The 57,468-nt window shown below is 42.4% G+C and overlaps 2 protein-coding genes across 4 annotated transcripts; one reads left to right on the top strand and one right to left on the bottom strand.

Annotated features, from left to right (window-relative positions):
• Positions 1 to 8,193: 8,193 nt before the first annotated feature.
• Positions 8,194 to 16,536, top strand: crip1 (cysteine-rich protein 1). 2 transcript variants are annotated; one of them, XM_010897291.4, is made up of 5 exons: positions 8,194 to 8,367; positions 14,844 to 14,938; positions 15,252 to 15,309; positions 15,906 to 15,971; positions 16,380 to 16,536. In XM_010897291.4, exons 1-4 carry the CDS (start codon positions 8,328 to 8,330, stop codon positions 15,947 to 15,949), a joined length of 237 nt encoding a protein of 78 aa, XP_010895593.1. In that variant the 5' UTR covers positions 8,194 to 8,327; the 3' UTR covers positions 15,950 to 15,971; positions 16,380 to 16,536. The 2 variants fall into 2 exon arrangements, with proteins under 2 accessions (XP_010895593.1, XP_010895592.1); XM_010897290.5 differs by having other exon boundaries at positions 8,200 to 8,367; positions 15,906 to 15,959.
• A 12,403-nt stretch (positions 16,537 to 28,939) lies between these two features.
• crip2 (cysteine-rich protein 2) lies at positions 28,940 to 52,501 on the bottom strand. Of its 2 annotated transcripts, XM_010897292.4 has the most exons (8): positions 52,331 to 52,500; positions 39,128 to 39,222; positions 33,921 to 33,978; positions 33,231 to 33,365; positions 32,216 to 32,284; positions 31,687 to 31,781; positions 31,372 to 31,429; positions 28,940 to 31,123 (listed from the first exon to the last, which is right to left on the bottom strand). In XM_010897292.4, the coding sequence occupies exons 1-8, from the start codon at positions 52,371 to 52,373 to the stop codon at positions 31,056 to 31,058; spliced, it is 621 nt and encodes a 206-aa protein (XP_010895594.1). In that variant the 5' UTR covers positions 52,374 to 52,500; the 3' UTR covers positions 28,940 to 31,055. The 2 variants fall into 2 exon arrangements, with proteins under 2 accessions (XP_010895594.1, XP_010895596.1); XM_010897294.4 differs by lacking the exons at positions 33,921 to 33,978; positions 39,128 to 39,222 and having other exon boundaries at positions 52,331 to 52,501.
• Positions 52,502 to 57,468: the final 4,967 nt, after the last annotated feature.

Here is a 57,468-nt window from a genome sequence, read left to right as displayed (position 1 = left end):
AGTTCAATTGTATTCCATTGATGTAAGTGAACCTTTACTATTTTTCATATCTCATTCCACCCAGAGAACCGGAAATGACTATAGACAACCATCAAAAACACATCACTGTTTCATATCCTGTTTTGATAGAGCCTCTCGTAACCATGCCACAGGACACACAACGCCAATAAACAATCACTGGTTGCCTAGGCAGCAGTCTATTAACACTGTTGTTTGTTTGTTTTGGGGGTTTTCTAAAAAATAGTTGTGTTCATGCCAAAACCGTGCCCAGCTGGAAATTGGTCCTAATGACAGCTGTTTGAAGGTAAATGGTTTTCGGTTTAGAATGTTTTCTTAACCAGTACATTCTCAATGGCTTCCATGTAATTAGCCACTTAATTATATTATATTTATCATTATTATGAGAAAATAAATATTTTATGTTCTTGGTTTTGGTTGTAGCTGACCCTTTTTGTTCTTTCTTCCAACACAAACACTGAATTGTAATATTCCCGTCTACATGTCGAAAACACAGAACATACAACGACCCATATATTATTGACATTTCTCAGCCACAGTGTGTGGTTTAATATGTTTTGTGCGTGTTTGTGTGTGTGTCTGTGTGTGTGTGTGTGTGTGTGTGCATAATGTAAGCCACTTGACACTTATCCAAGTCAAACAGTACTTCTGCTTGTCTGCGGTCTCTCCCTTCTTTCTGAGGAATACTGGAATTTTTTTGTGCTGAGAAATCATCCAACAAAAGGATTGTTCGACCTCCACAAAAACAGCATTCCAAATCCACAGACGCCAAGATCACAAGTCAATAACAATAACATGTTGTCACAGTTGCTGTCGTCAACTCTTTCACAGGCAGTAGAACATCAAGAATGTAGCCAACATGTTGATCTGTTCGTCACATGGATCTGTTTCTGCAGCTCCCCGTGATGAGGTGTGGAAACAGGATGGAGCGCTGAAAGGACAGAACAGACTTCAACTAAATCTCCATGACATAACCCCGATACAGAAAACGATGTCTGTAACGTTTGAGACATGGGTGTGGTTCTAACACTGTTGGGCCTGCTGATTGGTTGTGTGTCGTTGATTGACAGGACATGTGTTTATGAAGCCAATGTGGTTGGAACGTAAATCCTCCCAGTAACCATATCAAAGTGTCCCTGGTGGCTCAATGTTTTCCACATTACTGACATCATGATGTTGGGGTTATCAGTATGAGGTAATGGGAGCATAAGGACAGAAGAGATAGGAAAGCAACAGGTGGTGAACCGACAAACCTGTGAGTGTGTGTGCGCGTGCGTGTGTGTGTGCTAGTGCATGGATTTCAATCACTTTCCTCTTCTAAGTGGTTTGGAGTGACCTCTTAAAAGTCTGGGTCTTTCTGTCACTAGTATTTGAGCCTTACAGACTTGAAGGGTCATACTCCTTTATTCTGCACATGTCAACATCTCCAATCACAGCACCCTGCCTTCCATCCCTCAGTCCTCTGGCTGACAGATGTGCCGGAGTGAAGACTTAAACGGTGCCATGTTTTTGTTTTCCTGACAGTCCTGATGTCACATGGTGCTGGTTGCTTGTGTTGGCCTCTCTTCTCACTGGGCTCTCATCCCACTGGACGAATCCTGACCCATTGTTCTGCGCCAGCTACGCCACTCCCACAAATGCATGATCTACCATCTAACTTTTTCTTCGATCCCTTCTCTTCGATCCCTTCTCCCCCCTATCCCTCCCCCTCTCTCCCCCTCTCTCCCTTTGATATGAGGTTGATGTTACCACCCATGGGTGATAATCCCGGCCTCCTGCAGCTGAAGCGATAGCATGACTTCAGTCTCTCACGGAAGCTCACTGAGGCGAGCTACAGCCTGGAGGATAAGATAAGGGCTGGCTTTGAATAGGATGAGCACCACAGAGGGAGGGGGGGACTGAATAGATGAGGGTGCTTGATGGAGAGATAATGAGCTGAGTGGAGACAAGAACGGATGAGGATGGATGAGGATGGATTCCTGATGGAAAGACTGAGCTTCTGGCATGTAAATGAAGGATCTTTAATATAGGGGGAGAGGGGGGTATGGGGATAGGGGGTGATAGTGGGAGAGTGGGATCTCTGGTGCATAAAACCTCCAAGAACAAGCCAGAGGATTTCACTACAATCAACTTAAAGCCATGATTACAGGATAGTCGTTGTAACAGGGACCAAGCCCAGACCACACGGGCTGAGTTGGGCAGTCTTTTCCAGGACAGAGCACATCACAAGCCCCAGCTGACCCCAGAGAGCAGAGCCCAACCGGGCGGGCCTTACTGGGTTGAGTGGAGATGTGAATGGCTGGCCTTGGAGAGATTCGTTGACTGATTGAGCTGGTAATGCGAGCAGTGAGGGTGCAGTGAGGGTGCAGTGAGGGCGCAGTGAGGGGCAAGGTCTGAAACAACTCCTGACGCCAGTTAACTAACAGAGCAGAGCATCCAGACCCATCCCAGTAACCAAGGAAACTGATAAAACACGGCTTCATAACTTCACTGAAAGTCAGGCATAAAACAATTTACTTGTTCAAATGGGCCCATGGACTACGCTCAGTTTAAAATGTTCGCTTGGTGGGTTGAACCAGGAACCCTATGATCTATTGACTGTCCATTTTTTAACCATCTGTAAAGTGTTATTCATACAATCATAAACAGTATGTAGCATTCTACACTTTGCTTCTTGGTATATAAAATAATGTGATTTTGAAGTGGACCATTTACTTAACACACAATAAATTGAATTTAGGCAAGAATACTGAATTTATTTAGTACAAAATATAATAATATTTCGATATAATCCCATTTTTGTACAGTTTGAAATGACATACAACTCAACAACTATTTAATTATTCCCCATGCTAGTTACATCCATTTGATAACATAATAATTGACAACAGTATAGACCTTTAAATATAACACAAAGGAAATTATTCAAATCATGTACATTGTCAGCATCCAGGGTTGCAAAGTCAGATTATATTGTTCAGCTAGAGTTGTACCTTTTTTTTGCAGAAATTGGGGTTGTGCTGTGGTCGTCATTACAAAAAATTAGTCTTCCTAAGAAAATAGGTATTTGGTCTGCTCATTTCGGAATTGAATAAACATAAAAATGTCAATCATTGCGTAATGGATGTTCATGGTACTGACTATGAACATTTCACTCCCAACAAAGTAAATAGACATTCTTTCATGCATCAGTTGGTGACCCTCCTCGGTCCTTTGTGAGGACCTTCTTGGTATAGACACGGTTGACCCCTAAGAAACTGCACAAACCAGCGGTGTTACATATCACCAGAAACAAAGTAAAACCTTGATTATTGCACTAGAATGGTTAAATAATCATTCAACTTCTATGAATCCATAGTTTTTGTGAATCAATAACTCAAGGTGTGTTTTCTTAAATCTATGACAAATCTACACTCACCTAAAGGATTATTAGGAACACCATACTAATACTGTGTTTGACCCCCTTTCGCCTTCAGAACTGGCTTAATTCTATGTGGCATTGATTGCCGTCTTCAACTGTCCAATTTTGGTGAGCTCGTGCAAATTGTAGCCTCTTTTTCCTATTTGTAGTGGAGATGAGTGGTACCCGGTGGGGTCTTCTGCTGTTGTAGCCCATCCGCCTCAAGGTTGTGCGTGTTGTGGCTTCACAAATGCTTTGCTGCGTACCTCGGTTGTAACGAGTGGTTATTTCAGTCAAAGTTGCTCTTCTATCAGCTTGAATCAGTCGGCCCATTCTCCTCTGACCTCTAGCATCAACAAGGCATTTTTTCGCCCACAGGACTGCCGTATACTGGATGTTTTTCCCTTTTCACACCATTCTTTGTAAACCCTAGAAATGGTTGTGCGTGAAAATCCCAGTAACTGAGCAGATTGTGAAATACTCAGACCGGCCCGTCTGGCACCAACAACCATGCCACGCTCAAAATTGCTTAAATCACCTTTGTTTCCCATTCTGACATTCAGTTTGGAGTTCAGGAGATTGTCTTGACCAGGACCACACCCCTAAATGCATTGAAGCAACTGCCATGTGATTGGTTGATTAGATAATTGCATTCATGAGAAATTGAACAGGTGTTCCTAATAATCCTTTAGGTGAGTGTATATACTACTTTTTTAGACTGAGGCAGTGGGAAAAGGAGAGGCGTCGCTGAAGCTGAGCAGCAGATTAGATTTGATGCCATGCTGTAGCAATACATTTTCTTCAGTTAGTGGCTTGGAGGCTGTACCATCCGAGGCCAAAACGCTATGCCAGATGTTGCTGTGGGCTTAGTCAGATGCTCGTGTGTCGGCTCCTAAGAATTCCGTCGGCTGAAAAGTAACTTATATCCCCAGTAGCATAAAAGGGAAAAGGGAAATGTTCAAACAGTGCACATGTATAAATTATTCATCCAAATATGATCATGAGTGTACATTTCAGTTGAAGAAGGTGTGAATAAATAGTCAATTAAGGTTAATAACGGGATATCAAGTAAATAATTAGATAAATGAAAATTGACTAGTGATCCGCACCAGTGAGTATGTACACAGTTTGCATGTAGGTGAATGTGTGTGTGTGTGTGTGTGTATGTGTGAGGAGATTTTCCATGCCACTGCATCAATTTCTTGTTGTTACCTGCCCTTTGGACTTCCAGGCTGGGCGTCTGTATAAGCACTTTGTGACAAGTACATTTTGTAAAAAGAGCTTTATGAAAAACGTTTGATTTGTACGCTGAATGTGGGTATGTGTGTGTGTGAGAGTCTGAGTTCGTCCATGGAGTGTGATTGAGTGTGTGCGTGGTGAACTTGAGAGACTGAGCTGGAGTCCGTTTTTGTATGAAAGTGTGTAGAGTGAATATGCTGCAGATTTGTTTTTTGAAATAATGAAATTGTAGTTGTCAGATCCTTCTAAATAATTGGTGCAGACTAACAGTAAATTGCTTACTTATGGACCCTTATACAAAAGGCGAAGAATTGGTCAGGATCCCAAAAGCCATCTGTTATCCATTGTGGCATAATCTACAGATGTGTGCAAAGCACACAGGCAGTTAGTTTAACAGCCTGATGGTCTGGGGGGAGATTTTCTACACTATTTATTTCTTGGTTATATTCCTCTACGTCTGCTAGGTGGTAGCAGGGTGTACTGTCCATTGAGCGTACGGCTGAGGTCCATGATGATCTTCATGGCCAATCTGAGGAACTATGTGTAAAACATGTCCTTGTTGGCAGGCTGTGGGGCAGACCTTTGAACAGTCATATGGGCTCAGGTTGCCGTACCGGGAAGTGAGCTTGACAGCATATTCTAGTCCTCCAGGACATTCAGAATTTCTTGGGGTTGCGTAGGGACTTGGCTCTATCTTCTATTTTATTTACATTTACCCTCCTTTCCTCCTCAATTTCCTGATAATCAGTGTGTGATTCAGGCCCTCATCATCGCAGCAACTCACAGTAGACTTGGGAAAGTTGATTTTGGGATGTGTCTTCCGAAGCACATCTGATACCATTCTCGTTCTTCTAATGTAGCTTTCTTATTACAGTTACGTCGCCTAAATTTAAACACACAGAGGCCCTACACCACACCAATGGGTGTGTGTGTGTGCATATGTTGATAGGTATTTGAATAGTGATTACACACACACCCTTTACATGTCGACACAAGCATTTGTGTTTGAAGAGGTCATCAATGAGTAAATAAGCATAGGTTATGAAGTAACATCCAACCACTGGTCAAGGTTGAAGTATCAGAAAAGGTTCAAGTGTTGTTCTCTGGCATTGGGCGTGGTGTGCAACATGTTGTAATCTTACTCAAGTCTGTCACAGCATGGTTAGTTTTATAGGGTTGGCCTAACCTGCCCTTGCACACTGGGCAATAAATCAAAACAATTCCTGACTCCTTTCCAAAGACAAGTGTGACGAAGTAACACCGTAACTGCTATATTCTGAACATGCCAATTAAACTCCCCCACTATCCGTTAGAGAGTGTCACCAACAAGTGGAAACCTTAATCGCACGGGTGGATCACAGGGTTATCATGAAGAAACAAGAAGGTGAATCATAGCCTAACACAAGGACAAGAAAATGATCAGTTAATATTAGAATGTTGTAAGTATGTTGTGGTTTATCGAGTTAATGTAATTCCTTTATTCTGCATATCAGAGAGGCATGTCTCTCCTACATTAAATGTGGACATTTCAGAACATTCTGCCACACTGAATGATGCCCGGACGAAGAGGATGTCTTCAATCAGAGTAATGATGTAATCCCCCAGGGCTTGTTCATTTATCATTAAAGGTTAGATGGAATTTCCCTTTAGCAGATGGACTGGGTCAAAAAGAACATTTCAAAGATACAACACAGTCAGCCAAGCTTCCTTCTTTCACTCAAATTATATCCCTGCTCCAAGCCTTTCGCATATTTTAACATAGTATGTAAAAAGCTAAAGTAAAGTAAAAAAAAAACTAATTATAAATACTGCATAAATCAATCTTTACTGTATTCAGACTTTCACATTTATGTGGAGATCTTTCAGAACACATAGTAAAAAAATTAAAATACCTGTAACGCTGCCTGTTTTACATTTTGTTTGTAGACCACACAACCAATGATTCAAGATATAATAAAGTTTCTGTGAAACATGATAAGTTGATTAGTTAAACAACCAAAACACAAGATAATGACTTATTCTCAATTTAGTTTTTTTTAACAACCAATTAATCCAATATAAAAATTCTATGTTTTAAAATTGGTCTTTGGATAAATTTTACAAACATATTTAACATCATTTCGTATGCCTCTCCAAATCATGTCCAATAAATAGAATTTGCAACAGGTGGACGTTTTAGAGACATCTCAAGGATCAAAGGACAAAGATGCATCTGAGCTAATTCTTTTGTGACATGATAAAGAAAGGGTCAGGGTACATGAGATTTTTCAGTTTTATATTTTGTGCAGACATTTTTTAGAAAATGGAAATATTTATCATTATCAATGTGTTATTGTGTGTAAATTGATGGCAAAAATGTATAGGCCCATTATAAATGAAATCTATAACACATCAAATTCACAACAAACACATTCAGCAGTATCAACACAATCCATTCCATCTATTTAATCCAAAGGCTGGCCTGCAGGTTTGTTGACTTGCCATCAGCAAGTAAACACACAATACCCAATAGAAATACAAGTGAAAACAGTGGAGTTCAGCTGATATGAATGCACAGGCCTCAAACCACACCAAAGCTGAACTCGGTAAAGGAAGTTCATAATGGTGTAGATGATGAGTTAGGCGTAACCCAAAATTACTTGAAAGTAGAACTGCCCCAATTTCATTCTCTGCCTGCAAATAATGTTGTAAAAATCATGACCTTTTGGAGGTTGCCTAGATCTTTCCATTACTTGTACCTGACTACCAATAAAGCCATTCACTAAAGTATGCACAGTGAACATATTCACAAACTATTTTCTTCTGATGAAAGCAATGTGTTGATACTCTGTGAAATTTATATAACAGCTGTATTAAAAGGTTTTCTTAAGTTGGTCTAAGATGAGTGATCCAGGCACTAAGGCAATTTAATTGTAAGTTACCTCTACTCTTGTGTTACCTCTACTCTTGCTCTTAACCTATAATCGCCGTTTCCTGGGGACTGACATAAAAACGTATGAATTTTTGGTCGACACACACACACACACACACACACACACACACACACGCACACGCACGCACACTCACACGTTGGTTTTACTAACAATGTGAGGATAAGCAAATGAATACCATTAAATATTAGAGCTAGCCTGTAAGGCCTAGGCTTAACATGAACCATAACCCTGAACCCCATGACTGGGGGAAAGAAAACACTTGACAAACTGCTGACCGGCCAAATATCCCTACTGCATGATTTCCCTCGTTTTACTACAGTTGTGGTCCTCACTAAGACAGTAAAACAGAATCAGACACAACACACACAAAACACATTTTGCCAACACAAGCAGAGCGGGGAAACAAGCTTCCGACATGCTTCATGTCGTAATCTGGATGTACACTCTAAATCACATTAAGAAACGTTATTTCCCCTCTTTTGCGTCTTTCTTTATCTCTCTCGTTCCTCCTCTGACACTCGCTTACACACTGTCAGAAGCCTAAAAAGCCTCACCCACTAGTTTCACTGAGTTGAACTATTTCCTGAGCGGTATAAATAGGAAGGCGCGCACATCTGCACATCACATCAAGGCGTGGTTTAGAACGGACAGGTGGGCTTTCTGTATTACGACTTTGAACATTAGTTCAATACGGATACATCTTTCTCTAAGGGCGAACGACACTTAAAACTGCAATCATGCCGAAGTGCCCAAAATGCGCAAAAGAAGTTTACTTCGGTAAGATATTTGTATTTTGTACTTGAAAAGTTGCTTGTATTTGATTTGCTAAGAGAGGTGGAATTAATTATGACAACTTGACATATAGGCTCGAGTTATAATACTGTATTTCACATAGGGTGCAACGCTCAGACAATACAATAGTCAATATTTTTACCAACTCGTTTTTAGCGGTATGAAAAGCCAATGGGATTCTTAGAGATAAGTTAAGCAATTTCCTGCATTTGAAATTATGCAGCTGCTTTCTCCAAATAGAATGAACATCTCTACGGCTGCAAAAATGTATACAAACTTGAAATTAAATTAAAAAACGAATTTACTAATACGTGTTGAGTAACTGGTAAATGACTGTAATGTTGTTTATTACTTTGCCCTTCCAAAAACAGAAAGGCAACACAAATTCAATGCAGAAAACGTATGCACAGAATATCAAGGGAAAGTAGATTTTTCATGTTAAAAACATCTTGAGTAGGGCAGTTCTACTTTTTCTTTTTCTTAATCAGAAGGCAGCACTGTTTTAACAAGAGAGGGAAAGCAGTGATAAAACAAGGATGAGAGGCTATGGCAGGCATTAGGACACCCTAAAGCGTTGCTATATATCAGTTTATATAAGATGGAAATTTGTACAAGGTCAGGTTAGCAGTAGCTCCCTGTTTACATTTGAGGCATGGAGGAGTTAGTTACTCAACTCTTTTCATATTTGTGATTGTCAGGGAATGTGAGACATCTACTGTGTAGTGGATAATGACCCCTCATATCCATGTGGGCTGTGTACTGACCTTACCATTACCCTATCTGGGAGGGAACAAGGAGTCCTATCAAATAATTACAACTAGGATTGGTTTTAGACTGGTAACTCCCATGGAGAAATGACCTTTTTTACTCCATTTAGTTTGACTTAGTTGACGGAAGATAAGGAAAGTAATGTCCTAGGTTTAGTCCGGTTAGTCCTAAAAGCCTTGGGCCTCTCTGGAGATGCCCATAGGGACAGAGGGACTAATGGGTTCATCTGGCATAAAGAGGGATGAAAACGGTTTCGTTTGTCTTGACATTTCCTTCATCTCCAGTAGCTGAACTCAGAGTTAGTAATCTCTGGAGAGATACTAAGCAACAACATTAGGCTACATTCTGTTCTCTCCCTCTCTCTCTCTCTCTCTCTGTCTTTTTCTCTTTCTATTTCTCTCCCTCTCTCTCTCTCTCTCTCTCTCTCTCTCTCCAGTTAGGTTAGCCTGTCAGTCAGATTAATTGACCCTGTTGGCTAGGGAGCCACACTTTCCGTTTTTCTTCTCTGCAGATTAACTTTCCACCTTTGGCCAAGACAAGAGCAGCGATTTGTTTCAATCATTTTTTTATGTGCTGCAAAATGGCTCTGGGAAGGATTTAGGGTTTTAGAAGAATCCCTGTTAGCCACTGCCAAAGCTGCAGCTAAGTACTCTTCCTTAGGTCCCCAGAAATGCCTAAAACAACATTTTCCATTTTATTGCATTAAATAAGCACTGTGGGATCTTAAGCACACTAAATCCAAAGGAAGTTATTGAGTAAAAAAACTGCCAGTTGTAACATATCACTGGAAATGGGTTACATAGTACACAACTGAATGACATAGTACACAACTGGGTGACATAGTACACAACTGGGTGACATAGTACACAACTGAATGACATAGTACACAACTGGGTGACATAGTACACAACTGGGTGACATAGTACACGACTGGGTGACATGGTTAGCACATAGATGACGTAGTATACAACTGGATGAAATGTGCAAAATTGGGTGACATAGTACACAAATGGAGGACATGGTACACAAATAGGTGACACAAAAACAGGAACACCAATGTATTTCCTTGTCTCTGAGGCCTGGAGCGCCATTTCTTATGTAAATCTGACAGTATTTGACTAATGGTTTTCATTCAAGCCAGCTAATCAAGGATTTATTTATGCCTGGGACACCAATGTAATTTACTACCAGGATGAATTGGCTAGGCCTATTTTCTATCCTGATATCACGTTCCTCCTCATCTTCTATTCTCCTAAGCTACTTTTCATGCTGAGGTCTTTTGCCTGGCCGATCATGTCCAACCCCAGAGCATTCACCTCTCCTCCTAAGCCCTCAGATGGAAGCAATCTTGCTGCTTCTGCCTGGGTCAGTGACAGACCGGGGAAAGCACTGCGTTCTGCCGGAGAGAGGTGGGCAGAAAACCATAACACCTACTCACTCTCTCTTGAACGAGAGTGAGACAGAGACAGTGAGAAACAAAAGACTGAAACTAGACCGATAAGAGAGGGAGGATAGAGAATAAGCACTAAGGAGACCAACCGTCACAGTGTGCAGAAAAATTACTCAGTAACCACAAAGACGATATCAGTACATGCTTCTCTTAAAGGCCCAGTGCACGATAAATTCATTTTTTAAATGATATTGCCACACTATTTTCACTTTTATGACCCTTTCTGAGCAGTCTAAAAATGCCTGGAATTTTAGCCTGCTCAGGTGGGTTGGATATGTTGTCCTACTTTGATACTTTGAACTGAATGTAATAGCTCAATTACTATATGTTCTAGGTAAGCAAATGGCTGTTGACCATCATTTTAGGACTGCTTTTGTGAATCCCTAATGACGCAAACACACAGGTTTCGAAATATATTGCCATACAGTTTCTTTCACACAGAGAATGTGCGGTTAGTAACGCAACTTCGGCCCTTTCTGAATGTAACTACAGACGATAAACAGCAGACGTCCTATCAGTTTGGTTTGAATGCCATGCCTTGAACAGATGGGATGAAATATCAGCACACAGCCTTATTGGGAATTTATAACAATGAGGAGGAGCAACTGCATTGATTTTACATCTGACTTTTGCTAAGAACAAAGTATTTTTTTCAATTCAAAACATTGTGCAGTAAGTTATTTATATGTGGATAACATATGAGTAGAATCACTATCATACCTTAGTTAGCCAACATTCCAAGGTTGAAAGTGTTGTTGACGACATTGCGGGACATACATAAAACAACATTTTTAAGGACCTGTTTTGGCTCGACAGCACCAATCCTACAACTAGTGGCCAAAAATTCTTCACCTACGGCTGGGCGGCTTGGTGTGTGCAGGAAAGAGCTGCCATAGGAGAAAAAACAAAACCATGAAACAGACATTTCATACAGCTGATATGTGTTAAAAAAAAGCACTGTCAATCAATGTTGCCGATTTGAATGTTGATTTTGATGAGTGTGCTGACCTAACACACTGTGATTTGAATAAGTATGTCGACCTAACACACTGTGATTTGAATAAGTGTGTCGACCTAACACACTGCGATTTAAATAAGTGTGTCGACCTAACACACTGTGATTTGAATAAGTGTGTCGACCTAACACACTGTGATTTGAATAAGTGTGTCGACCTAACACACTGTGATTTCAATAAGTGTGTCGACCTAACACACTGTGATTTGAATAAGTGTGTCGACCTAACACACTGTGATTTCAAAAGGTGTGTCGACCTAACACACTGTGATTTCAATAAGTTTGTTGACCTAACACACTGTGATTTCAATAAGTGTGTCGACCTAACATACTGTGATTTCAATAAGTGTGTTGACCTAACACACTGTGATTTCAATAAGTGTGTCGACCTAACACACTGTGATTTCGATAAGTGTGTCGACCTAACACACTGTGATTTCGATAAGTGTGTCGACCTAACACACTGTGATTTCAATAAGTGTGTCGACCTAACACACAGTTATTTTGATAAGTGTGTCGACCTAACACAGTTATTTTGATGAGTGTGTCGACCTAACACACAGTGATTTCGATAAGCCTTAGATGCATGTTGAAAGGTGACAATGGTATGAGTGAAGGTAATAAGAAAATCAGGTGCCACAAGGGAAAACAGAACAGCTTCACTTACAGACACGTATCCCAAGTGCCATTTTCATTCAGTTTTAAGAGGGTGTTAAATGGGGTTGCAGGAACTTTTCCGTCCATCATTGCTTTCTGGGTTGGATCTGGTGAATCAAGGTTGAATGCTTCCTCGTCTGGATTTTTCCCCCATTAATTAGAGAGAGGTGTGTGTGTGTGTGTGTGTCTGACTGTGTGTATGTTCATTCATAGTAGTACGCCATTCATAGTGTTGCTTCACAGTGATGAATGTATGGTTGAATACAGGAGATGAACTCCTCTGTCTCTCCCTCACCTATCCAACGACAGGGACCCCAGGGGACTAAACACTGTTTTCACACACACACACAGACATATGGGCATCTGTAAGGGCCTGACAAATGAGCTGACCAGTCATAGCCAGTGATCAGGGGAAAAGTGAAGGAATGTTTCCTGGTTCACCAAAATTGACCATACTGCTTACTAGAGTGGTCCGGCAGTCTCAAAGACTGCCTCCAGAGTACCGTCATTACCCAGTGTGGGTTTGAATTTGGCCCACTGCTCTACCAGCAAAACAATCTCTGCTGTCCAATAATGCAGTAAAACACTACAAAAAACACATCTTTAAAAAAAGAATCAAGTTCTACAGAGTGTAGAATGCACTGTATTTATGTTGGCCATGTTGGTTCCAGGTTAGGAACTCACCAGTATGACTATGGTTGATTAACAGCCTTGCCTTTGTTAAACTGACACTAAATCACCTTACAGTCTGGCCAAAGGCAGTGATACAGGACGGCCTGGTTCCCATGTCTTGTTATTGGAAGTGGAGTATTATTAGTGTAGCTCATAGCGAGACCTAAACCTTGGCCCTGGTTCCCTTCCACACAGCTTTTACAGAGCCAGCTGGAATTCTGTGGGACTTACTGACTGCTGGACTGAGACACTGACTGACTGTTTTACTGACTGAGTTTGGTAAGCTTGCTCTCTTATTAGCATCAAGACTGTGGTGCTCACTTACAGAGCCCCTTGTCACACCTTCAGACTATGGTCAAAGCCTACAGCCTAACCGGAGCACCATTCTGTCCACTTTAGTCTCTCACCTCTATGGAAGGGAATTAGAAACCCTGTCTATATACTGAACATTTCTGAAAACCTACCTGTTTAAACAGTATGATATGCTCTTTTATTGGGGAGAAGGTATTATGGAACGTGTCTCATCTAGCTAACTTGAGATAGATGCACTGTGTGGATCTGGATATAACTGTCTGCCAAATGACTAAAATGTCAAATATCTGTCAAAATGTCTTCCTGATTTTGTGTAATCACGTATGTATCCCTCCCCCTTATGTTCTTTCTTTTCTATTGAATGAAAACAGACAGAAGTTGCCAGAATAGATTATTTCTGGCATTAACTAAATCACTCTACAAACATGTTTTGATCATTTACAGTAATATAATTTCAACGTTTGTGAGTAAGACTTCAGCTGCACTTTCATGTCCAACCATATCCACAATTGGTAGAAATGTTGTTGCACTCTGGTTGTTTAATTGTGTTTTTATTTTTTTTTAACAGTTTTGTGCTCTCAGCACTTCCTGACTTAGGCTCGGATGTTTATGTCTGTCTGTGTGTGTGTGTCTGTGTGTGTGCGTGTTCGTATGAGTTTTTAGTATCATAAAAAGAGCAGCATTTGTCTGTCATCAGACACAGATGGTGTGTTGACCCTCTCTCTCAAATTGCATTGCAGTCTGAACATCTCCACTCATAAAAATACTGAAACACATGACTTTGTCTTTCCTGCCTGCTTAATGGCCATCAACGTGATAATGGCTGTAACAAATTGTTCCTCAGCTCCGCCCAGCGATAAAAATACATTCTTTATCATGTTTTAAGGGGGGAGAATAGGGAGGGAATTGAGGGCAAATTCCTAAGGGAGTCTCCTTTTCTCAGACACAACCAAGCACCACACCCTCCAATGTTCTTGTTATTACAGGTGCCGTATCTTAATTTGATCGCCCCATTGTTGCTGGAATTGTCCTGCACATCTTGTTGTGTGTTGAAGATTTTAAAAATCTTTACAGTTTGTAATCTTTGATTACATTTTTACATGAATCTTACATAAAATGTGAACCCCCTTTTTCCCCCATGAATTGATACACACACAATTCACATTTTATGTGGCTTCAGAATTATTTTCATGCTGTGTGAAAGTGGCTCAAATTAAGATATGGCATCTGTAACTTTTAACGTTCAGTCAGCTATGTGCGGGAAGGCAAATGTGCTGGATGGGACTAGATTATGTTGAAACATGGAGCTCACAATTCCTTTAGGAAAATTCAGCCTCGGAACAACCCTGCATCTCCAAATCAAATCAAACTTTATTTGTCTCTTGCTTTGTTAACAGCAGGTGTAGACAATCGATTGCAAATACGCAGAGTTACAGAGAGAAAGATGTAGGCATGTAAATTACAAAATGAACGTCAGAAATATCAGAAGAAAAATCGTAACACAATCCAAATCCAGATGGTGCCGTGTGGGAAGAAGCTGTCTTTGTCCGCTAGCTAAACGGCTCTAATTCTTATTTGGTCTCACAGCGGAGAGAGTGACCTCACTGGGGAAGGACTGGCACAGGCCCTGTCTGAAGTGTGAAAAGTGTGGCAAGACCCTGTCTCCTGGATCTCACGCAGAGGTCAGTCAGCGCACACACACACACACATTTCTCATGCATCTTGTGCAGATTTATTAGCAGACAAGTATTAATATGAAAAATTTAACGATATGGGAACAGTTTAGATATGTTCCCTTATTACAGATCCCATTTCTTATTGAAGTACTGATGAAAGCCTACATCCTGTGGCATAAATCTTTGATTTTTTTTTTTTTTTCATTTGTTAGATAAGCTGGATACGAGCACACGCTGGCATGTTTAGTCAGCCGTGTACTAATTCAACTTCAACCATTTCTTTCTGTCTGTCTGTCAACCTCTCTGTCTCACCATGTAGCATGATGGCAAGCCGTACTGTAATAATCCCTGCTACTCTGCTCAATTCGGGCCTAAAGGTGAGTTCTTATTGATACTGTTATGTCTGCAGGTAAAAGATGCCTTTCCAAATTGAGAGATCGCACCCCACTCTGTTATCATATACCCATAAATGACCTACTGTTATGTGTTTCCGGTTCAAAGAACATGTCAAGGGGACAAGATAACGATTCTTAGTCAGGCCCAGTAAGAACGTTGGGGTTTTCATATGAATGTGCAGATAACAACCCAAAAGTGGGCCCGTCGGACCTGTTGCATAATCGTAAACATACAAGATCAGTAAATGGGCTTAGATGTCCAGAGTGAGACGAAGTGGTTTCCGTGGCAACAGAAAACGGAGGTGGTCCTAGACAGTCATGTAGCCTGGTCTTGATGGTTCCTTGTGGTGGTTAAGAAGGGCTTGTGGAATGGGGTCAGGGGCTACTGGATTTTCCATTGTTATGGTTCCGCTGTTCCACTTGTCTCATTTCCCCCTTGTAACTTAACCCCCGAATGTTTTGACGACATGCAGTATTCATTTCCCAAACGGATTATTTTCCCTCTCTTTTTGCTTACTCTCTCTCTTCTGTCTGTCTCTTTTTCTACATCTCTCTGTTTTTCTCTCTCTTCCTCACAGGATTTGGACGTGGTGGAACTGAAAGCCACACATTTGCCAAGTAGACCATCTCAGGTACAGGACAGTGTATGTGACAGACGTGGAAATGCAAATATTTTTGTTGTTACTTTACTCTATTTTCACACTTGTCTTTATTTATATTACCATTCATATTAACATTTATATTATTACTTTATTTACTGTACTAATGCTTTATTCCATTGCCTTGAGGGAACTGACAAAAAAGCATTTTGTTGAAAGCTTTATACCTTGTATTTATTATATGGAAAGAAAATAAATATTGTAACATATAGTCATTAAAAAATTGAGAAATCACATTCGAATAGATCTTAGTATAGAAATGAAACAAATATATTGACATTGTACAGTCACCTTCACTATCAACCTACAGTATAAATACTACAAATAGAGATGGTTGGTAATTAATGGTATTTAACAAAATTCTAATGTAACCTGTTTTCTCTTTGTTTGCAGTTTAATATACCACACCAAATGGGTTACAAGAAGGCAACTCCACATTCTACCGCATACTCCATACTGTACTTTATTAAAGGAAACTACCAAAAAAGTAAATGTTTTGAACTACCATTTATGTTATTTTTAGTTTTAGTGTTGTGTAGTCTAGAACACTTTGTCCTAACACAGCAGAGCAGTTCTCTGGTTTTACTAGAGGTTGGAAAGGTTATATAATAACTTCCTTTACTTGTTTTTAAATTCTGTTGATTAAAAAATTAAAAAAAATTAAAAAAATGTACTCTCTTATTCATTAATTCATTGTCTGACAGTCTGGGCCTTAACTGTGAGATGTTGGTTAAAACTGGCAAATGTTGTAGGACTGTTCTTTGAGATGTACTATTAATTGATATTACAAGAGGTGACCAAAATGTTAGTCATAGCTCCCTTTCTTTAAGCATAATAAAATTAGGCTGTCGATAGTGAATTATTTATTGGAAAGGTGCTTTTGAATTTTGTGTTGCCTGCTGTACAAGAAATTATTCAATTTTTTAACATTTATTATTTATTCATTTATTCAATAGTTTAACAGCCTTAAAAAATCTGACATTTTATTTCACAAAGAATCTACCTAAAGTGGCTGAAATGTCACAACAACACAAAAGTTTCCTTCTACATTCATAAGACTTAACGGCAGTTACTTTACATACTATAAAATCTGTTGTTATTGTCCAATCCTTGTCTACATCTTAACAAGTATCATTATTCTACAACACAAACACACATTTACAAATACAATACAGACACACACACACACAAACGTTGGCAAATTTTTTTTGTGATACAAACCTGAGATCTTGAAAAATATGTTTAATGTATTATAAACGTAATGTTATGAGCATTTCACTTGCTAAACTAACTTGAGCGTGACAATGTTCTCCCTAGCATCTACAACCCCATTTCAAAAAAAGTTGGGACACTGTAAAATGCAAATAAAAACAATGCAATGGTGTGCAAATCATTCATCCCTATGCTCCAAAACCTGTAGATATTGTTCAGCATTAATGGTGCCTTAACATGTTTTGTGCAAGTCACCCATGCCATGTGCACTAATGCACCTCCATACCATCACGGAGGCTTTTAATCTGTGTGCTGATAGGAAGCCGGATGGTCACTCTCCTCTTTAGTCCAGAGAATGCGGCGTCCATGATTCCCAAAAATAATTTCACATTTTTCACAGTTTTCCACTCAGTCCTTAAATGAGCTCAGGCCCAGAGAAGGCAGTGGCGTTTCTGGATCTTGTTTATATCTGGTTTCTTCTTTGCATGGTAGAGTTTTAACTTGCATTTGTGGATGCAGTGATGTACTGTGTTCACAGACATTGGTTTTACGTTTATTGGGCACATGTTGAGTACGTCCTACAGGTCACACAGAGAATAGGGAGATGTGGAAACGCATGAGTGAAATACAGCGGGATGATAGGGGTGGCCTCTTAATTATTTGGTTATGAGTCTTTCTGGGCCTCACACTAAGCTACCAAATGTATGTCACATGACCGGACATTTTGTTAAATCTAATACGCAATACGTTCTATCTCAGATTTGATATTGGCCAGATGTGTAAGAAATAATTCAATAATATTTCAGTATGTTGGGTTATTCAGAATAGAGAGCATGGCTGGCTATAGTCTTATGGTATGATATTTCAGAAGGCAGACAAGTTGTTGAGAGTTACTCAAGGTGGTAATTGTTACTGTGGGTCTTTTTTAATTTGGTCCAGTGTTGGTTAGTCAAGAAAAGGTATATGAAAAGGATATTTAATTATTAAATGTGACCTTTTGATATGTTGGTTGGCCAGGAGTGACGTGGACAGACACCAGGAAAGATAATGTGTTAATGGAATTGTTTCGGATTGATACATGTAGCTTAATGCTCTGATTACGAGTGAATAAGTAATAGTGTTTAAACTAAGCTAAATTATAGGAACTTACAATGGGCATAGTAGAAGTTCTAAATTAAGCTTCAATCCGTAAGGCCTCAATGTGGGTCTCACGACAATGTACAATTATAATGTTCTAATCTGGTAAAATATAGTCTCATGGTCTTCTTACAAAAGGTTAAAACATGGTGTTTTCTCTCTCCTTGTATATTGTATAAGTGGTAGTATGAAGAAGACCCACGGTAATAGTCTCTAACATTAAGAAAGACACACTGTGTCCCACGAGGACTGAATTTGAATCCAATATATTCATAGCCAATAAAAGAGGGTAAAACAGCTAAATCGAATTTATTCCCCACACCTCTTATAAATGCTGAATTGAGTCTGGGTAAATAATGTAAGTTCTCTTTGTTTGAGTTGCTAATGATGACTGGGATGGCCCCAACCATTGTTTTCCATTTAAATCAGGGTAGTCTATGGGGTAGGTTTGTGTTCAGACTGGTCTCACATGGGACAATTTATTCAACATGAGCTTATTCAGTTTTGGGATAACATTAAACGACAGCTAAAAATATTTCCTCTCTTTAAATTTTTACATTTATGATTTTGAAACCAACTAAAGTGAGGGTAGAGACCCAAAGTCATCCCCCATTGTTGATGATAACATAAAAATGGAATATACATGAATGAATGAAAGACAAACTCATAAAACAATTAATAGACTTAAAAAAATAAAAATAAAGTAACCTAATGTTAAATAAAAAATACACTAAATATTGTATCTCATCAATACAATACTAACATTCAGGAAGGACCTGATCATTCCTTCACAAACGTTTGGTGATATTTGATGACATATTTTTACAATTCGTGACTATTGAAAATGTGATTAGGCCTGTAACATTAATCCCATTTGGTCTCAACTAGAAAGAAATGAATATAGCCTAAATAGCTTTAGGAATTAACTACCGTCTAGGTTTTATATTCTGAGGAAAATATTTGTGGGATGTAATAACATTAAAAAGGGAAGTTTGGCTGTCTTTAAACAGTAAATATGACCGACTGTTCTAGTTACGCACATGACGTCAACCTCCGCTCTTGTAAAGTTTGGACCCAGCCAAACTCCATGGCAGCACCCAATTTCCACTAACAACGTTTCCTGCTTGCTCTACAAATATCCAGGTTTAGTTTGACTAATAATGTGACTGATGAATATGATGTTTAAAGTATGTAACAATGATGTGTTTTGCTTGTCTCTCCTCTCCCTCTCTATTAATCGTGCTTATTGAACACTGATGGATCTGAACGAGCGCGAGTTGTTTCGTGTTCGCCCCTAGTCTTCTCTTTTTCTCCCTCCTCTTTTGCCCTCCTCTGTCTGCTCTGTATGAGTGACATTGGTAAAAGAGAAATGGCTCCAGCTCCTTGAGATGTCTCTGCGAAACTCGTCTGCCCAAGCGTCGCCATAGTTTACACACCTTCGTTGGAGGTGGATCTTAAAAACCTTTCCTATCAAGATCAGAGATGCTAATAATGTTTCTTTTACTCCTATTCCACTGATACGGGATTGTACGTACTTGTTTCCTAGATGTTTGTTCTGTGGTTTAGTTTAATTTGGTGGCTTTATTTTGACTTATGGTGTCATGGTAGCCCTTGACAAAAGTTGTGTAATATCTACATTTCATTGACGAATTGGCTATAATGTCTTATTGGCTTAAAATCATGCCACATGATTATTCTACCAAACATGCCACCTTCAATACCCATGGCCTAGTTGCTTTTAAATTTACGGGCCTGTCTTTTTCACTATCTTTAACAATCTCAAACAATTAAAGAACAATGTCTCATTTCTTTACTTTCATATTAGTGATTGCTGATCTTTGCTATTAGTAGTTCATGATATGTCTTCAAATCCTTTATTTTAAATTCATTTTCTTTGCTTTACACTTCTTATTGTTTCTCTCTCAGTTGTCACTGCTTTTGTTTCTGTAATCATGTAACTGCATTTCCTCTGGGAAAACATAATTAAATATGAATGCTTACCATGTGTGTCCTTTGGACACAAAATGTCAATTATATTTCTATTTACACTTACAACGATTCTTCATTATTTATAGACATGTATACCAATGTACTTGATTTCTGTTCTAGTAAGGAAATCTCACGAGACAGATTTAAATCTGTTTGGTGGACCCCTTTTAGATTAATTCCAAATAGTCAGTGAATTAATGTAACCAATGGATTTAATGTATAAAGAGAGTATTACAATTACAGTACACATATCAAAGATTAAAGTACTCCGGAGTTTGAAGGTGCTGACAGGAGGAAAGGTAAATGTGAGAGAGCTTCTTCAAACCCTCGCTCTGGTTATATCCTAAAACTCAAGTAGTGGGGCTTGGTCAACTGACCAAGGAAAACAGAACCAGTCCTGTAGAATAGACCCCTTATCAATCCCTGGGTCTCTTCCTATGACACAGGGGTGTTATCTCAAGGATCATGCAAGCAAAGCAATTCAAAGCCACCCTTTTGTCTCTGCATTCCCTCCTTACAGAAACATCTGTTAAACATGAACATTCCAAGGACAGCCTACTTGAGCACAAATCAAGTACAAAGGTATACATGTCCGTAATAAACAATGAAGAATCATTGTAAGTGTTAATAGACATAGAATTCGTTCAAGAACACCCTTATCTACCTATTTGGATGTAAACAATATGGCATTAGTCCCTATCCACTTCAATGGGCCAGGCCCATGGTGACATGCATGGGCCACAATCCTCCTCTCTTATTCTGACTCTGTCCATGGGAATGTAGGTCCTGGGTAGCCCAGGGTCTGAGATCTGGCCCAGGGTCTGGGATCTAGCCCAGGGTCTGAGATCTAGCCCAGGGTCTGAGAACTGGCCCAGGGTCTGGGATCTGGCCCAGGGTCTGGGATCTGGCCCAGGGTCTGGGTTCTAGCCCAGGGTCTGGGATCTAGCCCAGGGTCTGGGATCTAGCCCAGGGTCTGGGTTCTAGCCCAGGGTCTGGGTTCTAGCCCAGGGTCTGGGATCTTGCCCAGTTTATCCCAATGCCAGAAAGAATGGCCAAATCCTCCCTTGTCCGCTGACACACCCTGTTCCGAGGACACCACCTTTATCTCTGAAATAACAGACAGCTGCAGTCACTGTCACCCAGCAACTGGCTGGCAGCCATTCACCCCTCCGTTTTCACAGGATTGACCGGCCCACTGCTGTTACCATGGCGACAGACACAAACAAGACCCAACAGACACCCAACAACTGGCCGGTGCAGAACTCTCTCCTTTTTGTCTCTCGCTCACCCATTCCTCCTCGAAGACAGACCTTCATTGTCACGTGGACTTCTACCAAACCACATCCCAGACAGCAAGTCAAGCCCAACGGGTGCAGCCACAGGCGAGTGGGGGAGGAAGGCAGTGTGATGTGGGACGGAGGGAGAGTAGAGAGACGATATCGTACTGTATGAGCGTCTGTGAATGGTGCGTTTCTCTACATCACGTTCCTCTAAATAGCAGCCACAAAGAAAAGCGATAAGTTCCACGCACACCAATATTAAATGTACACGTCAGCCTTGTTTGGGTTTTGGATATCGTTTAATATACTGTATTTGGTTCCAACCAAGTCCACAGAATTACAAAAAAACAAAACAGTTCTTTCAGAGTACATTTGAAGGGCTCCGGGATAACGTGTATAGGCGTTGAAAAGGGTGATGCATAGAAAAACATTGGAAATATAATTGTTGAATAGCCTGTAGAACAAAAGCCACAGTTTAAAAGAACAGGGGAATGCAGGTGTTCGGTTTTTATAAGGTCTGTTAAATAAAGACACTTTTTGAGGTCTACATTTCTCAGCCAAAAGTTATTGGTCTCCCTCACTCTTTTACTTTGTCTCACACTATACCAATAAGCTTTTAACACAAGGACAGACAATAACTTCCACCATGGTAATTATGGTGAAAGTACTTGTTTTGACTAGGATATGCATTTAGTGAGTCTGTAGCCCAAATGGTACCTATTTCCCTAGAGAACCCTTTGGGCCTGCATCAAATATTTCAGCTATGTATGGGAGCATTCAGGACATTTTACGAAACCAACTGTCAGGAATTAACTGTTTGGTCTTCAAACAAATAACCAGCAGAGTTATACTTGGTTGATTGTTATTGGCTTTTTTCTGATGCACAGGAACTGTGGAGAAAATGTTACAGTAGGCATGCCTGCAGTGCAAGTACTGATCAGTTTTGGGGAAGGTTAGTTCAGCTACCAACATAGTTACCGTTCCCATTAATTAACTAGTTAGTTACTTTGCGATAAGTCCTTTGATTCTATATACAGTGGGGAGAACAAGTAGTTGATACACTGTTGATTTTGCAGGTTTTTTCTACTTACAAAGCATGTAGAGGTCTGTAATTCTTATCATAGGTACTCTTCGAATCTGAGAGACGTATGATTTTTAAATAATTAATTTGCATTTTAATTGCATGACATAAGTATTTGATCACCTACCAATCAGTAAGAATTCTGGCTCTCACAGACCTGTTCGTTTTTCTTTAAGAAGCCCTCCTGTTCTCCACTCATTACCTGTATTAACCGCACCTGTTTGAACTTGTTACCTGTATAAAAGACACCTGTCCACACACTCAATCAGACTCCAACCGCTCTACTATGGCCAAGACCAGAGAGCTGTGTAAGGACATCAGGGATAAAATTGTAGACCTGCACAAGGCTGGGATGGGCTACAGAACAATAGGCAAGCAGCTTGGTGAGAAGGCAACAACTGTTGGTGCAATTATTAGAAAATGGAAGAAGTTCAAGATAACAGTCAGTCTCCCTCAGTCTGGGGCTCCATGCAAGATCTCACCTCGTGGGGCATCACTGATCATGAGGAAGGTAAGGGATCAGCCAAGAACTACATGGCAGGACCTGGTCAATGACCTGAAGAGAGTTGGGACCACAGTCTCAAAGAGAACCATTAGTAACACATTACGCCGTCATAGATTAAAATCCTGCAACGCACGCAAGGAACCCCCTGCTCTAGCCAGGCCCGTCTGAAGATTGCCAATGACCATCTGGATGATCCAGAGGAGGAATGGGAGAAGGTCATGTGGTCTGATGAGACATAAATAGAGCTTTTTGGTCTAAACTCCACTCACCGTGTTTGGAGGAAGAAGAAGGATGAGTACAACCCCAAGAACACCATCCCAACCGTGAAGCATGGAGGTGGAAACATCATTCTTTGGGAATGCTTTTCTGCAAAGGGGACAGGACGACTGCACCATATTGAGGGGAGGATGAATGGGGCCATGATCGCGAGATCTTGGCGAACAACCTCCTTCCCTCAGTAAGAGCATTGAAGATGGGGCGTGGCTGGGTCTTCCAGCATGACAACAACCTGAAACACACAGCCAGGGCAACTACGGAGTTGCTCTGTAAGAAGCATCTCAAGGTCCTGGAGTGGCCTAGCCAGTCTCCAGACCTAAACCCAATAGAAAATCTTTGGAGGGAGCTGAAAGTCCGTATCGCCCAGCGACAGCCCCGAAACCTGAAGGATCTGGAGAAGGTCTGTATGGAGGAGTGGGCCAAAATCCCTGCTGCAGTGTGTGCAAACCTGGTCAAGAACTACAGAAAACGTATGATCTCTGTAATTGCAAACAAAGGTTTCTGTACAAAATATTACGTTTTGCTTTTCTGATGTATCAAATACTTATGTCATGCAATAAAATGCAAATTAATTACTTAAAAATTATACAATGTGATTTTCTGAATTCCATCACCCTCAGTTGAAGAGTACCTATGATAAAAATGACAGACATGCTTTGTAAGTGGGAAAACCTGCAAAATCGGCAGTGTATCAAATACTTGCTCTCCCCACTGTAGATGTGATGGTCACTTATGCCTAGAAGGCACATATTTAATGGGTTATCGTAAACTTACATAATGAGAAACAATATTCTTTATTCAGGAATCTCTTAAATTAAGAAATAATTGTGTATTGCAAGTCTCTCCACATTGTCAGGCCTTGCTTATTCAACAGCATATATGTGCAAACCTCAGTACTTGATAGATCAACTGCAGTGAACAATGAAGAACAAAAAAAAGCTTCTGTAGCCTTGTACACTGATAAACATACCTTTTCGAGAAAGAAGACGTTATAGGCACATTGCAATTTGAAATATCTTTGCAGTAATGTGTGTGTAATCCATCAATGTTTCATGACTTAATTCAGAAGTGAATAGTTACTAAATGGGTTTGGAAATGATTCAGAATAACCCCCCTGCCCCCCGCGGGAAAGTTCAGTGTTTTGAATGTGCATGCTGGGGGAAATTTGGATGTACATGCTAGTGGCCTACACGTCTACATTGTCATAATGCGCCATCAGAATTATAGATGAATAGATCAGGGGATATTTAAAAATAATAATAATTAAGATTCGGGGCAGTTCATAAAAGATCAGCGGGTACAGCCCCGGACGCCCAGGCCTAGCGACGCCACTGTTCAGTTGCGATCAACTTTGGTTTTCCAACAGAGGATGATTTGGGATCGGACTTTAGTTGTCCAACAGGCACGAGATTCCAGCAATACATAACAGCAAACCCTGTGATTGGTTAGGTGATTACTTAAATTGAATAATGTGTTACGTTACTCGTTACCGTTAAAAAGTAACATGTTATAAAGTGGACATTGCCATTGAAGACATCCACCATTTTAATGTCAAGTGAGTGGGACTTTCTACTGTAATGAATTAACCCAACACTGTTACTGATACATGAATAAAGGAATATGATTAAATATGGGTCTAAAAATGTATAATAAAATTCAGATTTAGGAAAGACACCTTGATCATTAATATATATATTTCTAAATATTTATTTTGTCATGTACAAATGTTTTATCATGTTCATTACTACAGGGCATATTAGTGGCCAATATAACATTTATTTTATATATTGTTTTTAAAAACCTATAGGAGTCCTTAAATTATGGCATGATCCTTGTAAAAAATGAAGGAAAATGCAGTGCTTTTAAAGGGGTGAAGATAGAATGGTTTAAGGTCTCGTCCCAAAAACATATTCATATAGTGTAGACTAGGGGAGTATTAATATTTTTCCTGCATGGAGTCCCAGATCCTAAACATATTAGTGTTTTACCTACTTCATTCTACCTACATGGAGTCCCAGGTCATAAACATATTAATGTTTTACCTACTTCATTCTACCTACATGGAGTCCCAGGTCATAAACATATTCATGTTTTTACCTACTTCATTCTACCTACATGGAGTCCCAGGTCATAAACATATTCATGTTTTACCTACTTCATTCTACCTATATGGAGTCCCAGGTCATAAACATATTCATGTTTTACCTACTTCATTCTACCTACATGGAGTCCCAGGTCATAAACATATTCATGTTTTACCTACTTCATTCTACCTACATGGAGTCCCAGGTCATAAACATATTCATGTTTTACCTACTTCATTCTACCTATATGGAGTCCCAGGTCCTAAAGTTCTAATTCGAGGGGAAGAGTGTTAAAAAGTAGTGGAACTACCTTCAGTGACCAAATTTGAAGGCCGGAGATCCAACTGCTATTATGCAGATATTCATAATGCTCAAAGTGGAAATCTCATATGAGGAGTTGCTAGGCTATAGAACGATGTGTGGGGCAAACATAGAGAAGTGCAGATCTTTCTAGTGGCTTAAAGGCCGTTTAAGCGTGGACATTGCCGTTGAAGACATCCATCATGTAAATGTCAAGTGAGTGGGAGGTTTTTGTTCATCCTTTTTGATTACCTGGTTGGAGTCATGTTAAATCAGGTGATCAGGAAAGATACATTTGGAAGTCCCACCCTGAATTACAGTGAATTACTGCATTAAAATCCATGCTCTCACATAATCTTGTGATTCTTTAACCTTCTTTATAGGGGAAACACATCTCATTTCAGTGTCTAGTCTTGTTCCATCTCAAACCCATCACTGACGTCTCCATTGACTTGAACCAACAGATCTGGGGATGATGGGTATTTTCGTGTCACGTATAAGTATATTTGGTCTTCTGTTGTGTTTTGATGTTTGGACTCGATGAAGATTAGCCTTTGCTGCAGCTAATGACACAGCAAGAAAGTCTGTTGTGACAGGTCATACTGCTGTTGTTTGTTTGATTTGTTTGGTTTGTGTTACATTGTTATTATAGTCTGTGACCACTGCTGGTGGTGACGCTGTTCCTTCTCCTGGTCAGTGGGAAAACACTGTTCTGCGGTGTTTGACCTCTGATCTAAAGAGGAAGTAGGCCATCTTTGTGGAGGATGTTTTGCATAGCTTGTGGTGGGGGAAGTTGATCGAGGCTCTTGCAGGTGCTACAAGGTTGTTGCTTAAATTTGAAAAGAACATGCATTTAACAGAGTAAGGTTCTGTTTCTGGTTGGGCTTTGGAAGACACATATCACGTCATCAACTGTTACGATTTGCTGGGAGTTGTTGAAGCAGGATCACATTGAATATCATGAAACTGGTCAAAAACAAGGTAAAAGAAAAAAATACATATACATATGTATATAGAACAATCTATAGATCTAGTATCTGGTATCTAAAGTACTACTGTAATTTGAAGGTTGATGCACAGGAACATATACTTCACTTTCACATTGTCAAACCAACTCCTGAAGTAGAAAAATAAATGTAATGACAGTACTGACTTTAAGTACAAAGAGCAGAATAACTGTACAATGAAATCATTGTCCACTTTTTCCTCTTTACAGTCATACGTACAAATACAATATATGTATTTACACTTTGCAATACCATCTTTGAGTCATTATATATAATTGTGCCAATTGGTCAAAGGATTGGAAAATTAATATAGGTACACTTTCTGGTCCTTCTCCTTCTGTACTGAATGAAATTGCATTGACAGCTTATGAAACAGATTTGAATGCACTGGATGAATGTAAAACCAGGTTTTAGCAGCTACCGCATCACTTAAAATTTCAATAATGGTCAAACTGTTTTCTGGCTTCAATTCTTAGGATTAATAATAATGTTCTCTCCATCTGGACTCGTCTGAACTTAAAGTGTTTCATACTGTAGCATGGGAATTTACAGTATCATGTTTCCCACTATAGAACAGAACATTGACCACACCACCTCCACAACCCGATCAAATAAGTTACGCAATAAAGAATGGAGTGTGAAATTACAAAATGTGCCAAATAAGGACCCTCGTCTTGAGGGATGGCAACTTAGGGAGTCAACCTTGAACTGTGAAGCATTAATCAGCCCCCTGTGAGATCTTTTTAATGTATCAATTGTGTGCAGGGACTGACTATCTCCAACAGAGATCCATTAATTCACTCTGGATTCTCCAGGCTCCGGTCGCAGTGAAACATGGAACCGGTTTCGGTAATTGAATATGCATGGCCGTTTCATATAATTCCCAACCCTCTCATCCTTTCTCCTCATCCGTGGCTGGGGACGATCATGGCTGCTGGATACATCTGACTAGAGTGCAGCCCACTTCAGCAGATGTGTATAAATACGGCCTGTTGTATGGATGAAGTGTAGAGCATGAGAGGTCTGAGCTAACATACTTGCTCTGTCAGCCAGCCAGCAGCACTCCTCCTCAACTTCCCCATTCTGAGGAATTAATCAAACGTTCCAGGGTGGAGGCCTCTGGCCTGAAGCACCGCAGCCTGAAAACCATCAGGAGGCTGTTTGGCTTCAGACAACCGCCTGGCCGTGCCACGCAAATAAAAGCGACACTCCAGATATGGGGTCAAAATTGTACATTTGCTTCGAAAGGGTTTCAGCCGTGCTCGACTGAGGTTTTGTCACGTTGTATTTGCCAGATTAATCCCAGTGTAAACCGTGTGCGTCTTTCATGACACCCAGGCTCAATCCAACATTGAGTATGAAAGGGAACACATTGTTTTTGAACCCAGGCTTGCAGAAGCTATAGCCCCTCTTCTCTAGTCAAGCCCCAGTAGGTTTAAATGAGGATCTCTGTATTAAAGAACAATTAAACCCTAACTACCAAACGATCATTATGGTATTTAAACGCACTTACCTTCCTCTCTATTCTGTAATAAATACAATGTTGTAAAGCTGTTTTGGTGCTATTTAGACTGAAACTGCCCAATGGGTTCAGAGAAGAGACTGGATTTGCTTGTAATGTACAAACATCACATAATGTAGTTCCCCAGCCTATACAAAGAGTTACAGTTGGGGCTCAAGAACCTGCTATTTTGAGTGTGTCTCCTGGGTTGAAAATTTTATATTATTGTTCTATCTTTCATGTTATGAATGTACAGGCACGAGTTGTACAGGCATGAGGTGTACAGGCACAAGGGGTACAGGCAGGAGGCGTACAGGAAGAACCCTATTGTCCACACATAACATGCCCATACCACAAACACTTTATGAAATGGGAAATATTTATATGTTTTATGATTTCATGTGTGATTTCAAATACCTTTAAAATAAATACCTTCTCTGAAAAACCGTATCAACATGAAATCATCTTTATAAGCATACAACAGAGCTCTGTATTTGAGTAATAAAAGTAATACACTGTATATATACATGTAAATGCTTGGATTAAAATGTTTCACAAAGAGACACACACACACGAAAGAACAGGAGATCTGATCCACGATATAGGATATTTAATTTTGGGATAAAAAGACAGAAGCAGCAGGACTGAGGATTCGCAGACAATTTCTTTTCCCCTACAAACTGTTTCCCGAAGTGTAAAAGCCCCACCATATAAAACCAATCTTAATGTACTGTTATAATCAAATCACCATACAAAACCAATCTTAATGTACTGTTATAATCAAATCACTATACAAAACCAATGTTAATGTTATAATCAAATCATGGCAATAACAGTCATATTGTATATTCTAAAGCACCTTCAAACAGAATGCTTCGCGTCAAGTTTATGCATGTCTCAAATGAAATCTGTCCCCTGCACAGAGCCCTGACTGTAGGCCAGAGCCATCAGTAGAGAACTATGGAAAGGACAGGGTGCCATTTTAGATACTGTACATGCTACTAATACAGGTGAAATACTCCAATCGGGTTATAGTAATCTGAGGGAGAAATACATACAGAAGGCGGTCAATAACATTCTTACAATAGAGAAATGTACAGCTTTCAGATGGTCTATATCCTGTAAGCTTAGCCTAAATATTGTTCATCACTGTAAAGCTTATGTCTTTCTTCCTTCCTTCACGGTAGCAGTAGTGTAATGCAATGTCTACAAGTAATGTTCCTGGTATAGTTTTCTGATCCTTAACAAATCAATAAACATATCCAGTGCATTTCAAAACTAATCTAAAATGACATCCATGTGTGGACCCATAAATACACATAAACAACCTAGCCTGTCATCCCATTAATAGAACCCACATTATAAACCTGATTCCAGATGTGTTTCTGCTGTATAGCCAACTCCTATGGTATCCATTGTAGTGTAACAGGCTAAAATGTTTCAAACAAATACTGAACGTGGCTACCTTCAGAAACCCACACCACAATCATCTAAACATCATCCATACATTTTCTGTAACTGACTCTCCCAAATAAATAATTTTTATATCATTTCATCTGGAGTGTAGTTTTGTTCGCAAAATGTATTCACATGGCGGTTCTCTTATACACCTCCTGTTATATTAATGGGTGATGTAGTCCTCTTCAGAAACAGCACCTCCTACACCTACAGCAGGACCACTCCCCCCACTCCCAGGTGGAATCCTCTCCCTGCACACTGTCAAAATGTGACCATGACAACGCAGCACCTTCCATCAGACACCATGTATCACTGCTGTCCTGAGACTTCGCATGACACAGACTCGTTTCATTCTCAAAATGTTCTTTTCCTAACATCTGGGTCTCTGTACAAACACTTTGGGCCAGCTGCTGATAAAAGAAGGGCTTCATAAAATAAACGTGATCAATTCAGTTTCCAGCTGGGCTCATCTCTACTTGCAATGACTTTCAAATATTTTTATAAAATAACATTTTATAGAAGTTCTTAAAGCATTTAATGTGGGTTTGTAATATATTTGTATCCACATTTGTAAATATACACAAACATAATGAACCGGTGATGAGCTCATAAAGTTGAAGAACTGGCCTCCTGGCCATTGAGTTTCAGTGGGGAGATAGAGCAGCAGTCACATATCAATATGATGCTTGTTTTGCCATCATCCCTCAACATTTTAAATTGTAAATTAAATATAACATAAGTAGGTGAGATTTATCGGTCATATCCTGGGGGCAGTCTTTCTTAGAGGTCTGCAGTGCAAGAAGCTGAGGCGGTTTTGTTTGTTCAGGGATATAAAGGAGAGCTAGAGTCATGAGTTCCATTCAGTTAGCTTGAACGTTGCTGAACAGTCTGTACTGAACTATACATTTTCCCAAATCTTTTTTGAAAAGACTTTGAGATACGTTTGCTCCTTTGTGGAGGCTGTGGCAATGTGTATCTTGAACCAATCAACGACAGAGTTCCCTAAACCACAACTCAATCATTGCCAGTTACTCAGCCATTCGTTCAGTACAGAACCTTTTGTTAAATTGAACAGTCCAGAACATAAAAACACACTAAACACAGCCATGGTTGTGGGTCTCTCAGGCCTGCCTTCAGAGCCTGCTGTAATATACTGTGATGGATGGTGGTTGGACTCAGGTTTGACTTGGAGACTTGGAATGGGACAGACAGACAGACAGACAGGCAGGCAGCAGTAGCTCAGGGCTGGGCCTCCGTGCTGACCTCCTTCTCATAGATGTAGCTGCCAACACCCCCAGTGTTCACCCCTGGAAAACAGTGGAGAAAAACCCCAGAGTCACTATCCCATGCTGAAAATGGGTCACAGTACAGCTAATTGCTAATTTTCCGTTGGTGGTTTGTCCACAGAGTTGTCTCCTTAGTGCAGGATAAGCCATATGAGCAGTATAGTTTAGAGGCTATTACGTAACACACAAACCACAGTTAACTGAAAGCTGCTATTGATTTTGAGCAACGGCGCCACCCTGTGGTTGAGTAAAGAAAGGAGAACGCCTACCTTTGGGTCCAAAGAGACAAGCATAGCATGGCTTGTGGCAGTAGGGCCGGCCATCATGCTGTAAAGACACAAAACACAAACCATATTAACACAGGTAACCATAACATGTATTCACGGAGACCATCCTATTGAAAATGCATTTATACCATTCAGGTGCATAGAACACCAGTCAGTGCAAAGCCCTCATGGAGATTCCTTAATCTAGACAATGGCATGAGTGGTTATTTAGGATGCAAGATGATTTGTAGAGCAGTGATTTTGTAGTGTTCTGCTATATATATTTAATATGGTCCCTGTCCAGCTCCCCCACATTACCTCCGCATGGCTGCCGGCTGCCAGGGTCTTGCTGCACCTCTCACAGCGGAGACAGGGTCTATGCCAGTCCTTCCCCAGGGATGTCACCTTCTCAGCTGTCTCATGCACACACGCACACACACACGCACAAGCACACACAAGCACACACACACACGCACACACACACACACAAACACACAGTTACAACAGTTCAAAGAACTTCTAGAGACTGTTTGATAAACTGGTTTGAACCGACCAATCAGCAGCTTGGAAAGGTTGAGCTGGCCAATCTGTGGTCTAGTAACATGAAATGTTTTATGACTGGTCCCACATCATTTTTTTCTTGGGGACCAACATTCTTGCACAATGACGGAAATTATTTTGCGCCATTTAGAATTTAGAAGTAATTCTAGTTCATATTTCATAATGATCAGGAAACACAGAGTCACTTTAACCACCATTCCAAACATCACAAAAGATACCACAATCCCATGTCAACAGAAAACCCGGTCAGGTTGTCATTCTAGCACTGTGTGTGGTGGCTACCTACCAAAGTAGACCTTCTTGTTGCACCGGGGACACAGGTTGGCCTCACCAGAGAATGTGGTAATGCTGGAAGCTGTAAACAAACAGGAGTATGAATCCATAGAGTTTGACAGCATAATGTTTAATAGCACCATTTATGACCCAACAAGCGCATAAATAGGCAGACACATCCACTCTGAGATGTATGACCTCTTGGCCCAAACCTGTGGGGAAACCCAGCGTGAACATGCTGATCCCTAGGGAACCTCCTCTGAAAAGCCCTCATCCCAGACTCAGCAGGGAGGAAACATGGGTCTGCATTCTAACAGCTCCTGGTTCTCATGAATGGGTTCATCATGTCTGTAGCAAACGGAGTAGCGACATCGTGTTGCTTCTGCATAATTGAGACCATCCTTTTCCAGAATTGTCTAGGCTACACTTTCGACCCAAATTCCTATTACTGAAACTTACATTTAAACACAAAGTAATTTGCTGTAATCATAACAATGACATGCTGATTGAAATGAACATTAAACTACAATTCAACCCCTAAAGTTAGTGACGTTTGGATGGGCATGTCAAAAAACCTTTTTTCAAGATCCTGTGAAAAGTCCAATCAGTTGACACTTTTTGAATTTACTCAAGATGCATCATGTAGAAGATGAGCCCTTAGACAAGAAAATTCATTCATTTAAAATGCCTAGAATACAGCCAAACCCTTCCATCCTCCCACTTGGTCTTCTCATTTTGAATGGTAAAAGCCTGATTTATCTGAATTATTTCATAATTTAAATCAGAAATATATTCGTTTTTTCAGGGATTTTTTCAATACAGGCCTTAAAAAAAAAAAAAAATATATATATATATATATATATATATATATATTTTGTTTTTATTGTTGCAGCAATGTGTGGAAATTGTGTTAAAATGTATCTTTTTCAAAAAAACAATAATTTCACTTTATTTAAAACTTCAGAATGTTTTGTTAAAAAAAAAAAACTCACAAATACACACAACACACATACACAACACACACTAACCTTTAACAGGGGCTCTGGGTGCAAACACCTTCTTCTCCTCGGCAGGCTTTGGGGGAGTGTCCACATCAGAAGGGGCTGGGCTATCGTTGACAGGGGCTTCATACACGTAGGAACCTGCTCCCCCAATGTTCACACCTACAAAGGTCATAGGTCAGAGAGGGGAGGTCAATTTGGAGTGTTGACTTAGCCCAGGGGTGTCAAACCGGTTCCACGGAGGGCCGAGTGTCTGCAGGTTTTTGGTTTTTCCTATAAATTGGTTCCTAGTTCATACCTACACAACCAGGTGAGGGTAGAAACTAACCAATCAGTGACCTAATTAACCAATCAAGTACAAGGAGAGAGCAAAAACCTGCAGACACTCGGCCCTCCGTGGAACCGGTTTGACACCTGTGACTTAGCCACTGATCTTTCAATAGATGAAGAACTCTTTTTTGTGACCAGCAGAGGGAGCTCCGAACACTAGCTCTACACATGAGAATACCATAAAACAGATCAAATTCTAATCGGATATTGAAAAGTAGTTCCACTGCATTTTAGTTTTTTTCCTTCTAATAGGGGACTGTGATGTACATTTTCAGCTAGAACAGAAACCCAGCCTTGTAGGGCAGGGACCCAGGACATCAAAGGATAGGAATACCCCAATCTAATGCACAGGATGTCTCATAATGACAATGGCATGATGAAGTTCACCTTTTGGTCCAAAGAGGGCAGCATAACAGGGTTTGTGGCAGAAGGGCTTCCCATCATGCTGCCGAGAGAAAAAGACAGTGAGTGAAAAACCCCTAAAGTCTAAAACTCGAATAATGATAACAGCACCGCAATTTCCTTCCCTGATTCATGCATCCTCTCAAATAAAACGTTACTATTCGATATTGTGTGTGTGTGTTCGTGCGCGTGCGCGTGTGTGTCTGTGTGAGAGATAAGAGACAATCACCAAAGGCATGTTTTATTTATGTCACCTCCATTTCACCAGGAAGGCTGATTGAGAACCAGTTCTTATTTACAAAGACGTCCGTGCCATAAGGCATAAAGATTTAAGGAGTTTAAGAGAAAGAAGGGAGCTTGATCTCCAATCTCCAAGGGACCCTGCTGTATGCAGTATGTTGACGGAGCGTCACCTCGTCCCAGCCTAGTTATGGTTGTTACCAAGCAACCACACAGTTCAGTACATTTTGAAACTGAACATGACCAAAGGTTAAGGTCGCCAAATGTCAAAATTCCTGGTTGGAGGATTGAGAATATCCTTATTATTACCTGATGATGCTAGAGGTTTTCCCACCAGGATTTCATGAAAACAATTGGGGGAAGACCACAGGACAGACGTTCAGTATGCGTGCATGTGTGTGAGTGTGTGTGTGTGAGCCGTACACATTTGAGAATGGCACTCATGTTCCAGTGGTCAGATCAAATGGTCATGTAACAGTACGGACTGCCAGCCAGGCTGCAGAGGGAGCAGGGCCAGGAAAACTGATGCCCCAGTAGAACCTCCGACTGGTCGTCACGGGCCTCTTGAAGTATTCATATGATAGCACGTATTCCCAAATTAACTCACAGACTGATCTTGGGCACCATACTAAATCTTACAGCTACTGCTGGGAGACCCCCTCATTGACACACTTAAATTTTTCAGAAGGTGAAAATAGTAACGAGGGGATGATGACCGTAAATAAAGACACAGGACCTGACACGGCAGGTTCCATAAATCCCAGACGAAGTCAGCCAGCCTACAGGATGATGGAGGTCTAGACTGGAGACATCCAGGACAGAGGACTCTCCCAATTTCCTCCCTTCCTTAATGTCTGTCGTGGGGCTGGAGAAGACGGTGCCCGGGGGGGGGGGTGCTCGGACAACCTCCTCTAATATAGAGGACAGAAGGTGAGAGCAGAAGGAAGGAGGACAGGAGGGTGTAGACTGTGGTGCTCCACAGACACACACCCACGCCATGAGTTCATCTCATTCCACGTCATAACCTGCGTGAAGAAAACTGCCCCATCCATCTATAATGGATTATCCATAACAGGTCGCCGATTTAGCCTGAAACATGAGCTGGCTGGAGACGGGCAGACACAGCCTGAACACTGGGTCACGTCCAGGATCCGTGCAGACACAGCCTGAACACTGGGTCACATCCAGGATCCTGCAGACACAGCCTGAACACTGGGTCACGTCCAGGATCCGTGCAGACACAGCCTGAACACTGGGTCACATCCAGGATCCTGCAGACACAGCCTGAACACTGGGTCACGTCCAGGATCCGTGCAGACACAGCCTGAACACTGGGTCACGTCCAGGATCCGTGCAGACACAGCCTGAACACTGGGTCACGTCCAGGATCCGTGCAGACACAGCCTGAACACTGGATCACGTCCAGGATCCGTGCAGACAACCTGAACACTCGGTCATGTTCAGGATCCATGCAGACACAGCCTGAACACTGGGTCACATCCAGGATCCGTGCAGACACAGCCTGAACACTGGATCACGTCCAGGATCCGTGCAGACAACCTGAACACTCGGTCATGTTCAGGATCCATGCAGACACAGCCTGAACACTGGGTCACGTTCAGGATCCGTGCAGACACAGCCTGAACACTGGGTCACGTCCAGGATCCGTGCAGACACAGCCTGAACACTGGGTCACGTCCAGGATCCGTGCAGACACAGCCTGAACACTGGGTCACGTCCAGGATCCGTGCAGACACAGCCTGAACACTGGGTCACATCCAGGATCCGTGCAGACACAGCCTGAACACTGGGTCACGTCCAGGATCCGTGCAGACAAAGCCTGAACACTAGGTCATGTTCAGGATCCGTGCAGACAGCCTGAACATTGGGTCACGTCCGGGATCCATGCAGACAGCCTGAACACTGGGTCACGTCCAGGATCCGTGCAGACACAGCCTGAACACTGGGTCACGTCCAGGATCCGTGCAGACACAGCCTGAACACTGGGTTATGTCCGGGATCCGTGCAGACAAAGCCTGAACACTGGGTCACGTCCAGGATCCGTGCAGAAAAAGCCTGACAACCTGAACACTGGGTCACGTCCGGGATCCGTGCAGACACAGCCTGAACACTGGGTCACGTCCGGGATCCGTGCAGACAAAGCCTGACCACTGGGTTATGTCCGGGATCCATGCAGACAAAGCCTGACCACTGGGTCACGTCCAGGATCCGTGCAGACAGCCTGAAATTAGACTCGCCATCTGACTGCTGGGCACTGATGAGTTTGTCAGGAGGGAATGCTCCAGCACACTGAACTGCTTTGTGTCCCCTGCACTGCTTTTGATTTGCGCGTGCGTGTATGTGCGTGTGTGTATTTCTAGACAGTAGAGGACCAGGAGGGCCCTACAGATGGGTAAACCATCCCAGTTCAGACCCTAGCCCACTCACTTCCCAGATATAGGAGGAGGCCATGTTCATTCCAGTTCTCCCACATTCTCTCATCTGACTCTCTTCTTTCCCAGAACCCCAAATCCCACCTCCCACAGGCCCCTTCTGCATGACCTCCCTCCTCTGTCCCCGCAAACCCATGTGTGATTCCTTGTGAAGTGCTAAAGCCATTCCTCTGAAGAGAACACTCCCCGGAAAAAAGTTTCATGTGTGAAAAACCCATTCATTGTAACCAGACGTTTTGTTTCCCAAGGTCAGGTAATGTGAGACAATTAAGACCTAGTCTCTAAGAAACCTACTGTATCGACAGCAAAGACAACTGAATGGAATGGGGGAGACAGTAGGAGCCTTTACAAATGCCAGTCAACTAGTCATAGTAATGTGTGTGAATTTCAGTCAATTTAAACAAAAACATTTCAACAACAATTTATGAAAAGATAAGGCACATTGTTTTCCCGTGGTCACTCTCTTCTGTAGTCTAAAAGGCTCCATAGTGAGAGCAATTAGTAAAGACATTATCTAGTGTTTTCTGTGTGTAGAGTAATGACCTGCTGCTTGGACTGACAGTGTGTGTTGCATGCTACTGAGGCTGGCTAAGGCTTGGCTATCTGCCGTGGAAACCTAGGGGGGGGCAATGGTGTTCTCACCCCACAGAGAAGAGGCCAAGACTGGGTTTCATGTTGTCATGTACTCCCTCCTATCCTCTGGTCCTGCCTTTGTAGAGACCCCTGACCTCTGTTGTACTGGGATTTCTTCCCTACATACATATCACACTGTTTTATAACACTACTATAAACTGTAGTGTTATAAAAAAAAAAAAACCCTCTCAATTTAGTTTCCATGACGATAGGGTACAGGCTTTTCCGACCGCAGCCAGGCTCTCACCATGGCAACGCAGCCTCAGGCTGCTGGGCGGATTTGGGACCTACAGTCCATGGATAGAAAGGACAAGACGGCATGGAACGTGTAATCACGTTTGTGACTCTGATGTCCAAGAAGAGGAAATAGTGGTTATCATGGAGAGGACTCGTGGTAATCATGGAGAGGACTCGTGGTAATCATGGAGAGGACTCGTGGTAATCATGGAGAGGACTCGTGGTAATCATGGAGAGGACTCGTGGTAATCATGGAGAGGACTCGTGGTAATCATGGAGAGGACTCGTGGTAAACATGGAGAGGACTCGTGGTAAACATGGAGAGGACTCGTGGTAAACATGGAGAGGACTCGTGGTAAACATGGAGAGGACTCGTGGTAAACATGGAGAGGACTCGTGGTAAACATGGAGAGGACTCGTGGTAAACATGGAGAGGACTCGTGGTAATCATGGAGAGGACTCGTGGTAATCATGGAGAGGACTCGTGGTAATCATGGAGAGGACTCGTGGTAATCATGGAGAGGACTCGTGGTAATCATGGAGAGGACTCATGGAGAGGACTAGTGGTAATCGTATTAAACAACCCTGACCAGGACTGGGAGGGTCTACTAGTAGCCTGGTTAAAGATGTGTTTGTGCTGCATCAGAGCTAGTTACAACCAGCACCCAGACCTCTTAATGTTTCATAGAGATGTTTCCGCTGTCTGGAGGACAATTGTGGAGGAGTTTACAGAGACTAAACACCCAAACCAGGACTACATCTAGAAACCGCCTGGTCTGGTCCAATACAGGACTTTTCTGTGAAGAAACAGCTTTGTGATTTTGCGTGGTATAAAGGTCCATCCTTCCTGTTGTGTTTGGATCTAGGACTTTCACACTGACCTAACAGACCTAACAGGGGAGAGATCTTGACAGGATATTCAGTCCTGACATACAGACAAGATGGAGACTCAATGACTGGCTGCTAGGTGATTAAAAACTCTGGTCGGATCCAGGAAACACTGCTTTCATAGTGACATAATAGCAGGTCTAGAAAATATATGGGAGTGGAAGGAAAAATACTGGACTGTATTCATTATAACATACTGTACAGTATTCATTATAACATGCTGTACAGTATTCATTATAACATACTGTACTGTATTCATTATAACATACTGTACAGTATTCATTATAACATGCTGTACAGTATTCATTATAACATGCTGTACTATATTCATTATAACATGCTGTACTGTATTCATTATAACATACTGTACAGTATTCATTATAACATGCTGTCCTGTATTCATTACTATAAACCAGACTTCGAATCCTGAATACTAACTGGCTGGTCATAGTATGAGACTGTATACTATGCAATTAGAGCAGTAAAATGTGATGTCATACCTGTGGTATATAGTCTCTTATATACTGCGCTGTATTTAATGTTATGCAACTCCTTTCTTCACATTATACTGTACTGTGTTCATTGTTACAATATTCATTCTAATATTCTGTATTCATTATACTAGGCCAAATTCATTTGAATATACTGCACAGTATGAAGACCTACAGATCCGTATAGAGAAATGAGACAGTGTGGGTGACCCTGCCGAGCTACACTGATGTCACACGGATCATCTCTCACCTCAGCATGCCCTCCTGCGTTCAGGGTTTTGTTACAGCGCCCACACTTCAGACAGAACTTGTGCCAGTCCTTCCCCAGAGAGGACACCTTCTCCGCTAGAGAGAGAGAATAGTACGGGCGAGTCAGAAGATTGACAGAAGAGTGGGGGAGTCAGGAGGGAGAGAGGGGAGAAAGAGAGAAAAGATGTTAAAACAACTAAAGTAGCCTTCTAATTCCACTTAAATTAATGATGACTAAGTTACTTTCACTCCTTATTAACAGCCAGAAAAGGAGAACGGAGAGGGAGAACGGAGAGGGAGAACGGAGAAGGAGACATAGAGGGAGAAGAGAGAAGGAGACATAGAGGGAGAACAGAGAAGGAGACGTAGAGGGAGAACGGAGAAGGAGACGTAGAGGGAGAACGGAGGTCTTCATTGCACTCCAGTATAATGATTTTCTGTTTGTCCAGTGACTCAGAGGAGCCACTAGGAGAGTGCCTGAGGGTTCTGATGCACCCAGGATACTCATGTCATGAAGTCATCATCGTCAGACAGACGGACAGACCAGAGGCAGACTAGATCAGGACAGCAGGGGGTCAACAGCTAACCCAGACCCCCCCCACCCACCCCTCTCTGAGTCTGGCACCCCACAACCCCACTCCTCCTCCCCCGCTTTGTCCCCTCTCTCCAGGGCCGGTCTCTCTCCACACCGAACCAGACATCCACATAACATGAGTGCTCCTAATTATACCCGCCCCCCCCCCACACCCCACCCCTTCAGACAATGGCGTGGCGCAGCAGAGGCCCGTGGGCTAACCTCGCTACAGGAAACACATTCTCTTATCATGGCTGAACACGACTGGCGGGAATTCGGGCCGGACCATGAACCAACCTGCTTCCTACACCCTCCCCCTCCCGCCTCCATTTGTCCCCCTTCCTCTGCGCCTGTTTCAGACCCACCCCCCCACACAGCAGCGGTGATAACAGCTATGTTACACGGAATCACACTAGTGGCAGACAATATCCAGTGACAGAATACACAATCTAGACCAAGTTGACGGAAGATAATGCGATGGGATAATAGTTCCTAGGTTCAGGCCAATTAACAGCTGAGCCCTTTATGTCATTAGTGGAGGGGGGGGGGGGGTATGTCAATCCAGCTGTCCCACCCCAGCCCATCCTCCAGCCAATGAATCCCTCTACGCTACACACACACACACATAATAAAAGTCATGTTCAAAAAGCTCCATTTAACCCTCTAATAAAGGTCACCCCCCCACACACACCTCCTCCCAATATGTTATGGCTGAAGTACCACACTGGTGTAAACAAACAAACCAGGGCTCGGGGGGGGGGGGGTCCTTAGGATGTGCCAGTTAACAAGGTCAACACTGGTGGTGACGTGTTAAAGCCTGCGTCCTAGATAACACAGTAACACCCAAGGCAGTAAGTGTTGGTGATGACAGCCCAGCTGACGGTACTGTCCTAACTGGGCTTCTGTGTAGAGGTCAAAGAAGCGATAGATATGCCTGATCCCGTACCTGACCTGTCTAAGCTGCTTAGCCGTGGTTTGAGCCCCTGCGGTGAGTTAAGCTCTTCTCTTGGGTCTCTGGCTCCTATCCCCTGTATGGTAAATATGGCTTTATCGCATCTGGCTGAAATATGTGGACGGTCTCCTTCACTGCATCACACTGTACACCTTACAGGCTGGCAACACGGTTTAACCCTACCACGGATGTGTGTTCGTGTTGAGTCGTTCCCAATGTTGACTGACTGAAGTGAAGAATAAGGAAATGGTTTCATACTGTCTCAGCGTCAGGTGTTGGTCTGTTGGTAGAGCATGGCGCTTGCGATGCCAGGGTTGCCAGAAACGGGGGGCAAGAAACGAAAAAAAGTCAAATACTATGTCAAAACGCATTGTAATTTGGGTTATGAAGTCAGTGCTGTCCAAAACAGACATTTGCGACACAATGGAACGATTTTCCTGCCAACAGCTGGCAGCACACTAGTAATCAAAGTATCTGAAGGTAGGTAATAAAAGAACACAGACTGGAAAGATCTTCATGACCTACTGCTCGTGAATTACCCCCCCATCAAACGCCACCCCCCAAGACAAGGCACGTTGGGCTTCCGTCACAACAGCTGTAGATCTTAACGAGCGAGCTAAATGTCTGTGATACACAGCCCCGCCCCTTCCACCAGGATGCCGGGGCTCCATCTGGAAGATACCTTTTTATGAAAGTGCAGGACTCTGGGTGACGTAGTCAGTGTGCCCCAAACACGATATAATAAGGTGCTGTTCCAGACACTCAGCCGGGTAGCAGACGCTTTCATCCAATGCGACTACACCTTGTATGTATCACCAATCCAGGGATTTGAATACATTCACCTGATGCTGCCAGGCACTTCCTCAGCTGTAGAGTGACAGGAAAGGGTTTCCGCATGGTGCAAACCTCGGCCAGTCAGTCATAAAGATGGCTCTAACAGAACGGGCTTTAACGAGGTCATCAGTGGCGTATTGCATAGACGGCACGTTCTGTTACACATGCCAAACCCGGTATGTGATTGAGGCTTATGTCAGGGTGTGCATTTCCATGCTACCAGCAAGGGCTTTCAGGAAATCATCTCTGATATAACATTTGCCTGTCCATCATGATGCTGCTTAGGTTCACATTTGGCTGGGCAGCCGTTACGCCGAGAGTTGTTGGACGGTCTGGTTGTCTTGCCACCGTGGGGTCTCACTGTGTGTGTAGATTTAGGGGCTGATGATGTTGAAACAGCAAGGATAATTACGGCACACATTACCACTGAGAGAGGAAGTAGTAATTTAACGAGGTCTGCAGAGGGAACAGTTCTCATGGGCTAGTGTTCCCAACAGCTTAATTGCAGCCGATTAATTATCTACACTAACGACCCAGAAGTACCCAAACAACCTAACTCACACAGACCGACACACACACACACACACACACACACACACACCATCCGACATACACACACACACACACACACGGGAAATAATTCCCTGGGCCTCTGGATCCGCTAAAACAAAGTCTGAGGAGTCATTGCGGACATATAATCTTGGGCCTTGAATAACATTGACACAGCTGAACTAGCAGCAGGCATCAGTACACGAGGAAGCATCCAGAGACACACTGTGTTGTTATCTGCTATGTAGAACTCTTAAACTCTTAACTCACTTCAGAGGTAGATTCAAACTTTAGAGAAATCCACACTCATAATGGACACATACACTCACCAAAAGGGTTATTAGGAACACCATACTAATACTGACCCCCTTTCGCCTTCAGAACTGCCTTAATTCTATGTGGCATTGATTCAACAAGGTGCTGAAAGCATTCTTTAGAAATGTTGGCCCATATTGATAGGAAAGCATCTTGCAGTTGATGGAGATTTGTGGGATGCACATCCAGGGCACGAAGCTCTCGTTCCACCACATCCCAAAGATGCTCTATTGGGTTGAGATCTGGTGACTGTGGGGGCCATTTCAGTACATTGAACTCATTGTCATGTTCAAGAAACCAATTTGAAATGATTTGAGCTTTGTGACATGGTGCATTATCCTGCTGGAAGTAGCCATCAGAGGATGGGTACAAGGTGGTCATAAAGGGATGGACATGGTCAGAAACAATGCTTAGGTAGGCTGTGGTATTTAAACGATGCCCAATTGGCAATAAGGGTCCTAAAGTGTGCCAAGAAAACATTCCCCACACCATTACACCACCACCAGCAGCCTGCACAGTGGTAACAAGGCATGATGGATCCATGTTCTCATTCTGTTTACGCCAAATTCTGACTCTACCATCTGAATGTCTCAACAGAAATCGAGACTCATCAGACCAGGCAACATTCTTCTAGTCTTCAACTATCCAATTTTGGTGAGCTGGTGCAAATTGTAGCCTCTTTTTCCTATTCGTAGTGGAGATGAGTGGTACCCGGTGGGGTCTTCTGCTGTTGTAGCACATCCGCCTCAAGGTTGTGCGTGTTGTGGCATCACAAATGCTTTGCTGCATACCTCGGTTGTAACGAGTGGTTATTTCAGTCAAAGTTGCTCTTCTATCAGCTTGAATCAGTCGGCTCATTCTCCTCTGACCTCTAGCATTAACAAGGCATTTTTTCGCCCACAGGACTGTCGCATACTGGATGTTTTTCCCTTTTCACACCATTCTTTGTAAACCCTAGAAATGGTTGTGCGTGAAAATCCTAGTAACTGAGCAGATTGTGAAATACTCAGACCGGCCCGCCTGGCACCAACAACCATGCCACGCTCAAAATTGCTTAAATCACCTTTCTTTCCCATTCTGACATTCAGTTTGGAGTTCAGGAGATTGTCTTGCCCACGACCACACCCCTAAATGCATTGAAGCAACTGCCATGTGATTGGTTGATTAGATAATTGCATTAATGAAAAACTGAACAGGTGTTCCTAATAATCCTTTAGGTGAGTGTATATTTACATGTTAACCATCACTTGGATGGACAGAAGTGATCTGTGGAGGACTGGACAAGTGGACATGTACAGAAGCATACAGCAACCCCCCACCTATAGTAAAGCAAATAGCGCTAGACTTTCTACAGTAGCCCAGAAATGACAATTTGATTTTCAAAATAAAAATTGTATCGCTGTGAAATGGGTTCCTTGCATAGGCAAGGCTACATTCTTTCCCAGCAACATCTGGATGAAGAACACGCCTGTTAAGCCTCTAAAACACAGATTTATTTCAATTCAGTCAATATAAGGAGTCAACTTAATTTACAAAGGTGCTAATAAAAAATTTATCTAAATGAAATTGACCCTATTCCTGAATAGTGTACACATTCACCCTATTCCTGAATACAGTGTACAAATCCACCCTATTCCTGAATACAGTGTACGAATTGGCCCTATCCCTGAAAACAGTGTACAAATCGAACCTATCCCTGAATACTGTTTACAAATCGACCATACTCCTGAATACAGTGTACAAATCAACCCTATCCCTGAATACAGTGTACAAATCAACCCTATCCCTGAATACAGTGTACAAATCAACCCTATCCCTGAATACAGTGTACACATTGTGTTTTTCGATGAATGTACAGTACTGTGTAATCTAGACCTAATATGTTGTATTGGTAAGCTGTCCTCATTTCTATATTTCTGCCATTAATGTCGACCCATCTGCTCTCCAACCCCTTATATGGGCAGCCCCCTGTCGTCATTCCCTTTTCCCTCTCCCTCCCTCTGTCCTCCCTCTCCCTCCCTCTATCCTCCCTCTCCCCTCCCTCTGTCCTCCCTCTCCCTCTGTCCTCCCCAGAGGAGTCCATGGAGGCGCTTGTACCATTCTGTTTCATGTTATTCCAGCGCTAATAACCGATGTCCCGTGTCCCATTAACTGTCCTGAACCTGAGTTCAGACGTGTGGGGGGTGGGGCAAACGCAGGAGGCATAGAGATGACGTGTGTTTTCTGTATGTGTGTGTCGGTTTTTGGATTAAATGTCTGTTTTGTGTGCGTGTGTGCATGTGTGTGTGAGACAAAGGGAACAAACAGAAAAGGAAAAAACACCCTCCATCTCCTCTCCCCCACCTCTTCTGTGAGACAGGAAGGAAGAAACCTTCAGCAGTCTGTCTTTCCCTCTGTGTCCTCGGTCCATTCTCTTGCTCTTTTCACTGCTAGTAAAAATACACACAACACCCAAGGCCAAATGACCTCAGCTGTGCTTATGACAATGGGTATTCAACATTCACATTCCCATACTGAACTTCTGTTTTCAAAATTCGTCTCCGCCGACTTTCCTCATTTTAATTGAATATGGTGGATTGTTCTGAAACACATTAACACAGGTTTTTCCACTCTCACCTCTGAGTTCCAAATCAACACCAAGGTCATGGCCCAGACGGTGAAACAGGTGTGTGGCCCATATTCAATGTCTTCTGATTGGCTGGGTGGAGGTATTGGGGTAAACCTGTAAATGTGATGATTAGACGTGTCCCTCTGTAGGGCTGTGACTGGCAGCCTCTGGGACATGGGGTTGGGGCCAGCTCCTGCTCTCCCTGCCTGGCTGACAGAACCTCACTGAAACTGTCGCCTAACTTCTCCTCAACTCTCTGACCCTGGAGTACGCCCGTTTCCCCAGTCAAGGGACAGTTTCTCTCTACTTCTCCATCCACCGCTCTCAATCGGCCCCAGACTACCTCCCTGAATTCACCAAGCTGGTGAACTGGACATTGAGGTAACCGGCTGCAGCTCGACTGCCTCGTTAAATAGAGTAAGTGGCATCCTGTTTGTCAGTGAAACAGAAGAGCACAGAGGACCATTTTCATGGTGTCTCGTTAACCCGGCCAATTCAACATGGCCTTTCACTAATAACTAATCTGACACCACCAACCATCTGGAGTGAACAACTGTAGTCTGTCAGGTCCATTTAGGCCATCAGGACGGTGATGTCTCCCTGATCATTAGTAATGACATGTGTGTCCCAAATGGAAACCCACTCCCTACATAGTGCACTACTTTAGACTAGGACCCATAGGGGATTCATCCAAGGACCTCCCACTTTGCAGACTTTGAAGATGAAACCAACTGAACTGCATGCTGGGTATTCAGCCCTTGTGATCTTGTTTACTGGTGAAACCAAATGCTAATTAAGCTTTACATCCTCCTTACAGTGACAGTCACAGAGACAGTCACAGAGAGTCACAGAGGGAAATGTCTGTGCCTTAAATAAAAGGCCTCTCTGCTGATCTGACTTCACAAAGACTGTTGCTCAGCTGAACATGCTCAGGAGGACATCCTTGAATAATGTGAAAGGAAATAGGACACGTCACAGCCATCATAAGGAGCGAGGGTGTAAATGATGAACCACTTTCTACAGCAATGAAACACAAACGGCCTTATAGTCAGATCTACAGTACCTCATTGTTCACTGAGCACTAACAGGAGGTCAGTTTGAGTTCATCTGTGTGCTGTAAACTTAATACCTGCACTGTCCTGGGGTCAAACCCTGTTCAGAAATGTTGACATTATGTACGTCTACTGGTAATCCATGAATATTACACGCACTCAACCCATTCCATTATCATCCTTTATCATTACGCTCACCACCCGTTGTGTAGAAGTGTGCGCCAACTTTGTACGGATTGTGAATTCTCTCTTTAAATATTGTCTACCGCTAGTCCAATTCGGAGGATGGGTAAATGTACTTAGACATTAAATGTGATACTGTTTCTGCTTGAATCCAACACACCAACCTGTGATGGACACATTTCAAAGTATGTCCCAAATCACGGCCTATTCACTAGATGAAGAACCTGGTCAGAATCAGTGCACGACATTCGGGGGATGGAGCCAATCACTCCAAAGCCTTGTCATCTCCATTATGGGATCATAGTGTGACAGGACAGGTTGACAGATAGACAGCGGGGCGTCTCAATGAACAGTTGGTCTTCCAGGGGCTCCTAGGCTTGTTACACAACCTAATGGCGGCAGAGAGTCAGGGGGCAGGAGGCACAAACGGAAGAAATGGTCTTACATAACGTAGCCTAATGCGCTGCATTGACACCGGGCCAGACACAGCCAAGTGGAAAACAGGCTACACTAGGAGGAACAGGGAGCAAGACAACAGGGTGTGTGTGTGGGAAATGGAGTGTTCTCCTCCTTCACCCCGACAGAGCCTGTTAAAAAGGGTTGGCCTATGGTATTCTAGCAGCCTGAAAGGACCAGTGAGTGGAGCCGAACAGGAGGAGACAGTAAGAGCCTTGTGTGAATAGAAATGTCGTTACTCATTATAATGCATGAGGCACTTTGGGAGTCTCACTTCAAATAAAGACCAAGCCAACCCATCCCTCTCCCTGCATCTCTAAACCCCCCAGTCTCCTCACTAAACACCAAGCCAACCCATCCCTCTCCCTGCATCTCTAAACCCCCCAGTCTCCTCAATAAACACCAAGCCAACCCTCTCCCTGCATCTCTAAACCCCCCAGTCTCCTCACTAAACACCAAGCCAACCCTCTCCCTGCATCTCTAAACCCCCCAGTCTCCTCACTAAACACCAAGCCAACCCAACCCTCTCCCTGCATCTCTAAACCCCCCAGTCTCCTCACTAAACACCAAGCCAACCCAACCCTCTCCCTGCATCTCTAAACCCCCCAGTCTCCTCACTAAACACCAAGCCAACCCAACCCTCTCCCTGCATCTCTAAACCCCCCAGTCTCCTCACTAAAAACCAAGCCAACCCAACCCTCTCCCTGCATCTCTAAACCCCCCAGTCTCCTCACTAAACACCAAGCCAACCCAACCCTCTCCCTGCATCTCTAAACCCCCCAGTCTCCTCGCTAAAAACCAAGCCAACCCATCCCTCTCCCTGCATCTCTAAACCCCCCAGTCTCCTCGCTAAAAACCAAGCCAACCCATCCCTCTCCCTGCATCTCTAAACCCCCCAGTCTCTTCACTAAAAACCAAGCCAACCCAACCCTCTCCCTGCATCTCTAAACTCCCCAGTCCCCTCACTAAAATCAAGAACAAGCCAACACAACACATTGCATATTTACAATATATTTTCATTGCCTTGCAAAAGTATTCCAACCCTGTCCAATTCTCGGATCACTGAATTAAAAAATAGAAATGCAGTTCTATCAGATATTTTACTTTAAAAGAGGGAGAGAAATTCAGTATAGAACAGTCTGATGGCAGCACAACATAATTCCCTTTACTAGTAACCATGCTGTGCCCAAAAAATGCTGCCTGCCATAAAATATATGGACAGTATCTTCGTCATTCAGTTACATTGTTGCCTTGCTTACTAACTATCTACAGATGCCACAGTCATATTGACAACCAGTAGTTGAAACAGGGCTAAAAACTTTAAGTAATACTAAACTGTAACCTTCTGACATCAAATTGATGACAATAGGTTTAGTTACAAATTATTAGCCTTTTTTAGACATGGTTTGTGTTTTCAAACCTTAGTAATACACTTTAGACCAAATCTTCACCAGTCCCCATTCACAATGCTGAGGAGGACATCAGCCCCAAAATGAATGTAATGAACTGCGAGAGTGACAGTCCATGAATTGGTCCATTTTGTCTAATTCTGGAGTGGGATTTACTGAGCAGCCCAGGCACACTATCTCTGGGTCTCTGTCCTGTTTCCATGTCGGTAAGTAATATAGTCTTTGTGCTTGTCCAGTCCCATTTCACATCTGTGGGGCTGCAGCAGTTGTAGAACTACAATAGTAAGCTGTCTTCTATATCCATGACTGCAACGCTCTTCTGACCTATTGTGCAGCTAGGCTATGTTTTCTGGGAGTGAAGAGTTAATGGACTGGCCTAGGTTAACCCACTCTCTGACCATTTATTTTGATTTGATTAAATAATGAATTTGGAGGAATCTTGAATGTAGGCTAAACATTAACCTAATTAGGCCTATTTCATATACTCTTCATGCTATCACAGATTCTCTACGGTATAAAAAGTTATGAATAAATAAAGACGCAGGACAAGCATAGACTGAACGCGAGAAAGAAGCTGATGTTAAACGCTTTAAACGGCAGTAACAGTAAACATGTTTTATTAAGTTAGTGACGACTAAATGTCATCATCTGCTAACCGCAGCCAAATAAAAAACGAATGGAAAATAATAAAACATTTAATTAGGACGCCAAAGTTTCCATTCTAGAATGTGGCTTACCACCAAGGGTTTGAAACAAGTCACTAGTCTCTATAAAGAGTCAGGGAAAAAACACCTGCTCTTCCAATATTGTCAGTTCAAGCAGACAACATTGAAATATAGACCAAGCATTTCTACATTAAATTCTAAAATCATATTTTCAGAATGCTTTTGATATTTTCTACTGGTTGAATATGTCAACCTGTAGAAATGAGAATGAATAGAGCGGTCATGTCCATGAGTTAATTATGACATTTTGGGTGGACTGGCCGTCATTGCAGTTAGGCCATGTGGGTAAAGGGTGTTATGCAGAGTAGGTGCAAGCTCAGCCCCTTCCACAGTAGCGCTCCAGAATTCCTGAGTGACATCACCCTGATGTTCCAAATGTTCTTGGCTTCAGTGCAGAGGCCAGTGAAGCCAAGAACACTCCCAGACCTTGCCCGTCCAGACAAGACCTCATCACTTCCTGCACATTTTTAATTTTTTTTTACTAAACTTAGCAACTCATTCACTGTCCAATAATCACTTACGGAGCAGATAAGCCACCACAGGCCTGACCATTCACACAGACTGTTCCCGGGTTAACTATTAAAGTACTTAGTCATTCACTCTCATACACCCACCCTCTATGCCCTGTAGACTAACAAGGGTCTGATGATAGGTACAGCTACTGTGACCTCAGCATCAACTGGTCACATCCTGTCCCAGCATCAAATTATTATTATTACTATTATTTATACGAGTAGAGTACAATTGCTCAGAGAAACGTATAGTTTGAAATAAGTAGCACCCGTAATTATTATTAAGAATAAAAATAAACATTTGTTTTGAGGCATCACCCAGACAACTGTGTTGGCCAAATTAATTTAGCTTTTTAGTTGCATGCAAGTCATATACTGCATTTGCTGGATCACAAAACATATCGATTCATAGGGGACAGAAATAGTATGAAAATGTATGCACTCACTACCGTGAGTAAGTTGCAGTGGATGCAACTTGGAAATGGGAATGTAAACTGCTTTGGGACGGGGCCAGTGAAACATTACCACTCAAGTCAGAATTGTAGAGAAAAGAGAAAAGGGGAATCCAGTAAAGAGACAAAAGGAATCCAATTCAGACAAGTGAGATGAGCCCCAGGAATACTCAGCCAGTGACTGATTCAGGAAGAGGAAGGCCGGCCACCTTGACCGACCTAGATGAAGGTCACTTCCCATAACGTAACAGATGCTTTGCACAAAGACACACACAATACTGTTCATCATTACAACTGGCCATGAATCTGCAATGAACCAAAACAAATCCGTTGTCCAAGCCTCCAAAATTATTTCCCATCAGGGCATGGGAACATTAGCGCGTGTCCTTGAAGGGACTGGGCATTCAGGAACTGTCACGAGGAAGAACTCTTAAAAGCAAGTGACCGCTCAATTATCAATGCTGGTGAAGAAAAAAGCTTGACACACTGCCTGCCACCAAACTTTATATGAACAGAATCTCCTAGCTGATGCTGTGGACGTTTCTGTTTTTTAATCCAAAAACCGACACACACATACAGAAAACACACGTCATCTCTATGCCTCCTGCGTTTGCCCCACCCCCCACACGTCTGAACTCAGGTTCAGGACAGTTAATGGGACACGGGACATCGGTTATTAGCGCTGGAATAACATGAAACAGAATGGTACAAGCGCCTCCATGGACTCCTCTGGGGAGGACAGAGGGAGAGGGAGGACAGACGGAGGACAGAGGGAGGGAGAGGGAGGACAGAGGGAGGGAGAGGGAGGACGGAGGGGAGAGGGAAAAGGGAATGACGACAGGGGGCTGCCCATATAAGGGGTTGGAGAGCAGATGGGTCGACATTAATGGCAGAAATGTAGAAATGAGGACAGCTTACAAATACAACATATTTCTTATTTCAAACAAATACAAAGAACATTACCATGTGCATTACATTCACAATTTTTTTTGAAATGGGCAACCAAATGTCAAATAATTCTAATGACCTGAATCCAATGACTCGTTTTTGATGTAGTTACAAATACATTCCGAAATTATACAATTATGAAGTAAATAGTACTTTCTCTTTTCTATTCAATATGCTTGTTTTGAATATGTTGTGAATAGTAACTGAACCCAGACCTACATGGTATTCCTCCCTGTGTGTTAAAAAAAAAGGAATAAATAAATAAATGAGCAGCAATCAAATGACCCAACAGCTTGTTTCAGCTTGGATCGAAACGCTGTCAATCTAGCAGTCAACTGAGATCATTAACACAGTGCGTTCTTACAGGCATTAAAATGACCAACCAGCTGCTGAGATTAGAAGAGGGGCAGCATTATGGAGTGTGATGAAATTCGGTGTGTGTTTACATCTGAATTGTCTGTTGTTGTTTCCAGTGGTCTGACTTCAGGGACTCTGGGACATTGGCCTTCAGGGTGAGCAGCAGCTGCCCTGTGTTCAGCACTGCTTGTTTGATGTTATTATATAATAATTGATTTGGACCCCATGACAGCTCCATGATCCGTGATGATGGTGTGTGTGTGTGTGTGTGTGATGCAGTTAGAAACAGAATGACAACTAGCTAGGAATAACTGTTTGTTCCATACTGAGAGCAAATCATGTACGCATGCACGCACACCCACACACACACACACACTCACGTCCAGAAATTGATTTTAACATGACATCAACTGGGCGTGTGTGTGTGTGTATGAGAGAGAAATACATCCCTACACTGTGTAAGCAGGCATTTGGTATCTTTGATTGTTGTCCAAAATGTGCCAGTAAACCACTTACACTGCTTGACCAAGGCATTATACTACATAACCTTCCTTCAATGACAGCATTTTACACATACACTTACCACACAGAGTGAGCAATGTGACAGTGAAATCTCCAAAGCCAACTGCCACAGACGTGTATATCCCATGTACAATGCATTAACAAGGCAATATAATAGTTCAGTGTCACCAGACATTAGAGATGTATGAAATATTTTAGGAACTTTTAAATCCTTTAAATGCATACACACACAGACCAATGTGATATATTTGGCAGGGATTTCATGAAGAGAGATTTCTTCTGTAGTCTAGTTACTACTGACATGACACTATTTACACAGCAAGGACTGGTCTAAGTTTAAAACAATTCTTATCTGAGGAATGTTAGGAACGTGAATGGTGTATTATTAGGAACATAAGAATTTAGAAAATAATCTACTAGAGTACACTAACAAATCCAAAGTAACTTATTAGCTACTGTAACATTTTGATAAATCTGCCATTTCAAATATGACAAAGCAAAGTCATACTGCTCAGAAAATGTGGTACTGTAATTCTTTGCCGATTTTTTTCGTTTGAACTAGCCTATCCATATATTTCGTGATTTTGATATGTATATACCATACCTTCAATTAGTTAAAAAGTGCGTCGAGCAAAAAAATATTGGTTAGCCTAGCTGTATGTAGCAGGTTGCACTGCATCCTTTCTCAACAGTGTCGCTTTATTTTGTTATCTAAAGTTCTCATGCGCAGAAACTAGCCGCCGGAAATCAACTTACCAAAATACACCGTCTTGTCACACTTGGGACACTTTGAAGCCATGTTGCGATGTTTTTATCGACCAAAAATCAGCGAAAGTTGTCTGTTTACAAACTGCAGCTTTCTCCGCGTTCACCACCGTACCTCATTCAAGCGCAAGTTCCCAGTGTCGAAGCCCAGAGCATCTCTTTCACATCACCGCGCCTCATTTGCATAAACCCCGCCTCATATCTCATCTGGATCTTCCTATGGTCCAGCGCCCGGTCAGTCAAAGATCGGGCGGGAGTCGGCAGAGCTCGGCACCGGGATCCCTACTCTACGGTCCGACCCGAGAACTCAGCTCAGTGCTGACTTCATACACACACTTTCCTCGTTCCGTTTTTCCACCAAAAGAGTAGGCAGTGTTTGGTTGAACCACAATGAGCTCTTTCATTGGAGATGAATAGGAATTTCTTAGGGCATGTATGATGAGGGCAAACGTTGACATTTGAGATCTTTACTTTGGATGTATGAATCAACGTGGCAGGGTGTGAAGAGGTGGGGTCTCTGGAAATTAAGAAACATAAAAATTATGAAAATGTATTTATTGTCTAGTAACAAGGGCATTATGCTAGTCTTGGATGTCTGTCCTGGAAAGAGCGGCTTTCAGGAAATTTATATGTGGTGTGCATCAATGAGGACAGAAAAGTGAGTTTACACAATGATAGCTGGAATTGCTACTGGGAAAATGGCCTGTACCTGCGTATAGCCTCCACTACACCACTGAACAGCAGCGGTTTTAGCCTAGTTTCACATGTTTCCACCAAAGCTGTTCACCCATCCATCAAATCTAATTACTGGACAAACGCAATGCCTGCTAGCCGTTGTTCTGAGAGGAATCAATGGAACAGGCAGAATTAAATTCAGGATGAGTAGTCAGGAAAGTTTCCCTTGATAAAAGGTTAACCTTGTCAGACTTTTCAGACTACTGAACTGCTGGTTATTTCATTCATTCACACATTGGTGCTGTCCAGTGTCCAGACATCTGCATGGCTGGGTGACATTCTGCAGGTCCCAGCCCAGGAACAGACTGACACGAACATTCTCCAGAAGAGGAAACTCCCAGAGCCCTGTCAGTTTCCCACCTGATTAGTACCACAAAACGCCTCAGCGCGGCATATCACCATGTTATTTCTAAGGTCACTGTTTTGAAAAGCACTTCTTGTTCCAACTGTGGATCTGTCTGCTGAAAGCCGCTGTCTCACTCACTCTTCTGGCTGTCTGTGCTGTGTGTGTGTGTGTGTGTGTGTGTGTGCGCAACAGAGATATGATGTCATTACCATTCGGTCACCTCCACGCCTGTGCAGGTTTTGTGTTAGTGTCATTCAGCTGCATGGCAGAAATCTTGCTCGAGGCAAAACTATCAAAAAAGAAAACAGAAGAAGTTTGAATACAGAGAGAAGGGGCAGTAAAGGCAACAGGATTTAATATCTAGTGATCTGGAAGAGAGGATCCTTCCAGTTCCTGTGAGTGGACCACTACCTTATAGCATATCAACGTGGCAAGTAGTAGTAGTATGAGTTGTGAATGAGATGTTACGCAAACAAAATACTTAATATAAAGATATTGAGAGGAAAAAAGGGTATAAAGGGAATCAACGATGGATGGATGGAAAAATAGATGGGCAGAAGACAGGGGGACAATGAGAGTGTGTGGTACAGGATGTGGGGGCTCTGCAGGGCTGCTGTGCTGTGGTCAGGTCAGTTATAGTCAATGACCTTGGAGTGGCATGCACACACCCTTGCCAGAGACATTCCACAAACTTGGTCCATCAGACCATTAGCCAGCCCAATGGGATAGGCAGGGATGTGGACCGGGCATGAGGCTAGGCATGGCGTGACCACAGACAGGGATGGGTGTCAAGGTTTCGGTTCCTTCCTGCAGCACACACACTAACACACACCTGCTCCAGAGATTCCTCACCCCACCCCATATCTAATCCACAGGGCCCAGAGACTGACAGCTGGCCCCTGGCCCCTGTGACAATTCCAGCCTTTCAGGCTATAAGCTTTTCCTTTCTTGCATATACATGTACTCAAAAACATAGACATGCATGCACACCACACGCACACGCACATGCACACGCACACATTCCCATACACACTTCTCGTGGATGCAAATTCTACACATGTAGGCGTGTTCCACACAAGCCGTGTAACCCTGCTACTGAAGGCAGACCGCAGAGCACTCCACCCTGCCTACAACATGCCAGCTGCCTATGGCCTTGTGTGTGGGTCAGAGAAGTGAAAAAAGGCACAAACAGGTGAAGAATTAGAGAAAATGTGGGCGTGTTGGAAGTGATTGTGTGGGAGACATAAGAAATTACTAGTTTATGCAAACATTTTAACTCTGACTGTTAAAAGACTATGCAGAGATTTTGCAGTGTTTCTGTGGGAGAACAAGCATGTGTAAGCAGCCAGAGTGGCAGGCAATCAGACAGCCAAACAGACAGACAGACAGGCAATCAGACAGCCAAACGGACAGACAGGCAGTTAGACAGCCAAACAGACAGACAGGAAGTCAGACAGCCAAACAGACAGACAGGAAGTCAGACAGCCAAACAGACTGACAGGCAATCAGACAGCCAAACAGACAGCCAGGCAGTCAGATAGCCAAACAGACAGACAGGCAGTCAGACAGACAAAAAGGCAGGCAGACAGTGATGTTTTTACTTTTCTGAAGCACAACAGTATACTGTAATAGCCCCTCAGGTATTGTACATTCAGAGGGAAACTGGAGGGCAGGTAGTGTCTGTTTTTATGGATAAGGACAGTGCATGCTCGCTTTATCTAACCTCTACCCTCTGCATCTCATCAATAGAAGGACTTTTCCAAGTAGTGGAAAATCTGTTTGAAAAAGACCCACCCCCAGTCTCAGCCCCCCACGCCAAAGGCTCCATGCCCTCTAGCTGGGGCTGAAATTGTGCCCAGACTCAGATTCCACAGAATGACATTTTCACTAATGTGGGGATAATGTTTCACTCAGCAACAAACATCCTTCTGGCTCTTACTCTGTTGAGTTCCCCAGTCTCTACTTCTGCAGCCCTAACCCCTGTGACACCAACTCTGCACCGATTTATTTATGGGCAGTATTTATGTAAATACGTAATTTAATTTTAAGCTCTGTGTTGTTTACAAAGGTGACTGGGAGAAGCAGATTTTTCCTGATCGTTTGTTGGTTGTTTCCAGGGTTGCGTCTCTTGGGTTGTGGAAGACATTCCCATAATGGGAGGAGTGGCTGGAGCCACCACAGCAGTCGTTAGTCAGAGCTTTTGAGGTTTGACATTTCAACTCTAATGTAATATACAGCACTGCACTATAATGAACTATTACATCCTGTAGTGACTGTACTATAATATACAGAAATGACCAGCTCTGAGATTCCGCCTGTCAAGATTACAGAGTACACACAGTTAAATGGTAAACTGGAGTTGAGGCACACAGATCCACTTTAAACAGTTTAACTTGAAAACACATTTAAACTGTAAAACACGGTTATAAAACATGTTATACTCTGTGTATCTGTACAAACAATGGAAAGGAAAACTTTGCTGTTTTTAGTGCTTTTTGCAGTATTTTGCTGATTGGTAATTGATCAGTGGTCCATCACTGTCATGGAGTTAGGCTAAGCGAGCAGAACTTCTCAGTGGTGATTTTGCTGTGTTAGCTCTTCTTTCATGTGAAGTGTTCATTTATGGCGCTATTCAACAGAGGGGTCCCTCACTCAGCGCAGCCAACATGTCCTGCTGTCCACCACCCTGTAGTTTGCACATACGCAGATACCTGGCTGACACATTCCAATGTGGGAAAAGCCTTTCATTTACATGTTAATGTTAGAACCTTGTCTGAAACTTGAAGACTTGTGTTATCTCCCAGGACTATAGGGCCAAGACATTATAGCTTAGTTGGCTAAAACATGACGTTGAGGGACAATACACCCTGGTTTCAACTGCAGTTGGTCTTACAAATCATTCTTGAAAATTGTAGCCTATTAAGCTTATATTGATACTAGGTGCTGCAGATTCAGTAAACTCCAGAGGTCCAGGGCTCTGGTTCAATCCCAAGGGATGCAGTGTGATCCTTGAGAGGCAGACTGACAGGAAGCAGGCAGAATGTCAGGAAGCAGGTAGGCTAGCAGGAAGAATTCAGCAGGACATCTGTACAAGCTGCTTTTACATTGTTCAAGAATTATATTATACATGTGCAGTCTCACAAAGGATGAAACAAAGGCTTGACCAAAACCAGTCTCAGTTTGAGAGAGAGATTTCAGTGTTAGATCTATTTTACATTGTCTGCTATCTTTTTCTGCCGGGAACTCCCTGGTTAAATCGGGAAAAATATCTGCTGTACTTCAGTGAAGAGGTCTCGCTTACTTAGCACGTCCATGGCAATCCACACACCAGAGAAAGCCCAGAGGTACAGAATTGCTACCCTATGTTTCTACAACAAAGCAAGACAACGGGCCACTAGTGTACAGTTTGAGTTCCAGTCAAAGTAGATAAGTCACATTGAGCAGCATTTCAATTTGTTCACATTTGTGCCACATAATGCAAGTAAGGAAACTTGGTTAGTGCCCATTGTGTTCTGCCCTGTGTTTTATGAATAGACCCTTTCAACATTGGGCGGTGGACAGGACAGGAAAACAAACAGGATGCAAGACATAATTATTGTCCAGTATATGTTGTTGTTTCTCTGAGGTACGTACCAGTCCTATCCTCCTGTTATTTAGATCCTGATAGGGGCTTTTACAAGACTCCTCCTGTAGTTTCTGGAGAACAGGGCTTGGAAAACAAGTCTTGGGGTATGGATGTGTGCAATGAAAGGCTCTCAGTTTCATCAAATAGTCAACCTAACCTTCTTGACTTTGAACCATTTACATTAAGTCACCAAAAGTTTTAATCCAAAGTGACTAAATTAGGGCGCTCAACCGAAGTAGGTAAACCAACTACAAGTTACCATCACCCCCTTTCTTTCTGTCACTTTACTGTACATAATGTGGCACTACTTCATTCACACTGTGACACTGCTTATATAATTTAGCTATGCATCAGAACTAAGAATCACCATCAATAGCAAATCATTGGCCACCCATTAAAGGGGTGTTGGTGTGTGTTGTGTAA

The sequence above is a fragment of the Esox lucius genome, chromosome 15 (genome assembly GCF_011004845.1).
Source record: "Esox lucius isolate fEsoLuc1 chromosome 15, fEsoLuc1.pri, whole genome shotgun sequence".
In the NCBI taxonomy this organism is placed as follows: Eukaryota; Metazoa; Chordata; class Actinopteri; order Esociformes; family Esocidae; genus Esox; species Esox lucius.
Note: the sequence above shows the minus strand (reverse complement) of the source record. Positions and strands in the feature narration are given on the sequence as shown.

What these genes read in the sequence shown, in the direction of transcription:
- crip1 (XM_010897291.4), top strand. Translation starts at nt 8,328, where the DNA reads ATGCCGAAGTGCCCAAAATGCGCAAAAGAAGTTTACTTCG. An exon ending in CTCCTGGATCTCACGCAGAG is followed by an intron (nt 14,939 to 15,251) that starts GTCAGTCAGCGC and finishes CTCACCATGTAG; the next exon opens with CATGATGGCAAGCCGTACTG. An exon ending in TGCTCAATTCGGGCCTAAAG is followed by an intron (nt 15,310 to 15,905) that starts GTGAGTTCTTAT and finishes TCTTCCTCACAG; the next exon opens with GATTTGGACGTGGTGGAACT.
- crip2 (XM_010897292.4), bottom strand. Translation starts at nt 52,373, where the DNA reads ATGGCTTCAAAGTGTCCCAAGTGTGACAAGACGGTGTATTTTG. An exon ending in CAGCCGGCAGCCATGCGGAG is followed by an intron (nt 31,430 to 31,686) that starts GTAATGTGGGGG and finishes GTGTCTTTACAG; the next exon opens with CATGATGGCCGGCCCTACTG. An exon ending in TTGTCTCTTTGGACCCAAAG is followed by an intron (nt 31,124 to 31,371) that starts GTAGGCGTTCTC and finishes ACTGTTTTCCAG; the next exon opens with GGGTGAACACTGGGGGTGTT.